The following is a 72,089-nucleotide window of genomic DNA, read 5'->3' as shown; positions in this document are numbered from 1 at the left end:
CAGTTGAAGAAGCCCTCCTGGTAAAGTGGCTTTGGGAGAAGAGACAAAACATGGTTTTTATCAAAAGGGTGAGTTATTTGCTGAGGCATTTTTGAACATTTGACATGGAGGTAGTAGTTGCAAGTTGAGCAACTGTAAATCAATCCAGTTGCTTTCAGCTTGCATCCTGAACATGAAACTGAGGTCAGGGAGTTTTGATGATTGGAAAGCTGCAAAGGGTGTGGATGGCTGAAATGGTTGATGGTGGATTCAGCTTGGGAGCTCATGATCCTTCTTTGCCTATTGATCTTTCTCCAGTCTAAATTTGGGGCTTGATTTTGGTGAGACTATATAAATATCCACTATGGTAAGTGGCTTAGAACTCTGAAGCCTATGGTTGTAGACTTTGTCAAGCCCAAAAAGTCAGCTATTGGCGTGATGGTGATTGTTAGTCTTGGCATTTTCTATTTCTTCATGTGCTAAAGCCTACTTTGCAGTTGTGCATCATTCTGTCAAGACAATTGAACAATTAAAAAAGACGATTACATATTAGATCCTATTGCAAGTCTGCCTCGTGGAAATTTTGCTTTAGACGTTGGCGTTTAAAGAATGACTTGGGAAGTAAACGATGCCAAGGTCAATATTACGCGGTTTAGAGGGGATACGCCGAAGATTGGATTCTTATTTGATGATAAATTAGAAGGCTAATAGCTCAAAGTTTCATGAATGCGTTCTTTTTGTTTTAAGAAAAAAGTTTAATCTAGCTCACTAATTTCTAATTTTGGTCCCCGTTTACCAAATGAAAGTGTTCTTTTTAGGAATTAAGTTTAAGAAATGTTGTATTTAGCCCTATAATTTGTAGAGAGTCTCACTCTATATACATTTACCCGTATGTAGTTCAAGAACCATTGTAACTACAAGTACAAGCATAATGTTTTAATTAGTTTTAGTCCACTACATGGTACTTTGTGCTATAAAAATTTCGTACTTGTGTACAATTTACAAACAGTGATTGGTAGATCACAGATGAACCTTTGCATTAGGTATTGCTGCTGGTAGGTACCAACTAAAGGAAAAGGAAACAACTGAATATGCCCTTGACCAACCACTGAGCGACCACCAAGGTGAGTCTTAAGACCCTGTTTAGACTGTAGATGAGAGTTTAAATTCCACCTGCAATTAAAAAAATTTAAAAGTTGTATCAAAACATTCCCTTGGTCTAGTAAGGTTTGTACTTACTAACCCATAATACAAAAGTCTCTTTAGATTTTCTCTCCCTTCTAGTATAGGATAGATAGGTTATTCAATAGTTGTTGTCTCTGAAAAAAAAAAAATAATATGCCCTTGACCTAATTGGATGGCACTTACTGATTTTTTTAAATTTTTCTCTAAACCAAAGAAATCTTTCTACAGCATATCAAAATACTATACATCACACAAGCTTTTTTGTCCAATGTGAAATTGGGCTATTTTTGAACACGGAAGGCACACATTTTTCAAGTGTTTCCGAATGCTGTAAAATGAAGGATGCGTCAAGAGGAAAACCTAATAAAGTCCATATCTTTGTGATGAGTAAGCCAAACACTTAGGTTGTATAGGTTTGATTAACCATTGCTGCTTTTGTCGTGCCGCAATTTTTGCAATCACTTCTGATGAGAGAAACTGGAGGGCCTTGAAGATGTTTAGGGGGAAAATGCTTTGAGTTGCTACGTCTACCGAAAGTGATAAAATCAAAGTTTATACTCAACTCTTCTCTTTATTTTATTTGGTGATAAAAAATCATCTGTGCAGACCATTGATTCATATAGAGATGTAGATTACAATTTACAAGATTTAAGGTACTCTCCATAGTAGCATTCAGCTGATAACTTCATAGCCATATAATATGGTACAAATCAGAAAGAAATTCTGCAATTTGGGTTCCTCATTTTGGTCAACCGGCAATTTCCACTATGCAATTGGGCTGTATATTACACTCAAGTCGGGTAAAAATTGTCGATCGCTTAATAAAAAACCAATTCTGGGGAGAGATGATATGGTCCTGCAATAAAACTGTTAAATGGGAAAAGAAAAAAACTAAAGCTTAATTGTTAGACATGAAAAGAAATAAAAAAAATGCTAAATTTTAGGAGGGGGGAAAAAGGTCCCATTAATGATCCTCCTGCGGCTTTTTTAAGGCTCTCTTTTTGGAATGAATTCACTGAGCATAATTGCTAATCATCACAGCCTACATAATCGAAGTGATCTTCCTGGTAATCCCCCTAGTAATCCTCCTAATAATCCTTCTAGTAACCCTTCTAGTTCTTCTCCTAGTAATCCTCCTGGTGATCCTCCTAGTAATTCTTCTAGTAATCCTCCTGGCAATTACACCTAGTAACCCTCCTAGTAATCCTCTCATATCTACCCCATCAAGCATTGACAAACCTCCAAAAATATCAAGACCGTAGATATTGCCGGTGCCAGATGCACCCATTAAATTTTGCAAATTATGTTGCCCGCTCCCGTCCCCACAGCCTGCAGAAGGCGGAGAAGTATTCTGTTCGCCATTACTTACTGATAATCCTTGAAACAAGTCCTGCAGTCCTCCAAAAACATCCGCGCTAATAGCTTCACCTCCACCACTTGTGATATCCGATACAATTTGCTGAGTAGGGCCATGTTCAGTGGAAAATTTAACTATCAAATTATCGTTATTCGGCCTTTGCCAAAATGGTGCACAAACTGGTGCACCTACCATTTGCATGTACCGATAAGAAGAGAAGCCTGAGTGAAGATTTGGTCGAAATTGCTGAGGAGTAGATGTTGAGCCAATAGAGAGCTTCTGCATCCGATCAAGATCGGATGTTGTCTGTCTTGGGTGCATATTTCGATGGATTTTTACTGTAACATTTGTTGCACAGTCCAAGTGAGCATCGAACTCACACATGTCACAATTATAAAGCCAATGGCAGGACCCTGCATCGTAGCATATATCGCAAGAAAAGATTTTCTCGGGATAGTGTGGAGAGAAAATGAGCTTGAGCTGGTGATGATGGGATTGGTGATTGATATTCATTGGCAGTGCTGCGCAAAGTATATGAAGATCTGTAAAGCATATTTTGCAATGGTAGCAGAAGCCTTGGCCTTGCTTCCCGCACGCATCACAGTTAAAGAAGCCTTCAGCATAACAGGGTCTTGGGAGGAGATCGAAAACATGGTCTTTGTCGAAAGGGTGAGTGATTTGCTGAGGCATTTCTGAACACTTCTGGTGAAGGAAGTAGTTGCAAATGGTGCAACTGTATACCAGCCCTGGGGCCATGTCTTTGCAGCCTGCGCACGAATTAGAATTGAGGCCTCTTTGGGGTTGAAGGGAGAGTTGAAGAGGGTGCGGATGACTGAAATGGTTGATTGAGGTTGAAGAAGATTGATCAGTTCCTGGAATAGTTGAAGGCTGATAGTACTGAGGTTGGGAACCAGGCCTTCCCATCACCATTCAGATCAGGTTTTTGTCTATGAGAAGAATTCTGATGTTTAATTTGAAAATCTTGATAAAAGAAGAGTGCACCTGAAGGGCTAATAGTAATAGGTCGGTGAATTTTACGATGTAGAAGTAAACTAATGGTGCAATGGAGTTGTCTAAGGGGTACTGTGTCAATTTTGTCATGGCTCCATCGGCTAGGCAAGTGCACAGCGCTATGTCCAATTGGCCGGCTAGGTCTTTGTTAGACACATCCATTTTTCTTTAGGCACCATTTGGATTGAGGGAATAGGAGGGAAAGGAAAGCAGAGGAATTGGAGGAATTTAATCTTTGTTGTTTGGATTAACTTTTGAGGAGTGAAAGAAAAGGATAGGGGGGGGGGGGGGGGGGGGGGGAAGGGCGAAGAACAGTCTAATTATTTTGTCAAATTATAGTTTCCGTCCAAAAATGAGCGGAAATAAAGGGAAATGAAACTAAATTAATTGAAATAATTTGATTTTTTTAAAGATCATTTTTATCTATCTTTTTCATTAAATCAACACTTGATCTTTTCCTTTCTTTTCTTTTTCTTCTTCAATCCAAATAAAATTCAGTATTTCCTTTTTTTTTTCTTCCATATTTAATCCAAGCAAAATGGATAGAAACCACTATATTTTCCTTTCTTTTCTTTTCCATTGATATCCTTTCCTTTCTTTCAATTCAAACGGTGCCTTAATATTCTTGTTGTAACTTTTTTTTTGGGTTTTTTTGGTAACACTAGATATCTCTTTTAACTCGTAGAGATTAAGGTAGGATTGCAGGCTATACAAGTCACTTGGGGTTAAGGGTGTTCATAATTTGAAAAAAAAAAATCGAAAATCAGTCGAATCAATTTAGTTTGGATTTGGATTTTGATAAATTAGAATTTGGTAAAGTTAAAATAGATTCAATCTCAATATAGATAAAATAGTTCGGGAATGGATTTTAAAATTAGATTCTCGAATTATCTATTACTGATTGAACTTCTGAATTATTTATGATGATAATATATATGAATCTTTATAAAGTACTAATAAGTCATACCCATGTAGTAATACCAGATACTAATAAGTTATCAATATATTGATTATTAAGTAATCTAGCAATCTAATCTATGAGCGTGGTTTCAGTAAAACATCATTAAATACTAACTGTTCTTTAGAAATTGTTGAACACACACTAAGTTTCATTTCATGTCAAACAATTTCATTATATACACAAATTGCATGTTTGTTTGCAATGCATCAAGTAGAGATCAAAGAAACAAGGCATTAGCAACCATGAAGGCAAAGGGGTTAAACCAATTATTGATGGTTGTTTTCCAAGAAAATTCCTTCCATCAAAATAAAATAAAAAAAAATTAATGACCGATACAGGGTAAATTGCACAATCAAGCAAATGATTTTCGCCTTTTTTCTATTTCTTGAAGACAGAATTCGTGCTGGATGAATCAACATTAAAGTAACATTAAAGTGGGGCTAAAATACCACTAATGAGTCGTTTTGTCTTGATCTTGAAAGTGAGAGGAAGAGACTTTAGCTTGACTTTTGCTTTTGTCCAGCACTTCAGCTAGTGGAGAGGAACTTCAGAGGACATTTCCTAAGGCTGTAGCAGTACTAGATTGTTTGCGTTCGTTTTTGGTCAAGATTCTACCACAGATTATTGAGGATTTTCACATTTGAGGATGACATGTGATGTAACTACGTGCCTAACTTTGGATCCAATGCCAATAAGATTTTCACATTTTAGGAATTTTCATAGTTCTTAAGTACTGCTCATGTTTGTGTGTTTTATTGTTATTTAATCAAAGGGTTTGGCAAATGGGTGTCCCGGGTCAATCGAGAGGGATTCGTGTATTAATTTTTTTGGCAGAAATGAATTAATTTGAGAAAGTGTTTAAATGTAGAGATATAATAGATGTGACGCTGTAGTTTTATTTATTGCTATATGATCCCTTGACGTTTCAAAATGTCCACTTCAATCCCATATGATTTTATGTAAAATAGAAATTTGACGGAAAATAGTCTATATAGCGTCGTTAATTGAAATATCAATAGCGCCTTTACTTAAATGATAAATCAATCAATGGCTTAATTACCTTGTATAAAAGTATAGGGGACCTACGTTGATAAATACAAAAATCACAAGAGAGTAAAGTAAATATTTATACAAATCATAAGGGGATTACATAGAGATCAAGAGTTTATCGCATGTGCTTTTAGAGCGCATTTGGTATAAAAGCTGTAACTGATTGTGCATTTTGTCCCTTTTTCACTTTATATAAAATCATATGAGAGTTATGTGGCTATTTTGAAATTTTAGAGAGTTCATTTGACATTATGTAAAATCAGAGGGGTTTATAAACAGTTTGCCCTTAGGATAACGGTTGATTCCAATAAACCCCTCAAAAAATCTTTTCACATCACATCCCTGAATGTATAATTCAATCAATCAACTCTTGTATAAAATAAATTTTTTCGTCTCTTACTTTTAAAATGTTAACTTTACATCCATACAAATTCAATTTAGCAAATTTTAGTTTTAACTTAGGTTTTCGAAAACTTTTTAGTTTGAAATTACCATATGACCCATATGGAGTTATTTTTTACACACACAAATGTCATATCTCATTTTTTAATGGCAAACTGAATACTAATTGGATCCAATCCCACTTTTTTAGGGAAAAAAAGAATATGGTTCAGATCAGATTTTACTTTTTTTAAGGAAAAAAATGAATATAAATCACATTATTTGTTTAGTTATAAACGGTATCTAGCTTTTTGCTCCTAAGAAATAATTATGTGTGAGTCACGTAGGGAAGACAATTGGAGCAGGTGTCTACAGGGGGACAATGAATTGGGGTGTGGGGCGGGGCGGAGTAAGGGGAGGGGGAATATTTCCCCCCATTTAGAAATGGAGCGGGGGGCAGGGGAGTATACCCCCGCCCGCCACCCGTTAAAAAAAATTAATATATGTATATAATTATATATATAAATTATTTAATTTAATTAGTTAGAGACTTATAATAATGATATTATTAATTATATGTATTATATAATGTATATTAGTATATATAATATAATTGATATTATCAATTATACTAATAATTATACGTGTCTACTAATAGAAATTATTAATTAGTTATACTAAATTTACTAAGACATTTATACTAAATTCCTAATTACACTTAATACAATAACATTTTTTTGTCAAAAAAAAAACACAATAATGACTTAGTGATTGTATTTGTATCAAAAATGAAAACTTTACTACTTTAGTTGTATTTGTTTCATCATGTTGGATTGTATTCAAATAACTTTTGTTTGATTGTTTGTATAGGTTTCAATTGTGAAATTACAATAGATAATAATTTGGTGATGTATTAATGTTTTAATATTTAATTATTTGTTAAAATTTAACTACAATAAAATTATACAATAAAATTTTATTAGCCCCACAGGAAAGTGAGGCGTTGCCATCCCTAGAATCACGCGACGAATTCATGGTAAAAAGCGATTGAAAGCTTAACCTTTGGATAACGGAGTGTGGAAAATGACTTTGGAGCCTGTGAGCCAAAGTCAAGGTCAATACTACGTGGTCAGGGCGACATGGTGAGGATTGGATTTTAACCGAGGAAAATGAGAAAGCTATGGATACCGTAAGTAACAGTGACCATTTCGGACGTGACACGAGAATTAATATGTTTAACATGACACGCGTAGGTTTGTTTGGATACCTCAATTATCCCAAATAATATTTTGCTTGCATCATAGACACATTTTCCAACATGTCTTTTTATATTTCCAACCACCTTTTTATCTCACATACATCATATCACAAAAAGTGCTACAGTAATTATTTCAAATAATATTCCAAATAATACACTATCCAAACACTCCCAATTATTTATGGGTCGGCCTGTTAATAATACGAATGTAAACGGATCGTATAAGGTTACCTTGCAGATTGACAAGCCAACCTAATAATAATTGAACATTACAAGACTGTCCCTCAACTTCATTGTTTTTTGGTTTTATTTTTTGGTAACTTTCATATTTATGTATGGAACTGTTAGATTTTGTTTCTGTTGAAAATTCTAAACCTCAAACCTTGTTGATATTCTGAAGACTTTATTATGTATTATATATTTTTCAAGTAATGTGTTTCATAATGTACTTCAATATTAGATTTTGCTTTTTTTTTTTTTTGAAAACTAACGTTGAAGTTTTGGATTTTGTTTTTCTATTTTGTACTTTGGAAATTTTGTTGTAAAATTTCGGATTGAAAAATCTTCAATAACAAGAGCGAATGGGTTACAATCGTATGTTAAACGGGTTCATTTTACTACAAATTATTGTCGTCCAAAATATTCATGAATTAAATGGGTTGGATTGTCCGTTAATAAATAGGTCATGACATTATATGACATAAAAATTTAGTGGGTGGAGTTGGAAATTTTCAACATGAGCATGAGAACGACATGATACGACACAACCTGTTACCACCCTAACTGTAATTTTAAAAATTACAAATTATTCTTAATCAATAATGCTTCCAAGTCTACAAATCTCTTTATTATTAAATTTTAGTTATCTTCATCCCCCATTTTTTTGACACTAATGTGAACTATTAAAATCTCAAATGATAAAAGATAACGATTTAGAGATCTATGTGTTTATCTGTAAATTTTAAAGTTACAATGTCTATGATGCTATTAAAATATTTTTAACTAAAATGTAAGCTGGTAGGCTTGCTGCTGAAGCAGCATAAATGCATATTAATGATGAGAGTTTTTTTTTAAAAAAATACTTTCATTCTTTTTTTAATATTATTGCGTTGGTAAGGTGGTATATACATTTTTCCTCTGGTTTTCACCCATCATACAGGACTAGGATCTCTCCATCCATAGGGTTGCCAGTTGATCAAATTGGGCCTTGGCTTTTCACTGCAGTTAGCCTTCTGGTGTCGATCTCATTCATGCACAGGTTAACTTGAGTCATGACTTGGGTGAGAGCACTGAGAGGAAGCATCAAAGGACAAAGTTTCTTGCAGCGATCAAAGATTTCTCAACTCGTACATTAAGATCATGGATCCCTCTTCTCATCCAAATTAGGTTGCTCAAATCAAACAAACACAACCTTATGGTACCTAAGATCAATTGTAGGAACGTTACTAAAAAATCTTGAGATTTATTGATTCGACTTTCAAGTCTTCTTTTACTCTTTCATCTCGTAAAATTTACAATCATTCTTAAAAAAATGTAACCAAAAAGAAAAGACATGTAATTAATCCAAAATAAATACAATCTTTAGAGGAAGCAAATAAAAGAACATTTATTTTTCTGTATACCCTTTTGTTTTTTCGGTATTCAAGATTCAAATGAAAAGATAAGCGTAGAGAAAAGAGTGATCGAAGAATGAAAATATTAAACGCTTGTTCCTTTGATTCCTTTAAATCTATCGATCATTTTTCTTAACCAATTTAGTCATCAAAAGGGATTTAAATTCCTCCCTGAGCTATAGATCAAGTGTTAGAATTATCTACCTGCATTTTAAAAGAAAAAATTTCCAGAGGAGATGCAATAGTTCAACCTGTGCTTCGGACCATTTCTCTCATTTCAACCCCTCATAAAACCAAGTTCGATTCCTCTTTTGTCTTTCCCCTTAGAGTGGGATAGAGTACGAATCTTATTGGTATTGCCACATGGAAAATATTGTGCTGATAATTTTTCTGACTTTTTGTGCAGTTGTTAAAAGCCTAAATTTCAGTTCCTCCTCTTAATTTTACTTCTTTTTAGAACTTAAAGTAACTAATCACTCCCTTACGTACATGTCATGCTATTTATAATACTTTTGCAGACCACCACAAGTTCAAAGTTTTGTTCTTAACAGGTATTTTTGTCTTTTAAGTTACTCATATGAGTCAGCTAGTCAAATAAAACAATTGGAGGGGATAAATCTACATAGCTACTTACCAAAAAAAAAAAAAAACTACATAGCTAAGATTTAACGTTAAGCTAATCGGCGAAATCGGTAGAAAGTAAAACCTTAGGAGCAACGTGAAAATAACCCTCGATTAAGGTTTCTTGGTATCTCCCACAATTGAAACTGGACTGGACTTTCTACTGAACTTGAGGAGAACATGTTGTATAGGATTAACTTTTCCTCAAGTAGATAGAACTTAAGTGTCCTTCACTTGAGCAGTATTTACTCCGAAAGTAAGCATGAGGACGCAAGATTTTGCCTACTTCCGGGATTTTCATCGAAGACACCTCCTCAATCTTATTGGCTTTGGAAAATAGGAATAGATATAGTGTTGAGTTTGTCATTGTATTCTATATCGAGAATTTTATAAAAAAATGTCTCCTATTGTTGGTTATAAATATAGAAGACTTGCGTGAGACACCATCAAGAAAGGTTTTAGTGGACTATTTGAATCTTTAGATTGTTAAACCTTTTATAGTACTCCCTTCGCCCCAAAAACTTTGTCGTGCTTTGGAAGTTGAGTTTTTATGCATAGTACTAAGTTTCAGTTTTGTTTTCCGATTTTGCTACTTTCAAAATCACTATTAGAAACAAGAATGTGTGGTCATTAGTGCTCAAGGAGACAGAAATAACATGTTGGGCTAAAACTACCTACAAGAAATCTAATCTATCAACGAAAAGTGATATTCAAGCATCACTTTAGACCTTGTGTGTATCTCACGAATGTCTTGCAACTTTTGCTAACAGCAAACGAAAATCAAGGGGCCAGTAATAAAAGTAAAAAATGAGAGAATCTTGAAGGGTAAAAATTGAAACAAGAGAAATTTTGTTTTTCATTTTGAGTATGTGACATATATTTTGGGATAAATCAAAAAAGAAAGTATGACACTTTCAATGGGTCGGATGGAGTAAAATATTTTGGAGTCTATCGTGTTTTAGTATTAGATACTTTTGAGTTTAGGGAGAATTGGAGTTTTGGTCCCCAATTTATCACCAACGCGCGAAACTAGTCCCCAATCGATTGCACATAACAAATGTAGTCCCCAATCTATTCAATTGTGCTCAAAAGTGGACAATTGACGGGTTTTCATCATTTTTTGACGGAAATAAGTCACGTGAGAGCATGTGCCCGTACTTAAAATCCTTTTTCCATTTGTTTAAGCGGGAAAACTCATAAAAAACTATTTCCTGCTTCCTGGTGCTCCCGTTCCTAATTAGCAAAGACAAAACTCAATTAGCAAATGGAGTTAATTATATTAATTAGTATTAGTCTACTATATAATTGAGCAATTGGTAAAATTTTTGGTTAACAAAACAAAACCCAATCTATCCCTGTCTTTCTTTTTGTCGTGCTCTGTATTCTTCCCCAACTGAAGATGACACCCTTGTAGCCAAATTCAATTACCGAGAAGTTACAAAGACTTGTACAGACTGGGATTGAAGTGCTTGAGCTTCGGATTTCGTCATCCGTTCGCAGATTTTTCTTGTCTTCGCATCTGGTCGTATGTTGTAATGATACCAGAAAAGCTTTGTCACTGTAACTTACAAGCAAAAATGATGACCTCTTGGACACACAACAACCCTGGAAGAAGGTATTTCAGCTGCGGCATGAAGAAGGTATGGGCAATCTCAAATTCTTGCTTCAGATTCTGAATTTTAGTTTTTTTCTGAAGCAATATTTTTTTGACCGTGAAGGGCAAAAGAGATGAAAATGGTTGCAACTATTTCGAGTGGTATGATCCGATAATGTGCCAAAGATCCACTGCTTTGATACCTGGTTTGCTGCGGAGCATGAATGCCAAGGATGCCACAATTGAAAAACTAAGAGCAAGGGAAAGGAAATTAGTCTCTGCAATTGTGTTGTTGGCACTGTTGTTGCTGCTTGTTTTGCTAGTATAAAAGGCCAGAAACTAAGATCTATTGCTATTGTTGTTTGTTTTAGCGGATTATGACAGGCTACTAGTAATCAGCAATGGGTGAATATGTAGGTTGGAATGTATTGTATTGCTAGTAAGATATCAGTAATGTATTCAATGCTACTGTAAGGCATTTAGAGGCCAAATGAATGCATTATTTGGAAATTATCCCTGTACAAAATTTAGATAGTTGAACTTCAAAAACAGATTTGTAATCTAAAAACATATGATGGTCGTCCGAAATTCACCCAAAAAAAGGAAACTGCAACAAACTTTTCTGTACACTGGTCTTGGGAAAATGAAATGCAACAAGCTTTTCTGTACACTGTACCAAAGAAATTCACCCAAAAAAAGGAAAAAGAAACAAAAACAAACATCAGCCACAACCATTGCTGATGTTCCTGTAATCCCAAGGGAAAATGAAACCTCAACTACACCTTTGCATCATCCAGCAACATAGGTGTAAGTTTGACAGCAGCATTTTGCAATATAAGCACATTTACAAATTATCCCTGTAAAACACAATGATGCCAACATATTCACAACTGAAGTAATGAAGGAAACTGTAACAATTCTCCCATAAATCCAGCAATAATAATCAGATTTCTCCCATAAAAGGGACCTCCAATTCTCCCTTACAAAATATACATTCTTGACATCATCATACAAGATGACAAAAGAAGTACAAAATAAGCAGAATTACAACATCTGCATTACTTCCAACATAGCAAAAGAAGTACTAAGTCTGATCATCAACAAATGAAATACATAATTACTTCACTTTCATTTTTCCTTGAACATTAGACTAGTCACCACATTCATTGGTCTTGGGGAGTTGGACATGAATGTGAACATCCCTAATTCTAAATGGTGTAGAAGCAATGGGAGCAACTGGTTGGCTGATATGTGTCACATGTGGATCCTCAATTCCAAAAATCTGATGTAAGTTAGGTTCAGCAACAGGGGCAGAAGAAATTAAGCAACTCTCAGTAGCTTGTTGGCTATTTTGTGATGAAGTCCCTTTCTTTCCTACACGTCTAGTGCCTTTTTCCTGCACAACAGTAGTACGAGTAATGAGTATGTGCAGTAGTTATGTTGGTAAGAATATAAAATCAAATTGAAGTTATAAGAAAACTGTACAGCTTTTTTCACTGCTCTTCTTGTGGTCTTCTTAGCAGTGGGGCCAACTCCTTCAACCAAGAACATGAGATTAAAACCATTATCATGCAGCAAATACAAAATCATAGAACTTGAATTCATATATATCATGACTTATCACTCACAGAGATGACATGGTTTGTTTTACATTGTGCTTCATGCAATCCAGCAGATGACATCTGTGATAGACTTACATCTTCATCACCACATTTTTGTTGCCTAAGCTTGCATGTCCTTGTGTTATGACCCTTTTCCCCACAGTAAGTACATTTACAGATTTGTCCAAAACGTCTTACTTTAACTCTTTTATCTTTCATTTCCTGCACCTCATCAGTATACTTTCTCCTTTGTTTTTTGGGTCTTCCTGGTGCTCTTCCATATGTTGGGGGGAGTGGGGGCTGGACATTCACATCTGCCCAATCTTGCTCTCCATGAAGAGGTAGTATGCAAGGCTCATAACACTTGAGATAAGTTTTCACTCTGTAGCAGTCATCAACATACTCCATTGGATCCATATTTGCAATCCAAAGTGCTGAAATTGCATGAGAGCAAGGTATCCCTGTCAAATCCCATTTCCTACAAGAGCATGTCTTCTCTTCAATGTTAACTGCATATTTTTGACCATAGGGATCAGCAACTTCATAATTAGCTTCATTGGATTTGTAAGGCACACAGTAAGTTGCCTTATTTATGTTCTCCATCATTCTTTTCCTGATTTTTGGGCAGACTGCATATTTGCTCCATTTTTTTCTGGCTCTGTCTCTGTTCTCTTGCATTCTTGACATCATAAAATATCTCAATGCCTCTATCATTGCAACAATTGACTCCTCTCTAGCATCTAAGATCTTGCTGTTGAAGGATTCACATATGTTATTCAGCAACATATCACACTTCGGGTAAGTGCTAAAGTGTGATCTACTCCACTCAGCCGGATTCTTGTCATCCAACCACTTAACAGCTTCAACATCAAGTTCAGCAATTGCCTCCATTCTTCTTCTGAATTGAATTGGAGTAGTTGCCTTGGCTGCTTTCCATAGAGCTTTCCTCATTGCTGCCCCTTTGAACCCAGCAGATGACATGTTACTATGCATATGTTTAACACAGAATCTGTGGGTTGCATTCGAAAAAACTGTTTCACATGCTTGGATTATTCCCTTTTGCTTATCACTCATTATTGTCCACTCATAGTCCCTTTCAATTTTCAAATCTTCCTTGAGTAATGTTAGAAACCAAATCCAAGAATCTTTGGTTTCTCCCTCAGTTGCTGCATAAGCTATAGGATACATTCCATTATTTGGATCAACTCCAACTGCTGTCAATAATACACCTCGTGCTGAACCTTTGAGAAAAGTTCCATCCAATCCAAACACAGGCCTACAAGCTGCTAAGAACCCCTGTTTTACCCCAGCAAAGCACATGTATAATCTCTGAAATTTGCCCTGTCCTGTTACTGCATCACAATAGTCATCTACCAGCTTCATAATTACTGTGCTACCTGGATTACTTCTCTCGATTTCATTAATATAATGAGGCAGTTTATTAAACTGGTCCATCTCACTGCCTTTGGCCAAATTCTCTGCAATTTTCTTAGCTCTATAGCCTTGATGTCTACTAAGATGACATTTGTGCTCCTTCATTATCATCTTTTTGAAACTAACATAGTCCAGCCTTGGGTTCTCCTTAAATACGCCAACATACCTTCTTCCTACCCACCCAGATTTCACACTCTTGTTGTGGTATGAAAATCCACATTTGTGCTTCTTTTGAAATGTTCTAACCTCCAATCTGCCATCCCCTTTCATCCTCCTAGCATATATGCACCAATCACAGCCATCTTTAGGACATATTGCTCTACCTCTTATGTTATCACTCTTGATAAATTTAAATGATCTCCCTCTCCTGATGTTCCAAGTTCTAATTGCTTCTTTCAACTCTTTGAAGGAAGAAAATATTTGTCTAAGTTTAATTTTAGGATCATTTTCATCCTTGGGATCAAACACAGGGGGTCTCAAGCTTTTCTCTTCATCCGACCCTCTATCACTACCAATATCAGTATCTGAATCTGGGGCAGCATCAACATCAGAATTGTCATTATCACTTTCAGTATCACTAGACATTTGTTTCCTAGGCTTGTGATTCATCCTAGCATCTGTACACTTGTTTTTTAGATGCATATTCAGCTGCTCTTGTTTTCTATTTTCTACTCCTAACCATTCAGAATCTTCATCAATATTTTCATCATAATCATTATCATCTGAATTTTGATCATAATCCGAGTCTTTTCCTGAGAACTCCCCCAAATCATATTGAAGGGGCATATATTCATCATCACTTTCATCCTCTTTATCTTCTAACACAAAGCCCCTATCCTCAATGTCAGACCCCCATTGTGATGATAGTAGATCATTAAGGGAAACCTCTACATACAAATCAACCACCCTACCACAGTCAAAATGATCAGTACAATATGCATGCAATTCTCTATCATGTCTTAACAAATGAAATCCATGTTCCTCGATTAGGATATGGTACTTTTTGTCACCAACAACTTGAAGTTGATTTTCTAGCATTCTATCCATTTCAAATAGACTAATGCCTGTGGCCTCTACATGATCAAAAATCCATAATTCTCCTCCCTCATAATGCACATCAGGTTCGGTTTCAATTTTTCCCCATATATAACACTTCATAGTCACTTCAGTGCTTTCACTATCTGAATTCAGGGACAACAAAATAAAACAAACACAATAAACAACTACCATAAGTAACAAATTAGATTATATAAGCACGTAATTTGCACTCAATCTGCTTCAAGACACTTCAATAATACACCCCCTGCCATATAAAAGCAGGGAGACTTACAGACACAAAAGCACCACAAAAGCATGTTACGAAATCAGATTCAAACCAACATTGTCTACCATGACAACCCACACCAGAGAGACATATGGAACCCCATTAAATGGTAGACAAGTTTTTTTATGGCTTTGCCAGATTACTTAAAAATCCAAAATTGAAGACATTCTTTATCTCCCAAGTGAAAATATTGTCTCCTAAGTGAAAATATCACCTTTGATCATCACATTCTTACAATATAAGCATAAATCAGTTGCATGCATAATGCTACCAGAGTCGAACAACACATACCGTAATCTGGTGGTGGTGCTCCATTCATTTCTTTTGGTCTTAGAGCCATTTCCTTCCAGATTCACAAACAACTCCACTATCACTGAGTTCTTCGAGATTTTTCTTCCGATCTGCTGGTTTTATGCACAAAACTTAATCTGGTTTTTTGTTCTCGTTTCTGGAGCCAGAGGAGAAGAAGGGGGACAATTAGTGTGTTTTGTCTTTTGCTAATTAGGAACGGGGGCACCAGGAAGCAGGAAATAGTTTTTTATGAGTTTTCCCGCTTAAAAAAATGGAAAAAGGATTTTAAGTACGGGCACATGCTCTCACGTGACTTATTTCCGTCAAAAAATGATGAAAACCCGTCAATTGTCCACTTTTGAGCACAATTGAATAGATTGGGGACTACATTTGTTATGTGCAATCGATTGGAGACTAGTTTCGCGCGTTGGTGATCAATTGGGGACCAAAACTCCAATTCTCCCTTTGAGTTTAAGTACACTTTTTTAGAGGCCTTTGTCTTCCCTTCTTCATAGTTAATTTTTGCTCCTTCGTCCAAGGACATAAATCAAATTTGACTAAACTATGTAAATTCTGTGTTTTCATTTCATTTATATTTGATTTGTTTTTTTTTTTTGGGGGTTGCTAAGAACCTTTCGTCAATTTCCTAGAATGAAACCTAATAGATAATAACTCAAATCACCATATAAGCAAGAATTGATGGCCAAAGGCTTGCAAACGCACTTGTGAATCGCATTCCATGTTGCAAATCACTACTCTTTGAATGCATTTTTATAGCCATGAATTGTCGTTGGTAATGTATGCTATAGTTGCTTTAAAGCTGTATCTTAGGTATAACTCCGTGCCGCTTACTTCTTTTTAAAATGCAATTAGGTTCTGTATAATACATTCTATATTTTAGTATAAGTTTTCGAGTTAATAAAATCATGCTATGTTTTAATACGAAACGACATATTTCTGAAAAGTTCTTGACAAAGGTTATGCACATGAATAATGGTTTATAAGTAACACCAAAATACAAAATTCATACCAGTTCGAGAAATGACTCGGTTTAAGCATAAAGCCATAGTTCTTGCTATTTGTGGGTGAATATTAGGCTTTAGCATGAAGAATTCTCTTTCCGAAGTCATCGTTTGCACATCCACTCACGCCTATTCAAAATAAGCTAATTAGCCTATTCTACAGACCACAAACCATCATCGGCATTTTGTAATGCAGATCCCTTTTTTATGGATCCACAACATGTTTATGTGAACTTATGAAGTCAACTGAAAATCTTCATTGGCATCTTTCATTATCAGTCAGCAATTGGTAAACTTCTAGGTGCAGTTTTAGACCTTGGTGCTTCCCGCTGTTTGTGGCCTGGGATTAAATTATTCTAAATCATTGAACTAGGCTGTTAGGTCTAGAGGTACCATGGATTCATAGAGATGCGGATTACAAGATTTACCAAGCACTGGGCTGGTAGAGAAAATTTCAAAGAGTTGTAAGAGTACTAAACGGATTAATAATGCAAAAAATATTAAAAAAATAAAAAAAAGACTTCTATACTTCGATACGTGTGAACTCCAACAAAAAAAGAAAAAGAACTTAAAAAACTATTATTTGACCTTTGATGCAGCCTGTTATGGACTTGAATCCAACTGGAAACACGGAAAGATGAACCTCAAGTGAGCCTTCCCCATTAAATAAGGTCGAATTTTGTGCATTCCTAGAATAGCCGCAGCCCACGTATAAAATTACTATCAACTTGCGAACAATTATGTTGATAGAGAAGGCTTGCCATAGATACAAACTCAGAGAGAAAGATTAGAGATGAAAAATGACAGTTTCAATCATTTTGGTCACGAGCACCTACTTACACCACTAGTGCTTGATGAAGGAGACAAGCTCTACTGCAAAGCTTGCGAGCTGCAGATAATCGAACCCTTTCATGGTTGCCTTTCTTGCAACTATTATCTCCATGATAAATGCCTCAACATCCCTCGATCTATCCTGCATCCATCTCACTCTGATCATCCCTTGACTCTTCTCCCATTTCCAACCTATCCCACCAGCACCTTCAAGTGCAATGCTTGTGGCTCAAATGGAAACGGCTTCAGCTATAGTTGTGCGCATTGCGAGTTCGATATTCATATCCAGTGTGCCTCGTTGCCAAGAAAAGTTAAACATCTAGAGAAACACCATCATGAGCTGAAACTTACATACAAATTTGTTCAGGACAAGAACTTAATCTTTGAATGTGATGAGTGTGGAAAAACAGTGGATGTTGATCAGTGGAGATACTATTGTGCCGAGTGTGATTTTGGAACGCATTTGGTCTGCGTGGAGATTAATGAGCCATGGATGGAGCCATGGATGGATGGAGATCCTGTTTTAGATGGTAAATCCGGTACAGCTCAGGCTGTTCAGCCGTCAGAAACAGTGGATGGTCAGGGTGAAAATGGTGTTGAAGAGTTGAGGAAAGAGATGATGCAACATCAGCTCGCTGTTGCCAGGCTACAGAATCAGTTGAACTTGTCTGCATCAGTGGCACAGCTTGTTAAATATCTATGAAGATGCCAATGGTAACTTCTTGTTGGATGACTTATTAAGTTCTCGAGTGATACGGTTCGAGAAACCCTTGGTTCTTCAATTCACCATTCCACATCATTAGGGCTACCTAGAAAGTTAATTAAGTTGAATAATTGGATAATCATAGTATTTTTAGCAGTAGTTTTAGTACTATTTTTTATTAGTTTTCTTATTAATTTTATGAATAATGGTTGTAATTGTGTGGCGAAAAAAGAAAGGTCGTGAATGAAGTTGAGTCAATTTGAGTCAAACACCCGACAAAGGACCTATTATAGGGCCCGTCATATTCTAGTTCCTGTTTAACTTGCAGAGTTCCTAAGATGGGTTGTGATCATTGAATCCGATATAGAGTCAAACATTGCCAGCCAAACAACATAGTTTTATTTGTTTAGGGTTTTACATATGTTTTGTTTCCTTTTTAGAGCAGGACTCATTGTGGCTTATAAATATGCAACGTTAGGGCTTCTGTAAGGAATTCATCTTTTATCAAATATCAATTAAACTTTGATTGGTTATTCCAATTGTTAGGAGTTTCTCTCGTTATCTTCGAATCTTTGATTCGTGTTGAAATTTTTGAACGTGATTTGGACTTTTGATTTTCTATGGATTTCGTTCGTGAAATGAATTAAAAATCTATGCTTCCGCTACCAAATCAAGTGTATCTGAGCAGGTTTCTCCTATGACAAACCCTTATGTATTTCTTAGTAGTCTAGATCGCATAGAGTTTACCCTAGATCATATTGAAGCATGTAGACAATGGATAGAATGCCTTCTTCATAATCTATATGAAGGGCTTGAAGCAAAAGGTTACTTCAAGGGATCTACACGCCATTGGTGCATAGGTGGGACTTGGGAGATTTGCTCTTGATAACTCCGATGTTCGTGTAATTTCTCTCCCAAATTCTCATGGTTATCAGATTTATGAGAGTGGGATCACTCAACATCCACATCAGATCCATGAAACTACAACACCAGCTGCTGTGGAAAAATTTGAACTTGTTGAAGTATTAGAGCCCGAGATCGAGGATAAGCAAGAACACACATGTGAACCCAACAGTGAAGAGAATGAGTTTGTCTATGACCCTAATGGTAAAAATACCGAGTTTATTCCATCTTTCCCTACTGGTGAACTCGAAGTGGAGCTTGACTCTACAATCATGGAACTCGAGGAGTTGGATGAATCCCAAGGTTTGGAGATTGACGAATTGTTTGCCAATTATTCTCTAGCAATTACACCGATAGATCCACTGACAAATCCACTCTCAATGGATTGGCTGCCTGGTAACTCGATTGATGCAATTGGTTCCAAGAGCCAAGAAAATATTAACTTTGGTGAGGAATATATTTCTAAGAAATATTTATTTCATAATTTTTGCTCTAAGGCTGGGCAAGTAGAGTTCTATATCATCCAAGGGAAATTCATCAAATTTGTGCTGACAATGCAAGAAGGCGAAGTGGTTGGGTTTGAGATCTTCTTAGGATTTTCTAGTGTTGTGACTAGATGCAAAAGTTCGTAATATTATTTCGCCTTTACAAGATTCGTGAAAGGATCATCGATTTATTATCCTATGCCTATGTTGGAATTCCCTATAGAACTCAAGCGCGAGTTCTAATTAAGTGGAAGAGTCAAATACGGTTCGAGGAACTCTTGATTTTTCAATCCATCATTTCGTATCAATAGGGCCGTTTAGAAAGTTAATTAGGTTGAATAATTGAGTAGTCATAGTATTTTTATAGTGGTTTTAGTAGCATTTTTATTAGTTTTCTTATTAATTTTATGAATAAGGGTTATAATTGTATGAAAAAAAGATAGGTCATGAATGAAACTAAATCAAGCTGATCGAGTCAGGTACCCCACATAGGACCCGTCATAGAACTCGCCATATTTTGGTTCCTGTTTAACTTGCAGAGCCACTGAGATGAGTGGTGATCATTGAACTCGACATAGAGCCATACATTACCAGCCAAACAATGTAATTTTGTTTGTTTAGGGTTTTACATACGTTTTGTTATTATTTTTTTTTAGAGTGGACTCATTATGACTTATAAATAAGCATAGTTAGGGATTTTGTAAGGTTTTCCTCTTTTATCAAATAACAATGAAATTTTGATTGGTTATTCCAATTGTTTAGAGTTTCTTTCATTATCATCGAATCTTTGATTTGTGTTTACAAATTTGATCGTGATTCGACCTTTGTTTTTCTATGAATTTCATTCGTGAAACGAATCCAAAACCTACGCTATTGCATCATTGAGGCAAGGAAAAAAAAAAGGAAAAAAAGTGAATCCATTCATTTTCTCAGTAACGTATAGTATTTAATTTGAAATGTTTGCTGAGCTATATTTTCCTTGTAATAATCTGCATTTTTCATTTATTTTAGTTAATATTGGGTTTTTAACTTGTATTAAGTATTTGTTTATCTCTTCTTTCATTCTATTTGATTAGAATATGAAGATTTAGTTAAGTTATATCCGCATAATTGGTTCATGTGCTTGCAGAGAAAACATTACTGGTTCTAGGTGATATCCTTTATAGCAATACTATATCCTCGTTTCTATGAACAAATTAATAGTCAAGTTATTTGCACATTACTGGTTCTGTCCTTTGTAAAAAGTAGGTGGCGCCTATAAGAATTAATGTAGGGATTGTTCTATACTAGTAGGTGTGAATACATGACAAAAGTTAAAATGGGGAATTTGAAATTTAAATAAAGATTATGTATCATGCATCTAAATTTATTAGTATATAAAAAGAAAATTTATAGTGAAGTTGTTAGAAAGAATAATCCTATCTTTTGTAGCAATTAGTGATTTGTACATACTTGATGCGTGTGCACTAAATGAAACTAATGCATTTATACAAATTATTTTTAACAAAGTTGATGTTACTTTTTTGCACTAAATATATGGTATATTTATTGAAATACCATTTACGTAGGTGACTAGTTATATATATAATCAGTTTTTAGTTATTTAATGGATATTGAAATTGTTTAAGAATGCCGAGTGCTAGGAGGAAATAATTAGAGATGTTTATAGATATCATAAAATATGAATTGTTAGCTACTAGCTAATGGGATTACATGTAATTGTTGAGATAATAGTATTCAAATTCACCATGAGATATTTTTTGTTTGTTTTCAACAAGTTGGTATCATTTTACCCTTACAAATATGAGTTGAATAAGAATTCTAAAGGTGACAATATTATAAAAAGTGATGTTATGTACACTCCCACTACTCTATTTTCATTTTGATAAAACCATATTACCCCTACCCTAATTTCTTCTTTTATCCTAATTGGATGACCAAATCTAGTAAAATTAGCACATGGACATGGAAAAGAAATTAGGACAGAAATAATATAGTATTATCCAAATGAAAATAAGACAATGAGAATGCAAATAACATAATATGAGGGTAAATAATATCACCCTATTAAAAATAGGTCTTTATATATTGTATAGTGGTATAGGTATATTGTATAGTGGTATAGATATTGTATAGTGGTATAGGTCTTTAAACAAATATCAACACTAGTGGCACCAACTTACAATAATGAAATGTGGATGCTTTAATGCCCAATTTGGGAGGTCGGAGACCACACTCGTACAGATGTTCACAAGTCCATTTATAGTTTCTATCATAATTAACCCACCCCAACCCAATCAACATTATTTTTCCCGTCCTAATCAAGCCCGTAGTTGTTGGGTTGGCTAGGCTGGTGATTGGGCCTCCCTATGTGGGTCTGTCTTTGAAGTCATAACTTCATTTTTTTTAATGTGAGGAGTCCAAACTCATCATAGAGAAGAAAGTTCCTATGTTTAGTTGATTGGCCAGTCTTCTATTATTTTGCTTTGTCTCTTTCTAAGATACTATATAGATATTAGTCATTTTATGCATAGCAATTTAAAAACCGGACACCAAAACCAACGAATGTTTCTACTGACTTAGACAAAGGCCCGTTTGGAACATGAGTTTTTTGGAAGTTTGTCTAAAATTTTACTGTAGTGCACTATAGAAGTTTTTGAAAAAATTTTGTAGAAGTTTTTGGAATGTAAAAAATTTTGTAGAAGTTTTTGTAAAGTGAAATTTTTTTTTTCGTTTTCTTTTTTTTTTTCTTTCTTTTTCTCTTTCTCTTTCTTTTTCTTTCTTTCCTTTTTCTTTTCTTTCCTCTCATCTTCTTCCTTCCCCCTTCCCCTTTCCCGTTACCTCTCCTCTACCTCCCACCTCCAGCACCTCCGCCAGTACCACCTCTGTTCTTTTTTTTTTTCTTTTTTTTTTGTTGCTTTTCTCCTCTCCTCCCCTCCCTCCCCCGCCACCCCCAAACTTTTCCACCATTCCTTTCCTCTCCCCTCTGCCCGCCACCCCCTAGGCCCGCCACCCCCTCTGCCCACTCTCCCCTCTTCCCTCTCCCTTTCCTCTCCCCTCTCCCTTACACTCCGACGCCCGAGGAAGGCCGGCAGCTGTGCATTATTATTTTTTGCTTTTTCTCTCCCTCCATCCCTTCCCCTCTTCCCCTCTCCCTCCTCCGCCACCCTCCCTCTCTCTGCTTTGCGATCTGGGATCAGATCGTGACCAGATCGTAGCCCCCTCCCCCTTCCCCTTTGCGATCTAGTCGCGCGACCAGATCGCACCTAGCAGGAGGGGGAGGGTGGCGGGGGAGGGAGAGGGGAAAAGGGAAGGGGAGGAGAAGGGGTGAGGGTGAGGGACTCAAAAATTTTTTTTTAGGTGATCGGCGCCGGGAGAGGTGGTGGAGGTGGTGGTTGGTGTGGTGGGTTGGGTGAGGGAGGAAGAAAAGTTTTTGGAAAATTTTTTGTATATAGATTTTTGAAGTGTGTAGATAAAAAATCTTGGAAATTTTTTTGGGGTTCCTGTAGCAAAAGTTGTTAAAAAACTAGTAGCTAAAAAACTTGGTAAAAAACTAGGGTGCCAAACAGGTCTATGATATAAAACGTTTTTCTGCAATTCCTTCATGAGAAATGTAGACTTGGGAATAGTTACTATTTTTTGAAAAATTTGATTTTAGCACAACACGTTAGTGTTTTAGATAGGAGATTATTTGGAATAATAGTTTGAAAAAAACAACGTAGCATTTTTTTTATGATGTGATGTATATGGGTAAAAATATGGTTTAAAAAAAAGTGATTAAAAAATATGTTTATGATACAATTAAATAATTATTTACAAATAAAATCATATCCAAATAAATAACTAATTTAAGTTTTAATCTCTACAATCATCCTTTCCCTGATCCACTCTAAATATGGTTGAAATACACACAAAAATATCTAAGGTTGATTTCGTTATATGTGATCATAGATTATAGGATTTTTCTAACGAATGTCCAATATCATTAACACATCTAAAATTCATCGAACTTGTCACATACACACACACACATATATACACACACTAATAATTATTACCATCCGTGCGTTAATATATTTTTTCTATTTAATTTTACATACCATCTTTTTTATTTATTTACTTTTTCTAATAAATCTTACATTTTTAAAATATGACATCTGAAAGATATGTTAATAAGTGCCATTGGCATCCGTCAGATAGGCCCTAGATTATAAACTTAAAATACAACAAGTTTGATTAGCATATTACATTGTGATCCTACGTTCAATCGCTTCAGCCAATAACGGCAACACTGGTCACATCTTGGTATAGTAATTACTAATTCCTTTGCCTGAAGTGTCATATTTTCTGTTTTGGAATGTTCCAAAACATTTGTCATGTTGAAAAAGTCAAAGTATCTTTTTAGTCTCTATTTCCAATATAACATTTTTTTTCTAATTATATGCATGTTACCATTCAAATTTAAATTTTGAATTGTGTGGGGGTAAAATTAAAAAGAGAAGTATAAACATCATAATCAAACCACTATTGTTAAAAAGTTAAATTCTCGAAATATGACTAAATAATTGGGACGGAGGGAGTAATAGAAAGCAAGCAAAAGTAAAATGGCGCAATCCAGTCGAGTGCAATCTAGAAGACTACTAGATCATAAGAGGAGGTTAAAGTTGGCTATGCCGTTGCCATTTCTGTTAGTTTCAATCATAATCCAATTATATTAATCCGTTTAAACCTATCCATTAATAAGTGAATTTATATATACAATAAATTTTGAGTGGATCTAAATGGATACCCAATTAAATACATCTAATTGGTAAGTAGTGATTGAATCGACTCATCAATTTATACTCATTTAAAAATAATTATATATTTAAATTTAATTTTTTAATTATTTTGTTTTTGTTTTAACATTTTTCAGCCAAGGAGGGGTGAGATTTTAGAAGTGAAGAAAGGAAAGGGTGTTTCTCATGTTTTTTTCAAGAAAAGTTTTTTTCCTCGTGTCTTTAGTTTGGAGAACGGTTTTTTTTTTCTTCCTCATTTTTTGGGGAGAAAAGTTAATAAAAAGAAAACATGAGAAAAATACCTAGCTCAGTGACCATGGCACAATTAATGTATCAACAGATTGTCACGGATTTGGATCAATGGTGGAAATTGTAGTAAATCAGAGAGGAAAGGGGAAAGCTGGGAGAAATTAGAGTGAGAGAGAGAGTAGAAGCGAGAGAGAGAGAGAGACTAGAGAGAGAAAAGAAACAAATTCAATTCTGATAGCTAAATCTGTTACAAGCTGTGGGTCCCATTTATTGTCAGAAACTAACTAATCGTAACTAACTGGCCAATTAGCCAAGCGATGCCGTTTGGCTAAGTAATTGCCCTAAGCTCTTAAACGGTGCCGTTCCACCAAGTAATTGCCCCAATTCCTTAAACGGTGCCGTTCCAATAATGTCTTCATATCTGCTGGGCTGACAATCCCTTCCCCTTGCGAACAGGCTTGTCCGCAAGTCTGCAAGAAAATTCTGGAAATTGGTGCGCGATGAAGGTTTTATCTTCCCAGGATGCTTCATCAAAACTAAGGTGATTCCACTTAACCAAGAGTTGTACCACAGGCTGTCCATCACGTAATATTGCTCTACTCTTCAGGATCATCTCTGGTTGGAGAGGGCACAGATCATGCTCATCCCACTCTGGTAATGTAGTTGATAGTTGTTGGAGAGGACCTACCTTCTTCTTTAGTAATGACACATGGAAGACCGGATGCACCCTGGCCCCTGCAGGAAGCTTCAGTCTATAAGCTACCTGCCCAATCCTTTCTTCAACCTGGAAAGGACCATAGTACTTAGCAGAAAGCTTCAAGCACTTGCGCACAGATATAGATTGTTGCCTATAAGGTTGTAACTTTAAGAATACCCAGTCCCCTACCACAAATTCTCGCTCAGTCCTGTGTTTATCAGCAAAGTTTTTCATCCTATTTTGAGCCTTGGATAAGTGTTCCTTGATGCTAGCAGTGATTCTGGCCCTGTCCCGTAATGCCTGAGTTGCAGCAGGTATCACTGAGTCCTGGTATGGTCCTAGAGGAAGAGGTGTTGGTTTATAGCCAAACAAGGCTTCGAATGGGGAAAGTTCCAAGCTGGTGTGGTAAGCAGAATTGTACCACCACTCTGCAGTAGGTATCCACTTGCTCCACTGGGATGGAAATTCACAAGTCATGCACCTCAGATAGGATTCCAGACATTGATTGAGCCTCTCACTTTGGCCATCTGTCTGGGGGTGGTAAGAAGAAGAGTATTTGAGCTGAATTCCCATTAGCTTGAACAATTCCTTCCAAAAGCAACTAGTGAACACTCTATCCCTGTCAGTGATGATTGATTCTGGCAACCCATGCAATCTGAAAACATTATCCAAGAACACTTGTGCGACCTGCCTAGCTGAGAAGGGATGTGTCAATAGCAAAAAATGTCCAAATTTGGTGAACCTGTCCACTACAACCAGTATAGTGTCATATCCCTGAGACTTGGGAAGCTTCTCAATAAAGTCCATAGCAATGTGGGACCAAGCCTTTTGAGGGATTGGTATGGGCTGAAGTAGGCCAGGATATGGGAGATGTTCAGACTTGTTTCTTTGGCACACATCACACTCTTGTACATAGGCAATAACATCCTTCTTGAGCTCAGGCCAGTAAAACATGGATTTGATCCTATGCCAACAACTCTTCTGTCCTGAGTGCCCCCCTATTGCAGAATTATGTAGAGCTGAGACCAGTTTGCTTCTGATGTCATTTCCTGTCCCTACATACAGTTTCCCTTGGTATCTGAGTACTCCTTCTGCTAGTGTATAGGATGGTTGAGATGTAGAGTCTAGCAGTAGCTGGGACATAATCTCTTGGCAGTGAGGGTCACCTTCATAACTTTGAATCAGTTCCTCCATCCACCCTGGCTTAACAGCAGATAGGGCCAAACAGAAACTGGTATTGCTGTCCCTGGAGGCATCCGTCCCCTGTCTCCTTGAGAGTGCATCAGCAACCAGATTTTCAGCACCCTTTTTGTATTGGATTTCGTAGTCCAATCCCAGTAACTTAGTCAGCCACTTGTGTTGTAGAGCAGTATTGAGTTTCTGGTCCAGTAAGTACTTCAGAGACTGGTGATCTGTCCTGATGATGAAGTGATGTCCTACCAAATAATGCTTCCATTTAGTGACAGCCATTACTAGAGCAAGGAGTTCCTTTTCATACACAGATAACCCAAGATTTCTGGGAGATAGTGCCTTACTCAGAAATGCAATAGGATGGCCATCCTGCATCAATACAGCCCCTAAACCTCCACCACTGGCATCAGTCTCAATGATGAAAGGCCTACTGAATTCTGGCAGTTTAAGAACTGGTGCAGTGACCATTAATTCCTTTAATTTCTCAAAAGAATTCTGAGCACCTGCATTCCATATGAAACTATCCTTCCTCAAGAGTTCAGTCAAAGGCTTGCATATTTGTCCGTAACCTTGTATGAACCTCCTATAGTACCCAGTCAAACCCAAAAAACTCCTCAATTCCTTCACAGTCTGAGGTATAGGCCACTTCAAAATACAGTCAATCTTAGTTTGATCCATACTAACACCCTTTTCAGAAATAGTATGCCCCAAATAGTCTACTGTTTTCTGAGCAAAAGAGCACTTAGATTTCTTTGCATATAGTTGGTTCTGTCTCAGAGTATCAAGTACTATTTTCAGATGCTGCACATGTGACTCCAATGTAGGACTGTAAACCAATATATCATCAAAGAATACCAAAACGAATTTCCTCAAATATGGTTGGAATACCTGGTTCATCAGAGATTGAAAGGTGGCTGGCGCATTGGTAAGGCCAAAAGGCATCACCAAGAACTCATAGTGGCCACAATGAGTCTGAAATGCTGTCTTGTGAGTATCCTGAGTCTTGACACGAATCTGATGATATCCTGCTGTCAGATCCAGCTTTGATTTGAACACAGCTCCCGCCAGTTCATCTAATAATTCTTCTACATTTGGTATTGGATATTTATCCTTAATAGTCATTTCATTCAATTTTCTATAGTCTACACAGAACCTCCAAGTGCCTTCTTTCTTTTTAACTAGCAGCACTGGAGATGCAAAGGGGCTGGTGCTGTGTATAACTATTCCATGCTCCAACATTTCTGTAACCTGTTTTTCTATTTCTCCCTTTTGAGAGTGAGGGTAACGGTATGGTTTGAGCTTGACTGGTTGAGATCCTGGCTTCAGAGTAATTTCATGGTCAATGCTCCTTTTAGGAGGTAAGGAATCAGGGGTCTTGAAGACATCAGCATACTCACTGAGGATATTTTCCACTGCTCTGGGTATGGTATGGTCGTCTCCATCTTTATTTTGCTTCCATTCCATGGCTGCGCACATCTGCTTCTTATACTCAATGAAATATCTCAAATCCTTCCCTCTGATCAGGTCCATGTCACAGTTCTCTGCTTGTCCTTGTAAGTGTACTGTCTGTCCTTGGTTGAACAGAGAAATGCTTAGCTGATGAAAATCAAATGTGATTGGACTGAAGTGTACCATCCAATCCACTCCCAATATAATATCCCATCCTCCCAACTCCATTACTTTAAGATCAAACCTAAACTTGTACTGATTGACTTCCCACATTACACTTGGACAGATTGCATTACTGTTAACACAGGTGCCATTTCCCATGATCACAGAAAAGGGATTTGAAACCATTTGGTACTTGATATCCATGCCAATGACTAACTCACTGTTGATGTATCTATCAGAGCTACCAGTATCTACTAAAATCAACACCTCCTCTCCATCCAGCTTCCCTGTCAGTGTAATAGTCTTTCTTTTTAAGGCCTCCGACAATGCATGCAGGGACATGTCCATTACTTGACCAGGGTGTCCAGTTTGGTCGTCTTGTTCTCCCAGTGCATCTTCGAACAGTGGTTCCTCCTCATCTTCGCTGATCAGAAGATTTAAGTGTCCTGGCTTACATTGGTGTCCAGGTCCATACTTGTCCCCACACTTAAAGCACAGTCCCAGGCTCCTTCTGTGCTGAATTTCTTGAGGTGAAATTCTCTTAGAATCCTGACGGTCAGTTTGTACATTCTTAAATCTGGTATTCCTGAAATTTCCAGTTGATGGTATCTGGTAAGTGTTGGTGCTGCCTGCTACAGGAGTAGTGCCTTTGGTCATGCCAAACTTATTTTCTGCAACATTTCTGTGGCCTTCTCTAACTCCTCTGATCTGGATTTTGATGTTGCGTTCCTGCCACAGCGAGATCTCAAAGGCCTCTGATAGTGTAGTCGGTCTCAGCATCTTCACCATAGGCTTAATTTCTTCTTTCAAGCCACTGATGAAACTGGAGGTAAAGTAGCTCTCATCCAAATTACTGTTCCTGGCCAGCATTAGTGGCTTTAGTTCCTCAAACCTCTCCTGGTACTCTTCCACACTCCCTTCCTGTTGTAGTTTGTTGAATTCCTCAATTATGTCCTTATAACCATTCTCATTGAATCGTTTACAGAGAATCTCCCCAAATTCTTCCCAGGATAGTCTAGGTTTCTCAATCCGAACCCCTTGGAACCACCTATCTGCCTTTCCCTCCAGATACATCTCTACAATGGCTATTTTCTGCTCATTCGGAATTTGGTAATTAATGAAGTACTTGTTACATTTTCGCAGCCACTCTCTCGGATTTTCTCCTGAGAATAGTTGTAAATCAAGTTTTGGGGGATTTGGCGCTTGAATTCTACCTTCATGCCTGAAAGCTCGCGTAACTTCTGCGTCCGGATACAATCTAAATTGTGGAGGGGGAGTCGGCAGCAACGGCGGTGCCTGTTCTGTTCTTCCCCTGGATTCTTCATCTGGCAGCTTGTCCCTTGCAGCAGTCACATTCAGCATTATTGAGCTGAATTTTTGTTCCAAGAAGGCGCCAAACTTCTGCTCCATTCCAGTCATCAAGCTTTCCATGCGCCTATTGTTCTCTTCCAATTCTTGACGAATCTCTCCTCTGAGCTGCTGCTGCGACGATTGTGAAGATTGAAGATTCTCCATGATTTCTTGTAGCTTAGCCTCCTGTTTCCTCACTTGTTCTTCCAAGGTCTTAAATCTGGTGCTTTCTGCCATGATTGTGTCCAAGGATTCCGCTAGCTCTGGTACCAATTTGTCACGGATTTGGATCAATGGTGGAAATTGTAGTAAATCAGAGAGGAAAGGGGAAAGCTGGGAGAAATTAGAGTGAGAGAGAGAGTAGAAGCGAGAGAGAGAGAGAGACTAGAGAGAGAAAAGAAACAAATTCAATTCTGATAGCTAAATCTGTTACAAGCTGTGGGTCCCATTTATTGTCAGAAACTAACTAATCGTAACTAACTGGCCAATTAGCCAAGCGATGCCGTTTGGCTAAGTAATTGCCCTAAGCTCTTAAACGGTGCCGTTCCACCAAGTAATTGCCCCAATTCCTTAAACGGTGCCGTTCCAATAATGTCTTCATATCTGCTGGGCTGACACAGATAAACAGACCTACGGCTGCAAAAGCTCCTTATCTATATGTGCCTGCACTTATTCCAAGTAGCTGTTATTTTTCTTCTTCTTTATAATTTGAAAAGATTATGAGAAATTTAATTTTATGCTACTAATTATTGCTAAGCTAATTGATGTGATCGATGCAAAATCCATCTGTAAATTAAACGCACGTGATATTGTAATTATCCGATTCTGGTTTCTACGTAAACATCTCGAGGTCTTGTACGTACCACCCTTTTAGGCACTGTGCCGATGAAATAAAATTCATATACAATAAGAATGATCAAATCTTAGATTATTTTAAGAGTTTAAATCACTAAATGATGTGGCAATCATATATTCAGTTACGATGTTAATTTTTGTATTAATTGAATAATTTCCATTATTTTTATTACTAAGACAGTAGCATTACTTTTGCCGCCTCAAATTGATGGATTTAGGGAAGTAGAATTTCCATTCCCAATCGTATAAGGATTTTTGCTTTTCCAATCGAACCATATACGTGTGTGTGTATATATATATATATTAATGCTTCAGAAATTAACCGTCGAAAAGGTAATTTGCATATACTCATAGCCAGAGAGAGAGGAAGCAGAGGGAAAAAAAAACATGAAGAAGAGAGTCGATAAAACAACTATTTCCATGGCGGAGAAGGCAGCATTAGCCAAGGCTCCAAAGCGCAACGCAGAAAAGTGCGAGGGTCGCGGGGGGGCGGACCAGCAGTGGCGTGACGAGGAAGGCACCTGGTCCCGAGCCGCCAGAAGGAGGGAGGAGAAGGCCGAGAGGCGAGCCGAGGCATTGGCTCGTAAAGCCTGGGCTCGCCACTTGGCCAAGCAAGAGGAGGAGGATCTTGAGAGGATTCTGCGCCTGAAGACGCAGAAAAAGAAGGAGACGGAAACGGAGCTGCAGCGGCAGAGGGAGGAGGAGCTGGCGGCGATTCAGAAGAAAGTGGAGGAGGAGGAGAGGAGGAAGCAGAGCCGTATCGCGAGTAAGAAGGAGTATGATAAGATGGTTCTTGTGGAGAACAAGAACCGCGCCGTCATTGAGGCCCGGAGTATTGAGGAAGCCCTAGCGGTCTTGACCGGTAGGGAAAAGTTGCCGGTCGTGAAAGCGAAGGCCACCGAAGGAAACAAGGGAGATTGTTTGCTTGTTTACACGCAAGGGGAAGAGAAGCCTCTGTTAGTTGATCTTCGGATCATTGTTTAGGTTTGGCATCAAGATTCATACTACCATTATTGTTAACATAGGATTAAGGTTCTTTTAGTCTTGATTCATTATTGTTTTGTTAAGTTTTTGAATAAATATGATCTTTTTTGATACTAATTGAAGGGAGTAATAATTAGGGATGGATTGTTAATTAGTGATTAAGAAGCAATTGATTCATGGTCTGCTGTAGTTTTGATCGATCAGCATCAAGATGCCACTTTATGATTCTTTCTGCAGCAACGAATATTGTCCAACGTTCAATTATATTTTCTGCATTATGTGTTTCAATATAGTAAAGAAGAAAATATTATTTGAAGGGGTTGTATTCATATGGAATCCTAATCAAATTAGGGTTTGTTTGGACAGTAGATTATTTGTCCAATTATATTTGCTGACATCACCATTACAATTTTCAATACAACTTTTTATCTTCCCAATTACCTTTTTATCTCACATACATCACATCACAAAAAATGTTACAGTAAAAATATCTCAAATAATTTACAATTCAAACAAACCGGTACCTTGTGAGGAATATACTTTGAATCTGTAGTCGAAATCTACTTAAAAAAAAAAAAAAAGAACCTGTAGTCGAATTCACGTATTATTTTCAACGTGGGAATTTTGAAAAAACAAGTTGGAATTAGCTCTTTTCGAGAATGGACTAGTTCATGGCCAAAGGACTTGAATATGTTTCCTCCTGAGGGTTTTTTCTTCACACTTTTTTTTTTACAGCAGAATGAATCTTGTTCAATTGATCAGCACGTACAAAGTAAAATGGAAGTGATCACCTATAAATTAGTATACTACAAGTATTCTGTCTAAACAAAATCAGCAAAACTCTCGTTTGTAGAATCCCCCCCTCAAAAAAATAGCTCTCAATTTAGTATGGGATTGGAGCCCCTTTCTAGGAAACAACTATATATCTGACATCAGAAACAACAGCGCTAAGAATACCAATTGCCAAAGGTTGTGAAAGCCAAACCGTTTTGAACGAAAACTCTATTATGTGTCCTTCACAGACGATAAACACTAACAGCAAGAGCTAATCTTTTGAAGCTGTCCAAGAAAGTGTTAGATTTCCAGCGTTCACACAAGGCACATATCCTGCACCTTCTGCCAAACTCTAGCTGATGGCCTGATGCCATGCATTGAAAAAAATAGACAACCAACAGTCTCATCTTCCCTCCCACACAAGAGACACTGAGAAGGAATAGACATTTTTTTTCTTCACAGCTAGCTGTTTGGTTTTTTTTTTTCCTTTTTAGTTTGAAAGAAAAGTTGATTAAAAAATTGACTCTTATTTTTCATGTCATTATTTATTTCAGATCTAACTGCACTAATTTATGTCATACCCCTTATAAACAATTATCGTTTTTTTTTAAATTAAAATACTGGCCTAACCTTGAGCTTTTATAGGAAAAATTAAGGAAGTTATAAAAAAAATGCTTTCAACATCTTTAACTACCAATTCCGTACTATTATCCAACTTAAGTCCTGATAATTTATGCTGAAATTCTCCTTTTCTCTCTTTTAGTTTTAATTTTCTCTCTCAATAAATTAGAGGGATGTGATTATTCAATTACACTATATACGTATACATTTCATTTTTTTAAAAATTGATAATAGAAGCAAATTTAGGGCTTCAATGTTATTTCAATAACCTACAAGTTACTTTTTTACCTAAAGTTGAGAAACCAAGATTTAGAAGTCCTAAATTCCAATTCTCCTTCTCCCACCTAACTTCTTAATTCCCATCCTTCCTGTGTTAGAAATAAACTTAAAATAACAAAAAGAAGTTACTTTGTATTTGGGCAGTAGCATTAGTTTAGCCGCCTCAAGAAAAAATAAGTCACTTCTAGCTATTAAGGGCTGATTTCACTTTGTACCTCTGAACTTGTACCATTTTCTACTTTGCACTTTAAATTTTAATTTTGCATAGTTTGTATTCTAAATTCTCAATTTTGAACACTTTGCACCCTAGACTTTCAAGTTTGTTTTATTTAAATCCAATTAATGACAATGTAATTAGCCAAATTAACGAGATAAAGGACGATGCAAATTAATGATAATGTACCGTTATATTCTATCTGCGATCTCTTGATTCCTTTTAAGCACTTTTAGCACATTGTCATTGACTTATATGGTCCAATTAATAATATTTTTAGCAAAGTTAACGAAATAAAAGACTGTATAATTTAATGACAATTTATCATTTTATTTTAGTTGTGATACCTTGACTCCTTTTGACTACTTTAAGTAAATTATCATTGATTTGTAAGGTTTTCGATGCTGTTAATTTTACTAAATAGGCATTATTTGCATAAAAATTATTTGCTTGCATCACAATCACATTTTTCAATACACTTTTTTTTTTAATTTTTTTCAACTATCTTTTTATTTCATAAACATTACATCATAAAAAGTGTTACAATAATTATTTTAAATAAACTCCTATCCAAACACTCTAAATTGTCATTAATTAGACTTAAATGCGATCGATTTGAGAGTTTAGAAGGTAAAGTGTCCAAAATTGAAAGTTTTGAGTGCAAAGTATTCAAAATTAAAGTTTTAGGAATAATATAAAAAAGTGATATAAGTTTGAAGGTACAAAATGGAATTATTCTAACTACTAATTTTTCTAAGTCTATCATTTTGCTATCTCCTTTCTGTCATGTGCTTAGGGAATGTGGTCAAAATAGTGCAATGCCAAAAGTTCAATGATGAATTAACACCAGCAATAGTTTAGTGATTAATTTGGATATAATGGGCTTAACTCCATTGTTGTTGGTTGGCATGTACGTTTTTAACTAATGATCTAATATCTGTAGTGATCAGAATATTCTGAAAATGTTCTGAAATTTGTCTCTTAATGCGGGCAAAAACCGGTCTTGCCACAACTTTCCGGAGATAAAAACACAACACTTTAATTATAATATACTTAATATGTGATGGTTTTTTTTTATTAAGATTTTGAAAATAATTCCAGGTTGATAATTATAATGTCAAGGGAAGTGGGGGAGCTAGAAATAATTGTTAGTGCAGGCAAAAATTTCGTCCTTGACTTTTCTAATTAAAGTAGTACATAACGACAATATTCACATAAAATGTATTACATCTATTTAATGGAAGCCCTTATATATTCACATGAAATTCTTTCACTTGTTTTGGAGCAATTACTAGACCTGCTAAGTAGTTGCTCCGGACCAACACAAAATTTTCATTTAATGAGTAATATAACACAAAATCATATAGTAAGACAATAATTTTCTTTGAAAAAAATATAATAAACCTTTTAAAATAACCACAAACTTACAATTTTGTAAGGCACAAGGACATAAAATTTCATGTTTTTATTTAAAAAGTTACCACTACATGTCGGAAAAAAAATTACGTTTACTTTATTTTAACTAAGCCAACACAATTACTCTATACTTTTACTTTAGTTGAAAAAATTCACAAAATTCATTTTACTTATGTAGAAGGCCATTATTTTAACTTTCGTAACATGTCATTTTCCTTTTACAAAAGTTATTATATTTACATTGACTTCTAAACAACATAATGAGGGCACAATCAATAATTTCTCAGAATTACCTGAGTCATAACAGGGGCACAACTGAAAATTTCTCAAAATTACTTGGATAATAGTAGACTGCTATAGGGTAGTGGGGGTACGTGCCCCACTGCCCTCATTGCTATAATTTGCTTTGTTCTGCCCTTGTTCAAACTAACAATGAAGTAGCTTTGGGAGCAACTATAACCCCTCCCTCCACCTACAGTTAATTACAATTGAGCCTCTTCTTTATTGGAGATTTCCGAACTTATATGATCAGGATCCAACATCCAACACAAGATGCTTGGTGGCTAAAATTTGGCAATGACACAATTGGTTAATTACTAGCCAAGCATTTTATCTACGCGCCTTGCCACGATTGCTTCAGTGACTGAATGGGTGGACAAGTATTGAGCTCAAAACCAAATGGGCTACACACCAGTATACAGATGGGCAGTGGCCATTTTCCTGAGGAAGTCTTCTAGTTGTCAATGGTTCCAACTCTTTAGTCCCCCCCTACTAATGTCAGTGCCTTTGCCACACATCCTTATAGCTATAATGCCACACTTGGGAGGGCTGATGATTGGGAAGATTACATTTTCTACGGAGGACCAGGGAGAAATCCTGATTGTCCATGACCAAATTCAGAAGGCTCGAGGTCGTTTTATGTATCTCTCGTTTAAGCTTGATTTACAAAGTTTGATTTGAGTCTATTATGAGATTCTCCACATATAGTTGGAGAACAATAAAAGTAAGTGGTAAAGTTTCTTAATTGAAAGAGCCAGAGCCTTTTATCTTCTCATACGTGTAAGATTAATCTTTTTTTCTTTATTTTTATCTTGAATCTGATACATTTGTGTTTATTACAGCCTACCAAGAAAAAAATGGAAATGATTTTTGGTCTGAAAACTCACGTATAATTTCTGATGTCTCAATTTCAAAGGCTGACCTAATATCTTTTGAATTAAAGCCAGAAGATCATAATAATCAACTCAAATTAATAGTAGCACAATGATCCTAGCTAGACTTTCTTTTCTTTCCATATTTCAGATGTGGGATGTCACATAATTCAACTCCTAAGATTTTGAATGAATCTTTGTCAATTAGGGTGGCAACTCAGCCTAGCTACAGCTAGGCCTGTCAACAGTCTAGGTCTAGACCCGGACCCGGACCGGATCCATCAAATAATTCCGAGTATGGGTAGGAGTATAATTCCGTTACCCATACCCGGATTCGAATCCGTTTTGTCAAACAAAAAACGGGTTGGATATAGAATATGGTATTCCTACCCGTATCAGACCCGAACCCGAACATAAATTGATTAATAATTTTAAAAATATATTTATTAATATAATACCCCAAATTTACTTCTCTGACTATTATCCAAATAGTCAGACACTCCAAAGACAGGTGTTGTTGCAAAAACAGGCTTTTGACGGGCCTTTTTTCGGGTAAGCTCGACTCGGATCCGGGACCCATCCGATCTGGTTCCAGGAAAAAGAGTAGAAGACCCGTCGAGTATCCGGGCTAGATTCAAAACTGGTATAGTATGGCGAGTCAGGGTCCGGATTTATTAATTCTGACCCGTTGACAGCCCTAAGCTACAGGCTACTTAAAAGAGTATAGTTTCCAACATTGTATTTGTAGTGGTAACTAGATTGTAATTTTGTTTTGCAAATATGTTGTCCTTTCTGATCTTTTGGAAGGTTAAATAGTTAATTAATTACGCCTAGTGACTGTCAAAAAAAAAAAATTGACACTCTGGAATCTCAATATTATCAACTTGAACTTGAGCTCATGACCGAAACTCAAGGAACTACAGATGATAGGCAAATTCTTTGGTAATTAATCAGTGTTTAACTATTGTTAAAGACTAAAATTGATGGTTCAATAGTATCAACAAGCCTATATGTCTTGACATATGTAGGGTTTTCTAGTTAATTTAGACAGTACATTTACAGAATTATAGTCATCACTCATGACGATTAGGCCAATTCAAGACGTAAACCATTATTGTACTTCTTATCACAAAAAAAAGCCTTGATTTTAAGACACTTAAAATATCAATAATAAATGGTGTATCAATAATAAAAGGTGAGATCATTTTCGTCTTTTATATATCCTATAAGGTCCTCACTAGCTGTTGCTTATTTTCATCCAATTCCCAGCTTTGCTTGAAGAGGTAAGTATTCACGTAGCTTTCCAATTGCGAAGTTTGCTGACAAAATTATGTTTGACATAGCCATCGACTTAGATAAGGATAGAGTTGTTAAACGAGTCGAGCTCGAGCTCGAGCATAGGACAATCGAGCTCGACTCGAACCCCTAATCGAGCTAGCTCGATTACTAATTCGAGCTTCACAAGGCACTTGAGCTCGACTCAATGTGGTGGTAAAAAACTCGAGCTCGGGCTCGAACTCGAGTTTGAAATCGAGCCGAGCTCGAGCTCGCGAAAAATGTCAGTGATAGCTTACTAAAAAAAAAAAAAAATCAGTGATCCTAAGTTTCCGGTGTTCTGCTGCTACATACAAGTCCAATCATTGGTTCTTTTTCTTTATCTCGAGGATGGAACTTGAGCGCCCTTTATCACCACGATTTCATATATTTTTTACTAAGATATATAAAAAAAAAGAGGGAATTATCGAGTGAGTATATGCTGAAAATTCCAGCTTTCATATCCCTCTTCACTCTAGAAAAACCATTGCTTCAAATTTAAACTGTTGTTAACAACTAGATGAAAACACAATTCCGTTAATTTTGTAAGCATTAGAACGTAGTAGCAAAAACTGCACTCGGAGTACATCGTGTTAAAAAAAAAAAAAAGATAGACAGGAAAATGATAGTTTAAGGGGCGCTTTGCAACCTGAAGAAAGTTGAGGGTGTATCTTACAATTAAACCTGAAAGATTTTCTGGGTTAAAGCTCTCAAATGCTTCTTCAGTAGTGTGTCTTTCTTGAAAATTATCAGCTCAAAAGCTGAAAGAATGAGGCAAACAGGGAGAGAGTGGGATTTTTGTAAAGGGTGGTTCACGAGTAGTGACGGTGGCGAGAATGGAGGGTGCTCCGTATGGTGAGTTAGTGACGGTGGGTGCGGTTGCGGCTGCGGCTGCGGAATAGAAAGAGTTGACAGAAATCAGAGGAGGCGCCTGGCCGTTGTTGCTGCGGCTGCGGCTGGTGGTGAGAATGGCGGCTGCGGGGTGAGGCTGCGGTTGCGGGGTGCGGCGTGAGAATAGAGGTTGCGGGGATTGGGGTGCGGCTGCGGGGTGACGGCTATGGGATGGGAAAACGAAGGACCAAACGAGGAAAAGAAGAATTAGGGCTACACGGGAGATGACTTTGTTAAAGTACCACATACACATTGAAATGACGAAAATGCCCTTATTTTTCGAGCTCGGCTTGTGTTTTAAACGAGTATTGATTAGAACTCGAGCTCGGCTCGTTTCTCTCTGTAAACGAGCCGAGCCAAGCCCTTATCGAGCCGGGTCGAGCTCAACTCACGAGCTGCCCAGTTCGATTAACAGCTTTAGATAGCCAAGAAAAGGGCGGTTAGATTGATGCTGGATTTTACAATTATTTATTAGCGACGACCGGCCCATATGAACTAAGGTCGTGCATGACTACCAATACCATGCATAGATTATCATCTACATGAAAAAAAAAATCATCTATGTTATATACGTATGTCATCTATAGTTGTATTAACTGTTTATGTGATTTAGTATTCATAATGGAAGTCGAAGAATTGTTCATCTAGTGATTAAACTTAAGACTGCAAGAACTAATGGTCGTGGATTCAATATCTAATTTTTTTTTTACTTCTTAAATTCCATCATTCTCATGTTTTAAAAATAATATACATAACAGAAGGCAAGTTCTCATTTAATATTTCATCTAATTTTATAGCTTGGTTTTTGAGAATCAATTTTGTTTTGATATTTTTCATATTTGAATCTAGATTTTATGTTTTTAATAGTAAAAAAATAGTTAAAATCTAGTATCTACCAATAGCTTAAGCTCATTCTGATTTTTCTCTATACTCACTTCCCATAGTAAAATTTTTGTGCTTTACAGTTCGGGATGGAAAATCTATGGAGAGGGTGGGAAAGTTAAAATTTTTAAAAAAATCATAACAAAATTTTGCAAAATCTATAGCGTACAATAACAAGCCCACAATAATATCGTATTATAAAGCTCTTTTTTGTGTTCTCCAACCCTTAGTATGAATTAAGAATTTATGCACAAAAATCAAAATACAACAATTAGACACGACACTCCAAATCCTAAAGTAACCTTACAAGTCTATGTCACTTCCAAGTCCCTTACTAGTGTAAAATCAATCTCCAATTTTCTATGAAAGAAGCTTCAATTGGCTATGAAATAACCTGAAAATATTAAAGTCACCTAGCTAGGGGCTAGGCTAGGAGTTGTAGTCTTGAATTGAGAAGGAAAGAAAAAGCTACAAATATGAAAGTAGAGAATTGCCAACACTTCAGCCATAGGTGATCCCTCTGAAACTTGATGAAGGAGAGAAAATCTATTGCAAAGCCTGTGAACTACTCATAATTGAACCATTTCTTGGTTGTCTTTCTTGTACCTATTACCTCCATGATCACTGTCTTAATACTCCTCGGTCTCTACAGCATCCATCTCACCCTGATCACCCCTTGACCCTTCTTCCAATTCCAACCTATCCCACTGGAGCCTTCTCCTGCAATGGCTATGGATCACACGGAACTGGCTTCAGCTATAGTTGTGCCCACTGCGAATTCGACCTTCACATGAACTGCGCATTATTTTTGTCAGCCACAACAAAGATAGTTGAGCATCCTCATGCACTGAAATTAATCTTTAATCATCCTCAGATCTTCGCTTGTAATATATGTAGTGCAGCAGTTGACAAACAATTTTGGAGCTATTACTGCAGTGATTGTGACTTTGGAATCCATTTGGGCTGTACCAAACATGGTCAACAGCATTTCTGTGGGGCATCTAGTAGTAGATCAAATAATCAATCTGCCATGACTTAGCCATCGGGTGCAGTCGATGCAGTGGATCGTCACAGGGAAGTCATGAATGAGACGAGGGAAAATCAGCTTGCCTTGTTGACTTTACAGAATCAGATACACTACTCACAAGCAGTAGCGGATCGCGCGAGATGGGAATGTCCTCGTTACTGAAGTAAACTCATGAACTGCTGAAGCTGAACCCTCAAGGTTGGACGGCCCAAGAACATCATATCCTTTTCTTTTTTTGGTGCAAAATATCATAATTGTTTGTGTACTATTGGCAAATTACTATAACACATAAGCTTTGTATATGTAAAATAGCATACATATGGGAACTAGATTATGCAGTTCTGCTCTGCGCTTTGCAAGCCTTAATCAGGATGATGGTTGATAAATGAAGCAGAGCGTGTTACTATTCTACGAGGTTCTAGCATTGATAGTAGGATGTGGAATGTCTTGTTGATGATGGGCTCATTTCCCTGATTTTTGTGATGGATGCTTAGTCCCAGTATTTAATTCAAAAAATATCCTACACCCCAAAAAAATGAAATAAAAAAATACTTCCTTGATTGGAGGAGGTTGAGGAATTGATTTTTTGTCCATATGTTGCTGACCAATTGAATTGAGAAGTTAAAAGGGGTGTTCTGGCCTGCCATCAAAGGACCAGATTTAGCGTCCTGGCATTGTCCCACGAAGACACCTTTGAGCTCAGGCTAATAGTGAATGGAGAAGTAATTAAATCTTGCGTTACAAATTGATCCAGCTAGCAGTGAAATTAGTTCCCACTCAAATTATGCTTCAGTACCGTAGCTATGGTAATGAAACAGTTTTTACCTAATGTAACGTGCAATCATACTTTTAGCGCCCATTTGAAATTATTATCCTTAGGATGCTAACTTACGCATTAAGATAGATTCATCGTTATATAGTTCTAAAATTAATACTCCACAAAGAAAATGCTTTAAATCTCTTCCGCAATTGGAGGGGAATGATAATCGATTGCTTCCACCTTTCATTGCACGACTCAAGCTCAAATGCTCGAACGATCTTGATCTAACCTCAAATGCCACAAGTGCACCCATGAGTGGCCCAACTGTAACATTCCAAAGTTAAACCCACTCGTAATTATGAGAGAATAAAAAATTGCGTTTGGAAATCTCAAACCATTACAAAATTTCAACCCATTACAAATTTCTACCAAAAGTTGACGATTTAATCTTTTGTCACTAGTATTCGAGCGTCATATTGAAGAAAACCCACCAAAAATGGTTTGCCCTAAGAGGAACTTCACCAGCATTCTGGAACAAGGTAAATTCAAGCATATGTTGAGCTCCCTCAACAAGCCACATGGTGCAAAGGTGCATAATATTACAATAGCAGAAATCCTTGATAAAGTTGAATAAAACCGTGGAAATTACCCTGAAATTCAGCCAATCTTTCAGATATTTCGAGTCATAGAAAATCACAAACAATTAACCCTCAAACCCCAACAGTTCAAATGGACGTAGATTGAAACATTAATTCACACACTCCAAATGTGCACAATAGTAACAACTTGAACAAGAATATGCCCAGCAACCCTTTTCCACAGGTCCATGACAGACATAGCATTCGAAATCCTTTAACTCGGCCTCCTCTGCCACGGCCTTCCCCTTTCCCTCTGCCTTATCTTGCAATCGAAACGAGTAAGACAACATGAAAGGATGCTCGTGATCTTCGCGATACTCGACTTCAGGCAGCGAAGCACAGTCGACATGAAGATCATATTTGCAACTTATACAATGGTAGGTAAAACCATGACCAGGATTTCCGCAGGCGTTACAAGTGAACTCTCCATCGCCATAAGGTGGGAAGAAATGAAGAATCAAAGGATGCTTGGGATGTGAATTGTGCTTCACTTTCCTGGGAAGATCAATGCAGGAATGGTGGAGGATGAAGTCACAGCTTGGCTTGGTGCAATTATAAGCTGAACCCAGAATTTGTACCTCACAACCTGAGCATATATTTACTTGATCATCATCTTCTTCTTCAACTTCCACCAGCTCCAACGGGTGGCGGTGGCTGAAATGGCTGATCACCTGCAGCTTCATCTCCTCTGTTTCCATTTCTTTTGTCGGTATGCCAGTTTGTTTGGGCAATTAAAAATCAAAGTCAAATGACCCTTAATTTTCGCTCATTTGCGGACAAGTTCCGCGAACTTTATAAAGTAATGGACTTTTGTTTATTATTTTTCAATTACCTAGAATAGAATATTGTTAACAGTTCAGAGTCCATTTTCTGGTTTATCACCATATTGAAGAGGTCATTTGTTAACTCCCCCGGAACAATTCGGTATTTATCTTATTTAATTAGGTCATGTCAATACAAATTGACTCAATTGATAAGAATCGAATTTTTTTCACAAAAGATTGTGTGTTAAAATCTTATTGTAGTTGTAAGAATTGTGTTGATGAGCGATCCATACTGACCTTTATAAGTGGCCTATGGTACTGAAAGCATGTCCTGATCCGTGATGATAACCAGAATCGAAACCATCTAAACTTTTGAAAGCAAAAAAAAATTATTAGGTCCTCGAGTCGTGGAGTATTAAAGACGTTCGTGTAAACATTTGTTTGGTGCGACTGATCGCCATGGGGTAGACGTAGACCGGAGACTTGGGGTTGGCGGAAAGGGAATGCGAAGGTATTAAAAATTTAAGAAAAGACTGAATCATACTTTTCCATTTGTATACAGATCTTGGCTTGATCCGTGCTCTGCGGTTGCCGCGTTTTAATGTCCATTTCTTATTGATTGTCGAATTGCTATTGACTATTACCATGCAATTTTCTGAAATATTTAAGAGATTGAGTAATGAGAAGTTTGTATATATGTTACTATCATGACTGTAATAAGCTCACTATTAAGTCAACGTTTTTGTTTACACGTATGAAACATTTACTACAGATCAGCCATTTCATTTCTGATAGTATTTCTTTAACCTCTTGTGTGTTTAGATTTACAATTATGATGAGATCCGTGCCATTATTGTCTAAAATTAACCATTTTCTTCTCTAGTGGAATTTTTTTTCAATTACTTGTGCTGCTGAGCTTATGCAACAATTTTCTTGAATCAGCCAACTTTCTTAACTCTACCAGGTATAATGTTTTACACGAACAAATCTAAATGCACATGAAAATTAAAATTTTTTTTTTCAAAATTGAGTATGCAGTATATGTCATGACTCTAGCCCTTTTCTAGTTAGGCTAATATTGATGACACTTTTTTTCTCTTAGGGTTAATGATACCTCACTATTTTGATGTGTTTTTTTAAAAGATTTTTATAAAGGACACTCGGTAAGACAAAAACACCGGTTGATGCATCTGAATTGTATTTAACTTACCATACTAATGCATGCGATGTCATCAACAATCATCGATATTTTGAAAAGATTTTTATGAAGAACACCCGATGAGACAAAAACACTGATTGATACATCCGAATTATATTTAACTTACCATGTCAATGCATGCGCTCACATTTATTACCCCATTGCATTTAGACACCATAGGGTGTCATTAACAATCATCGGAATACCTTTAATGACCCATTTTTGAGTAAAATGCTTCCACTGTTTCAGTTCATCAAAAGAATTGGTCCTGTAGAAGGGGCAAATGCTAGACAATGAGGAATTGGATTGGACGTAGACGTGGGTCCAACGGTCGGTGTAAAAGGGAGACGTGGGAAGGCATTGACTTGATGTGGATTCTGGCGTCATTGGACCGGAGGACTTTGGAAGATAAGATCTAGAAAAACGCGCAGGTAATTCCGTCGTAACTTCAGCGAGTCCCGGACGGATTTTGAACGCAAAAAGATAATTGGAGTTGGAGCATGCAAAAGCACGACAGTTTTCTTCATGGATCAGGCAAAAATATAAACTCTTTTTTTTTCGTGTGTACAAAAAAGATTCTTTAGCTTTTGCAATTTTCCAAGCAACATGCAAAGTCAAAAACAAGCAGAAGACTGCAGAAACTCAAGACAGCAGGTCAAGAAAAGAAACGGAAATTTTTGTAGTTGAGTGAAATTATTCATGCTTAGTTCAGAAATATAAATTATCATGTAAGAACCAGGAAATGCACGGGAAAAAAGCTATAGACAAATCTCCAAACCTCCAAAGTCCAAAGTCACCAATCAACTTCGGATATGAGTTATGGCCCAGTCAACTATATATTCACCAATTAATTAAAGAATCTTACAGGTTGGCATATGTTTAATTTCTCTAGTTGCGGATTTGATTTATAATTTCCAAAAAGGAAAACAAATTCAACGTTGAACAACCAACTTTCCTTGCTCTTGCTTGTGCATTGTAGGCCAAATTTGTACCATATACTTGGTTCATTCCCATCAAAGACTCTCCTTTATTCACATCATCTGAGAGAAAATTCAGGAAAAAAAAATAGAGAAATGGAGTACAAGCACTTCAGCCATGTTCATGGCCTGGTCTATCAGCAATTGCCACAAGGCACAGAAGTTCATTGCTCCGGCTGCAAATTTCCGGGCTCCGGCTGTCTTTACTCATGTTGGCAGTGCAGTTACTTTCTTCACGAGCAATGTTTTCAGGCAAGCCGTTCTCTCAAACACCCTTCCCATCCCGCTCATCCTTTAACTTTAGTCCCATATCCTACTTATCCCTCCAATTCTTTCTACTGCAACACTTGTAATCTTGTTGGAAATGGCTTTTCTTATTGTTGTTCTGAATGTGATTTTGACCTTCATGTTCATTGTGCCTTCAAGCCTAATGCGACTCCTTTGCAAGAAACTTTGTCCCCTGCTCCTAACTACCACAGTTACCCGAATGTTGGGTATGGAACACAGAATTTTAGTCCTCATCCATCATCTCCAATTGATCAAACTGCCGGCTATTCTTTCCATAATGCCAATTTTCCCTCGAGTTATCCTGCATCATCTGAAACAGGGAGCTATTATGAAAGCATCCAACATAATGCTAGCTCAAATCCTCCCCTGCATAACTCCCCGATGCCTAGTGGCTACCCTGGATCCATCCAACATAATGCTACCCCAAATCCTCCATCCAATACCTCATTGATGCCTAATACCTATCAGGAATCCATCCAACATAATGCTAGCTTTAACGCTCCCCCGCATAACTCACCGATGCCTAATCTTAATGCCTCACCAGCTAGTGTGCCGAGCCATCAGGTTTCAGGGACTGCTCCAGCTGGAAATTCTCCTGTCGTTAATAGCCAAATAAAACCACCAGAGGCAAGTTCTTCAGTGCCGCAGCCATCTGAGCCGGTTAGAATCTCACTGCTCAGTAATCCATCAAAAGTACAGGAGGTCAAGCATTTCAGCCATCAACATGCGCTGCAACTAAATGACATCAAAGATACATCTCCAAAAGTGTGCTCAGGCTGTGAGGATAATCTTACAGGCTCAGCTTATAGCTGCGTTGAATCCCAATGCAATTTCCACCTCCACAAGTCCTGTTTCGAGTTGCCACGAGAGATTCGTCATAAATCTCACCTTGATCACCCCCTCACACTACTAGCTAAACCAGCTTCACATTACACAGATGGTCAGTTTGCCTGCAACGCCTGTCTTCAGAGTGGGGCCGCATTTGTGTACAATTGTGAGTCTTGCTCGTTTGATCTCCATGTCGAATGTGTTTCATTGCCCGAAAGCATCATAAGGCCAGACCATAAGCATCCCCTTAAGCTATTCTACTCCAATCCTGTGCCAAAGGAAGAGGGACAGCAGGTAACTTTTGTGTGTGATGTGTGTCAAAAGCCAGTGCACGAAATTGCGTGGATTTACTATTGCCATGAATGTGACTTTGGTACTCATCTGGAATGTGCTGTGTATGAAACTCAACCTGTTCAGAAGACTGAAGAAGAATTGGTTCGTGAAGCTGAACTTAAGCTGGCCATGCTTCAGCTTCTAATGAATGGTGTTCGTGATACTGCAAACGTGGTAAATAGTTCAAATGTTGTCTATCGTGCAACAGACAAAAATTGAAAACTAGCGCTAGCAGCAGGGGCTGGGAAAGTAACCCCTTCTGAATTGTTTTTCCTTTCTTTCTCGGGCACATTGATCAATGGTATCATAGTTTCTCTTCAATTTAAACTATTTGGTTGTATTTGTCTGTACTTCTCTGAAATTGTGTAGAGGTTCAATCATGAATATTTGATAATGTCCTCCATTAATTGCAATTCTGCTTCAAAGCTAGTACTATATGAGTATTTGAGCCTATTTTCATCTTGATTTAATTAGCCAAACAGTGATCCTGGATCTTAACTAAATGGTCTCTGTCCTTGGGACCCAAGTCCCTTTATCTTTTGTGCCTTTTTTGGTACAAATAACTGAACAAGGACCAATCACCTGACTAAACCTGTCGAGTTTAATAGCATTAATCTCCACATGAATATGTTAGCAGTCTCATATGGGAACAATGTAAAGTATTGATTCTCTACTTAAATTTGGTAACATCATACTAAAATAGTTCATCTAGCATCAATTAATGCCATAAAAATTTGCTATGTCTCAACAAAATTTGCCCAAATATCCTACTATTTGCTTTGTGCTAAATAGCAAATGGCACATGAACAGTTACGCAGTTGCCGATGAGTCCCAACACTATCTTCATCTAGACCCTAAAGTAAAGATGTTTTGCTAGTTGAAAATAGGAGGGTTCCTTTACTCACATTTCCCTGATACAAGCAAGTAATAAAAGAGGTTAGTGCAATGATATCCCCACAATAATATAAAACAGCTATATTCATGTCAAAAAACTCTCAAGTGATGTATATAACTTATTTTTACACTTGCGATCCTAGGGGTAGTCTAGCGTAAAGTGGATCCTCGAATTGAATGAGGTTTTGAATTCGAATATTTTCCTAAATTTGAACCTCTCGTCTAATCTGGATGCGTCGTGAGAGCCGCAGCGTATCTTCCGATTTGGTGTGTCGACTTGAATTCTAAGTGGTTCAAATCGGAAAATGCTCGGGCACCCAAAAAAAATACTCTACACATGAAATAAGAGAATTTATTATTACATTGGTGGATGGACTACTTATTTGACGGATAACACTACAGAGTAGGAACGGAATCGTCTATCCCTTTTGGATCATCTAAGGGTATAATGATTTAAAGTTGACCAAGACTCACCCTCGATGGAGTAGCTATAGGTTGTCAGTCTCCCTTAGTTACAGACCTCCTCTTAATTTTGTTTTTGGGCCTCGGAAAAAGTCAATTTAATATAAGTCAACGTCAAATATATTGCAAGTCTTTATTTTTTATAAATAAATTTACAGAGAAGAATTAGAAAGTCAACTGCCGGGAGCCTCGCATTTATTTGCATTGTCCCTCGACAGAGTGGCAATGACAACCGGAAGCAGAATACAATTACAAAAGTCAACAAAATGCAAAGTCATTTATACATTTCTACTCGATTGGGGGTGGAAGAGATTGATATCTTATGTAAACGGAGTAAAATTTTACCTAAGAAAGGTATACATTTAAATGGTAAAAAGTTTGCAGAGAGGAAGAGATTGATGTCTTGTATAGTTAATCAAGTCAATAATATATTGTTTATGCATACATCAAAGTGCTGGACAGCTGCCAAAAACATATATGTTCAGTCAAGTAGATACACGCTCTGTTTAATAACCCAATTTAATACTTAAATTTAATATATTCAGATCTTAATATATTCAGACTGTTTGATAATAAAAAATTGAATATCTGAATTAATTAAGTACCACTGAATTTTCTAGGCAAAACTTGCTCCCAAAATTAAGGGTCTGTTTGATAACATAAAGAAGTGGTGAATCTGAATTTTTTTAGACATTCAGATGTTTTGAGTGTTTAATAAATGAAAATCTATTTGCTGAACTTGTTAAGCAGTGCTGAACCTGTGTGTATTTTTTTCAGCATAAGAATCCTAACTGAATGCTTAATTCTGATAAGAATCAATAGAATTACTTTAACTACCTTATCTTATCTATCAAATCTACTCTTGTTTGTTAATTATGTTCAAAATTCATATCTAATTAAACAATATAATATTCTCTATTTAACGATTTTTAGTTTCTCTTTTCTCCGTTTTAATGACTTTCACATCTTTTCCATACTCCTCATATAATATATTTCATATTTTATATTAATTTGATTTAAAAATAAATATTGTCATTTTCATTCTTAACAATTTTTAACTAATTAAATCATAGATTCTATTTCTTTTTTGAATGAAAGGATATAAGGGCAAAATTGTCAAATTAAACTTATTAAGCATTCAGTTATAAATATTTATCAAACAGTATAAATATGTTTAGCATTAAAATTCAGACATTCATATATTTTTTTCAGTGCTTAAAATTCAGCAAATTAATTGTTTCAGTATTCAGATTTCAAAATTCAGATTCAGTTTTGTCAAACGGAACCTAAGTGATAAGTTATTCACTTATTACTGAATGTGATATGCACTCAAATGTATTAGATTTAATATTTAACAATTCAATAATTTAATGGATTTAGATTTCAGATTTGAGATTTCAGAATTTAGTTTACAGATTTCAGTTTTATCAAATGCACCAGCATCCATCGCTTTATCAAGAGATGTTGAAGCAATGGATGCTAATTTGGTGGCAGGACCAGTATTCACAGTGTAAGATACAGATAAGATGCTAATCAAAGTTCCAGTGCACACATGTATTAGAATGCATTGTTCTATCAAAAGTTGTTGGAGCAATGGATCCTAATACTTGAGTAAGAGCATTGTTTAGTTTAGACTGGAATATAGCATAACAACAAAATATTGCAAAAGAAATTGATAGGAGATTAAGCTAAAAGCAATTATATTGAATAATTAAGTTTAGATGTTGGACACAAGTTTAGATTATTAAAAATTAGGTAAAGACCACAAGTACCGCCAGAAGAAAGAGCTACCTTATTCGTAAATTCAGCACCTCCTGTGTGCATAGAAACACAATACTAGAGCTTTGATAGACCCCCCACAAGGTAATTCATTTGGTTTGTTTCTAATGATGTAACATCGTGGACCTGTTACTTGTTTCTCACAGTAAATTCTTTCCATGATCTTCGAAATAAAGACACAAATATTATATCAGAGACTTCAGATTCATCTGAACACAAGAGGGATATAAATTCGAAAGCATACCTGTTTAAAAATAACAATAAAACTGCAGGTCTGCTTGTTAAAAAATCAAACCCCTAGTTTTAAGTCCAACCATTTAGTCAATTGCAAGAAAAAAAAATCCAATCATCAATCACAAAATTCACCCAAGCCATTATTTACTGAGAATTCAAATATTCTATAGAAAGAAATTTACATGAAAAGAAACAATAATAAGGCATTTAACATTACTACTTCTGTCCTGCATGAATAAAAACCTAATCCCCTCCCCGCCTTGCCACAAAAGTCTACACAGAATTGATTTTATAAGTTATGTTAATAAAATTACTCCAACTCTAGCTACTGACTTGGTCTGCAGTGAACTTAAACAACAGCATTTCGACATGAAATTATCTCATTTAGTTCAAAATTGGATCTTTTGTTCTTTTTTGGTTCCTCAAACCAGATTCAGGCTTCCCTTTTGCTCAACCTATGCACCTTGAACCATCAGTAAGCCCACCCAGTAAATAAATTTCATTAAATTGCAACTATCTTACTAAACAAGTTAACAACCACAGCCCACCAAAAAGCCTAATCTGAGTCAAGAAACCCAATTTTTTGCCAAACCAGGGGTCCGACAAAATGTAAGCTAAAACAAGTCTTTAAACATCTTTTTTATGACAGTTATAAACATACCCAGACAATTAAGCACAAATTTTCTTCAGTTAGAATGGATGAAGAGAACAAGAAAGTTCCATTACTAACCAGAGGATGATAGCAGTGGTGTACTGTTGCAAGTGTCGAAAAGGTTGTTCAAGTGGGACATTGTCAAAATTGACATTGCAGCTGCCAGCGAAAAGGGTGTCAGTGTAAACAGAAGCAATCACCATTATCATCTTCCCAGCCCTCCAATTGAAGGCCCTCACATGCATACTTACATACCCCTGAGGAGACAGGAAATCAAATCTAATCTGGTGGATGAAATATAGCCACTCGACCGGAGCGTGAATAACTGCTCTTGCTACCCCGTCCCTTGGGTAGCCAGGGTAGTAGAGGATCGTTCTTAGCCATTGCTTAGCATTGGCTAGGCGGTCTTGTGGCTGTCTGACAGATCTCTAATCTTCATCCTTTTTGTCTTTTGGTACTATTAGTGAATGAAAAATTGTGTCTCATCTCTTTTGATTTTGATGTACACCAGTGGCTGTCTTACAGATATCTAATCTTTATCTTTTTTTTCTTTTGGTACGATTAGTGAATGAAAAATTGTGTCTCATCTCTTTTATTTTGATGTGCACAGTGAGCTCAAGTAGTGCCATACTCGATTTCAACTTGAACAGTGTTGACATCCTATTCAATTCGAACTCAATCGAGCAGGGAAATAGATGATTGAACTCGACTCGAAAAAAATGTTAAAAAAACTCAATGCCAACTTGATATGGCTCGAACAATTATGCTGTTACTTTTTTTTTTTCCATTATAGAATTTAATCAAGCATGCAAACCAACTTGTAAATTAACTGAAACATAACCCTTAATGGTAATTTTATAATTAAAAATACATATTATTTAAATTAAAAAATACTCGACGAGTAGCTTGTTGAGTTCGAGTACCATATATTCGGACTCGAAACTCAACTTGCATCCCCAATCGAGCTACTCGAACTCGGTCAAACCAAGTTCGAGTTGATTGGTTGACAGCTAGAAAGCAGCCCAAATCGCAATCAACCCTAGATGCGATTAGTGAATGAAAAATTGTCTAGCCTAGAGTGGGAGTAGACATTTTGACATATTCAAATCCAACAAGCATTGCAAGCAATGCAATGCAATTGAATGGAAAATAAGGGAAATTCATATTTATACTATTAGTTACAAGAAGAATCAACTCTATTGCACATTATATAACCTATATCTTGCACCTTTCCATTCTAAATCTCCAATATTTTGTGGACGTCATCCACATATATCCTGATCAGTCTCCTGAAACAAAACTGCGAAGCAATCCTTTTGCTTGTGTGTAGCTCCAACCAGATGGCTTCAATCAAATCGTTGAATTCTCCAGTGGTTCGGATATCAACTTCAGACCAAACAACCTCTCGGCATTTGCTTTTGTATCACCAATAAGGGTCTGGCATCTAGTTTCATCATGTTTTGATTCCACAAGTCTATTTGCTACATACTATCCGAACTCTTTTGTCCATGTTAACATTGGAGGCTCCTAGAAGTGCACCAAATAACTATCTATTAAAGGAACCAACTTCAAAATGCATGCTTTCTTTTATCATTCTAGATTAGGTTCAAGAGGAAATTCAAACGCATCCAACAAAAGATATTGCTATGCATTCTTTTAATGTTCTAGATTGACCTAACATATCAATAATCCTCCATGTGAAAGATCCAAATTAGGTTAAGGGGAAAATTTTAACTTATCCAATAGAAGATATTGTAAACTTCACTTAATAGGCTGAAGCGGCTAGAAGCAGATAATAAGCTTAAGAAAGTCACATTACTTGGCTTTACTTCTTCTTCCACCGAATTCTCTTAACTATTTTGAAGCTTGAGGACCCAATCCATCAGTTCCATAGCCCTTAATCATTGTTATCCATGCTACGAGGTCATCGGCGACCATTCTGTCAAAACAGATACTTCGAGTAGAAAGGCTTCTACATCTAAGATAAATATTTAGTTGATGACGGAGCACAAAGGATCAAGGGTGATCAAGCTACGAGTGATCAAGTTGTACAAGTTTCAAGCGGTCCAATCACAAGAGCTTGTGCAAGAAAACTAAGAGAGTCACTTCAAGCTCTTGTGTGCACGATTCAAGCTCGAGTTGGGGACGACTTGAGGATCATGGAAGGCTTGGACAATGAAAATTCAACCCTTTACACATTGCACCAAATTGAAGAGTTGGGTGAAGAAGATTGGTTGATTAGCTAGTTAGTCATTTGGATAGTTTTGCTTGTTGTCTTAGTCATATGTTAAGCAAGGGTTTGTTTGTCATTTACCTTGCCAATTGAGTCATTTATATTGAATAATAATTCGGTCAAACTTGTCTTCATGAAGGCCGAAAATCTAGTTGCTTATTTATTTGGTTGAAGACCGAATCTGTTTGGCACTTAAGGGTCAATTTAGTCTGAGATAGAGTAGGTTTCGGAGTCTGATAGAGCGATTTTTGGGCACGTTATGCACTACTATTCTGTCCTAATTTTGGCTACTCATGGTGCTAAGAATTGAGATTTTACTCATATTTGATATTTATGTGAATTGTAGGTGGTTGACGCTAAAAATAATCTTTTGAGATAAATTTCCATAAGATCCTTTATTTCAGAGCATGCCCACGCCAGAAACTGGGGAGACTCACCTAAAAGCCGGACCCGCGGGCTTGGTAGCAGTAGGGCCAACTAAGAGACCAGGTCTATGTGGACCAGGAGCACGGGATTAAAACCCTTAGGAAAAGAAGGGCTACTGAAGACGTTTTTTTCTTGGTTGGCGGCGGCTACAAAGATAGAGAATAGAAAAGCCAGGTTGACGACTTAGGCATGAGATTAGCTTTTAGCTTTACTTTTTCAATGATTGTTTAAAACGTTTCTTTTCTCTAGGGTAGCAATCAGAAAGCTAGATTCACGTTCAATTGATACATTAGCCTTAGTTTTTCTTTTCCCTTTCGACTTTTAACTCTTGCGCTGGACAATTCTTCATCAGCCTTTTGCTTTGTAATTACGGCTCTAATATGAAGACGAAGCCAGGTTTCTCTTTGTTATTATTTCGATTAATTCACCTTTCCCAACTCCTCGGCAATTAATTTTTGGGCAATTGTGTGGATGATATTAATCAAATCACGTGAGTTTGACATGATGAAGAGCGGCTAATTTTCTCCTCTACCCAAAGGTCGACGCACAGGCGTGGTCCATAATATCTGTGAGATTTAATCGAATTTTCATTATTTCTTCCAATTTATTGCTATTCGTGCGTTTTCTGAATTAATCGTTCATGGGTATTTTATTAATTGAATATCAATGGTCGGATGTTTAATTTAATATAATAGCCGACTGCCACGTTAATTGAATTGAATCCGTAATTGTTCGTTCAGTTGACAACTAGTGGCGACCATCATAATTGGTTTTATGTTGGGGAAACGCAAGATCTAATTTAAATAAACCTTTTTAGCGTGTTTATTGATTAGGGTTGGGTTTTTCTAACTTTAATGCAATTAGATAATTAAATTCCTATGATCATACATAGAGTTGTTTTCTAGTTAGGGAAGCAGTCAACGGTCGTACCTTAACTGTCGAAAAAGTAAGAAAGAACTGGTTGTCAGAACTTGTTGATAATTATAACCAACCTAGTAACGAATGAATGAAATATCTTTGCATCGATGATCATTTAATTGGACCGTACCTGAAAAGTTGATCCTTTGGGTAGAATTATATTAATTGCTAGTTTTAGTAAATTGCACTTGGTGAGTTAGCTTTTAAATTTTATTTATTTTATTTTCACTTTCATTTCATTGAATATCCCCGAATTTTGTTCTATTGACTTGGAAAGAAATAAATTTCTCCCTAATCCCTGTGGATTCGACCCTACTCACCACTATATACAAAATTTGTATTTCTCTTGAGTAGGTAATTATTATTGTACATACTCGACACCTGTCAATTTTTGGTGCCGTTGCCGGGGTCTGATGCTTGATTAATTTGTTTCTTTTTTAGTTCATCTTTTTTTTATGGCTACTAACATTCCGTATTTTGGTGATAGAGTGAATTTTATTTCTAGATGGGGTTATGAGACTCATGTTTTTTCTAATGATCAATGGGCTGTTGCGAATTATGGAACTTATTTTGCCTCAAGTCAATCAACTGACATATATCCAGCATTTCAAGATGGCCCAGGTGCTCCAATCGATACTTTTGGAGATTTTTCACCTCAATATCAAACATGGTATGACCTTTATTCAAATGGGTATGATCAAGGATGGTGGAATAATTCCAATTTTAATTATGAACAAAGGTCAATAGGTTTTCAACAGCAAGAGTCTCAACAACCATCATCTATATCAGGTATGTCTCTTGAAGAAATGATTGAATTATTAGCTATTAACACATATCAATTTCATCAGGAGACACAAGCGAGCATGCGTAATTTGGCAGATCAAATGGATCAAATGACATCTAGAATAATGCAATTGACTTCTCGAATGAGTGAAAAATTGCCTTCACAGATGATTATCTATCATGATAAAGATGAAAATGCAATTATCCTGACAAATGACATGAAACTGCAAGAGTCTCAAGAAGAAGAATCTAACGATGCAGTTGAAAAAGGAATTAAAGTACAAGAAATGGAAGCCCAATATCAACGTTTTCAAGTGGATGAATCCAGTGAACAATCTCCAAATGCGATGACATCTATTCCAGTTCTTAATCAATATTTACCTAACTTTTATTCTTCAATTCCTGTTAGTGAATTTGATTTTATTATATCAGAAAATTTTGAGTTTCATGACAGGAATGAGTTAAGAGTTGCGATGAAAAAATATCTCGAACCAATAAGTGCTCGTGATAGAGGAGTGAGTGAAGATTTAAAGTCATCATTTCTTTGTTTGGCGCCATCGACTAATCTATGGAAGACCATACCTCTTGTGCTAAAGGATTACTCTATTTACGAGGGATATCAAGAATACATAGAAGATGAAGTACTGAGACGAGCTACACGATTTTATTCTCCATGAATAAACATGACGATGTTTAACCAAAAACATTAAAGAAAGGCGCCGCTTGGGAGGTAACCCAACGCTTTTTTTTTTTTGTTTTAGTTTTGTTATATTTTTGAAATTTTTGTTAAGTGTTAATGCCATTTAGTGGATTGTTGTTTTGTGACAGGAAGCTGACAGTTAGACATGCCCACGTTAGGTGATCACGCCTAAGGAATGAAGTTTTGGAATTGACGGTCAGAAGACTATAGCTTCCAAGGCGTGCCCACGCCTTCCAGCCTTTGCGCCAACGAAAGTCGAAGATTGACCAGGACCCTCTCTAAACCCATTTTCTACTTTTCTCTTTTCTTGTCTTGTATGGTCTTGTCAATTTTCATTGTCTCAGCTTCTACTTTTCAATTTCTTTTGTTTTGTCTGAGTTTTCCAAGGTTTCCCCCTTATCTACCGCCACCAGAAACTCTCTCTCTCCTCTTCGTGCCACTCATCGCACGCCGCTGCCCGCCCCACCGTCGCTATTTCTCTCATCAGACAGTTTTCTTTGCTCATATTGGATTCCAACTGCCTCATCCTCATTTGCCTTAGTGTCTCACTGCATCTTCTCGATAGTCAGGGAAGTTTCACCCCCTTCATTCTTACGCTTTATTTGTCTTTGCTACATTGAGGACAATGTAGGTTTTAGGTGTGGGGGGGTGGCTTCCATTATTTCTTTTTGTTTTGTTAATAAAAACAAAAAAATGAAAAAAAAGAAGAGAAAAATGAAAAAAATATAGTTAGCCGACTTTCTGTTTATTTCTACGTTTGTTAGTTGCTAGAGCATATTGCTATGATGGATTGCACAATCATAATATACGGGTATGTGGTCATATATGCTAACTATGCATTTTGTTTTTCCCTGGCAATATCGTTGAATGTTAAATATGCTGGATTTGACCTATTTTTGAAACTTTAGGGAACTTTTGAGTCATGCACGAGCACATTATTCTTGTTTGTTTCGCTTGGATTGTTGAGTGGGTATCACACATTGTATTGGCATTCTAGAACTTGCTATTTTATACATGTCAAAATCACATTTTGTTGAACTGGATGCATTTGAAATGATAAGGGCATTTAGGATGTAATCTTCTTTAACTGTCTACAAACTATGCCTTTATCTTGTCTCCTAATAGTGAACCAATTTGAGCTTTTATCATTCGTTTTTATTTGTTAGCCGTGTTTGATAACCCATGACCTTTTTAGACTTTCTTGTTCAACCTTGTGTCATTAAGAAATGTCTGAAATTCATTACTTGTGCAAGACAAATAAATCTATGGTCGCAAGTGTTGTCAGAATAAATGTTGTATGGTACTGTTTCTGTGCACCTGGAACAAGAAGGGCAGAAATCGGCAATAAACTGGTGAGCAGAAGACTCTGTCTTCCAGGGCGTACCCACACCTTGCAAGGTCTCCTTCTTAAAAAACAAGAAAAAAAGAAAAAAAAAGAAAGAGGGAGAAGCTCGTGACCAGAAGACTCCGGCCTACAAAGCGTGCCCACGCCTTGCAAGCCGTTTGTCTCCAAAAAAAAAAAAAAAAAAAAAGAGGACGAGTTCAATACTTGCACAGTGAAAATAGCAAATGAAAATGCCTTGCTTGAGAAATTTCCCGGAAAAGCGTTGTGATTATGTAGTAGATATTGGACATTCTCTTAACACATTACACCCTAACTTTACTTTCTTATTCCGCCTTTTACCTAAGTTCCATTACAACCTTATCAAAATCCATTTGATTTGTGTATTTAGTTCACTTTTGAGTGGTAGAGATGTGATAAATGTGCAAGCCTATGGTATGTCATTCCGTGATGTTAATTTGAGCGTTCCTTGTATCCATACATTCTCTTGTAGGTGGCGAGTGTTCCTGTCCATACTTTTTGGATAACCACTTGTCCTGTGTATTCTCATTTTGGCGACATTGTCAGGGATCTGAGATGCCTGTGTTAGTATAGATGACTATGCACCCGTTGCTATCTTGATTGTAGTTCTGAGTTTCAAAATGTTTGAGGACAAGCATTGTCTAGGTGTAGGGGGATTTGATAGAGTGATTTTTGGGCATGTTATGCACTACTATTCGGTCCTAATTTTGGCTACTCATGGTGCTAAAAATTGAGATTTTGTTCATATTTGATATTTATGTGAATTGTAGGTGGTTGACGCTAAAAATAATCTTTTGAGGCAAATTTTCAGAAGACCCTTTATTTCAGAGCGTACTCACGCCAGAAACTGGGGAGACTCACCTAAAAGCCGGACCCGCGGGCTTGATAGCAGCAGGGCCAACTAAGAGACCAGGTCTATGTGGACCAGGAGTACGGGATTAAAACCCTTAGGAAAAGAAGGGCTATTGGCGGCGGCTACAAAGATAGAGAATAGAAAAGCCAAGTTGACGGCTTAGGCATGAAATTAGCTTTTAGCTTTAGTTTTTCAATGATTGTTTAAAACGTTTCTTTTCTCTAGGGTAGCAATCAGAAAGCCAGAATCACGTCCAATTGATACATTAGCCTTAGTTTTTCTTTTCCCTTTCGACTTTTAACTCTTGCACTGGACAATTATTCGTCAGCCTTTTGCTTTGTAATTGCGGCTCTAATACGAAGACGAAACCAGGTTTCTCCTTGTTGTTATTTCGATTAATTCACCTTCCCCAACTCCTCGGCAATTAATTTTTGGGCAATTGTGTGGATGATATTAATCAAATCACGTGAGCTTGACATGATGAGGAGTGGCTAATTTTCTCCTCTACCCAAAGGTCGACGCGCAGGCGCGGTCCATAATATCTGTGAGATCTAATCGAATCTTCATTATTTCTTCCAATTTGTTGCTATTCGTGCGTTTCCTGAATTAATTGTTCATGAGTATTTTATTAATTGAATATCAACGGCCGGATGTTTAATTTAATATAATAGCCAACTGCCACGTTAATTGAATTGAATCTGTAATTGTTCATTCAGTTGACAACTAGTGGCGACCATCATAATTGACTTTATGTTGTGGAAACGCTAGATCCAGTTTAAATAAACCCTCTTAGCGTGTTTATTGATTAGGGTTGGGTTCTTCTAGCTTTAATGCAACTGGATAATTAAATTCCTATGGTCGTACCTAGGGTTATTTTCTAGTTAGGGAAGCAGTCAACGGTCGTACCTTGACTGTCGAAAAAGTAAGGAAGAACTGGTTGTCAGAACCTGTTGATAACTATAACCAACCTAGTGACGAATGAATGAAATATCTTTGCATCGATGATCATTTAATTGGACCGTACCTGAGAAGTTGATCCTTTGGGTAGAAATATATTAATTGCTAGTTTTAGTAAATTGCACTTGGTGAGTTAGCTTTTAAATTTTATTTATTTTATTTTCACTTTCATTTCATTGAATATCCCCTAATTTTGTTCTATTGACTTGGAAAGAAATAAATTTCTCCCCAGTCCCTGTGGATTCGACCCTACTCACCACTATATACAAAATCTGTATTTCTCTTGAGTAGGTAATTATTATTGTACAAGCTTGACACCTGTCAGAGTCCATGTAAGGTTATAAATAAGCCTAACCTCAAACGTTTTGATGGTCAGAATTTTTATACAATTTTCGTGAGTTTATTTCACATTCTCTTTTCCAAGAGAGCTTCCTTTGAATACTTGAGAGTTTTCTTAAGCAATTCGATCTGAACTTATCAATCAAGTACCTCCTTGATTGTGGCGTTTCTCTACCTACAAATTTGGTTCATTAATTCGATTAGTTACGGGTTGATATCGTATCAATATTGTTAACTCATAGGATTATTAGGGCCAAGTTTTTCGCTGCCAAACTTAGGTGTTAGTTGTCTAGATCGTGACGAGTGAATCACGGGTTTCGTCTTCGACGGAGTTTGTCTCACATCATTAGTGTTAACAATTCTAATGGTACATCCTTCATCAAAATGATGCTATATGATGCTATTGGCTAAGTCTAAGCTTGTGACACTATTGGCTAACCCTTAGTTTTCAAATGAAATTCACTCTCATCTAAGAAATTTAAATTTAAAAAAACATGCATTAGTGATTACAAAGAAGATGCTTTGGTGGTTACAAAGAGTAATATCATATTAACTTCTTCAAAGAAATAGACAAACAAATTGCATATATATAATATATAAAAGAATAAAGTTGGTCTCATTGCATATGCCAAATTAGAAGAAAGGTAATCTATTCTCCTTTTTTAAATGGTACATTTAGCTAATTAATCAATGTAAAGAGATGTTGCCTTCCATTTAGATTATGACACAATGCTACAATCTTCTTTGACCAGGATCTGTTCTATAGGTTTCAACATTGGTTGGAATTGTAATGTTGCTATCGGAGAACAGGATTTGTTCTATAGCATCATTCCCAAACTCCATTTCAACATTGGGTGGACTGGTCATACGGTTGTCCAAAAGATGCTTCAATATAGGGCAGCATGGTCATGCGATTGTCCAAGAGAGTGTTTAAACTTTTGACATATTATAGTCTCTAGTTTTCCATGGAAAACTTTATACATAGATTCTAAAAATTTTGTAAAAGTATTTTAGCCAAAAGTTTGAGGAAAACATATGAATCCTTAAGTGCAAATAATCAAATGTTTGAATCTATGTGAAATTAACTCATATCTTAATGTAAATGATTGATTGAGTTTATTTCATATTAATATATGAATCTAATATACATTGAAGCACTTTAATTAATCAACCTAAGCAAGGAAGAGCCTACTTTTTTAATCTTTACTACTACGAAACTAAATTGTGGGGAAAAATTCAATAAACATTGACCATTCCGAAAATAAAAGTAGGATGTAACCAACAAAGAGACAATAAAAAGATAGGTGGTTAGCTTTATGAAAAAATGAAAACAAAACATTTTAACATCAAATCCTTGCTGTAAAATGATAAAAGAAAGGAGTCCTAAAGAAAAATTATAAAAACAACGTATGAAATTAGGATACACTTGAATTAATTTCTTGTAATACCTTGTAAAAATATAAAGAACAATTCTTATATAGATGGAAAAAACACTAAAAGAAATAATTAGTCCACTTTAAAAGAGTTTTCTTCACTAACTATGTTAGCAAATAGCTTTTAGTACATATTTGACATACATAAAAGTCACGTCTATTTTTATAGTATATACACATAAAAACAATGGCTAATAAATTGAAATAATCTCACAAAAACATATCACATGTCATTTTCTTAATGTGCCAATAATATATTCTACAACAGTATAATATATCTTAGATTTTTTTAAACATAACATGGGCATTTATATAATTTCCATTTATTTTTTAATTCCAATGGTAATATTCAGATATTTCGGCATTTTTCCTTTTTCCTCTACATCCAATGTTGTTCCTTTTGTTTTCTTTTCCTTTCCTAGTACATTATAGAATAATAGTAGAGAAAGATATTCTACACTATTATTACTTGGATTTGTAATTTAAAGTCATTCAAAATGTTTGTTTAAGTGGATCTACTTTAAAACAATGCAAAAATTTCTAAGAAACAAAGAATTTTTGAAACAAATGCAAGCTGCATTGAAAAGTTGGTGAATTATATATACTAACAGCGAAGAGATGTTATACATGGTATACCTTGCACATATTAGTTTAAGAGAACATGATTTGTACATTGCCTGGTCTTGCTTACGGTTAAGTTTATAATTTAATAGTATATTAATTTGCAAGGTTGTTGTGTACATAAAAATTTTTAGAAAATGCAAAATGAGATACTTGAATTATGAATTCCATTTTATAACAGAAAATGCAAAAATAAAATGAACAATTAATGTGTAGTTATCTAATTTGGTTTGTCTTTTCTTAGCTAACTATATGTTCTAAAGAAAATATTCTGGTAAAAAAGGATATGTATGTAGGTATTGTGCTCGAATTGAGTTATAGAAACACTTTAGAAAACCAAAAGAAAGTGTGCTATAGATGTTATGCACGTATTATATTGGGTCCTGCCTCTCTTTGATTTCATATTTTAAAACATGATAAAGATTATTAGCCAAAATAATTTCATAAGATCAATATTTTATTGTGATTTAACAGTCTCTCAAATAAATTTTTGGTTAAAGAATTAATATTCTCATGTTAGTCTACTTGTTTAATTCTAGCTTGAGATTTTAGTCTTCTGTTTGTTTTGTGGGACAATGTTACTCATTTGTAACCTATATCTGTCAAATATAATTCATTTTTAATCCTACCAAAAATAAACAATCAAAATAAGTGAACTTCACTTAATTTGTTAGAAGTCATACATTAAAGATTTATATGTCAAGCTGTAAGTCATATCAACTTATAATTTGGGATATTACAAGATAGTTTCTTTGTATACTATTCTTTCTTGGAGATTAAAAGATATTTCTTCTAAAATCATTCTTTCTTGTAGCTTTTTTTTTTTTTTTTTTGGGTTCTTTGTTGCTTAAAAAGTACAGCTAGATATAATATCGTGTTAGGTTTTACCCAAATTCAATTTAGATTCAATGTCCTTAATTACCAATTTCAATCTACTGAAAGTCTATTTCGTACTTTTATTCAATATGTCGATTGTTGATAGATTCTACAACCATGTTTAATTCCCTTAGCCTAAAGAATATTAACTCATTTAAGAATCTTCAAAAAAATTCACTGTGGATTATTAAGGAATGGAGAGTTTCTTACTTTAACCTGAGAGGTCCTTTTTTTTTTTTCCTTTAAATTGTTATAAAACTAATAAACTACTATAGTATGAATAGAGATATTAGAGGAAAAGTAGAGCAATGGAGAATGATATTCTTGTATTCCAACAAATACCAAAGTCCTTCTAAAGGGTGTCAATGTACCTCTATATATAGGTACTACAAGATCAAAGGTACATAAATCCTATTAAACACCCACTAACAAACTTATGACTTTGTCATAAGAATCTTGCCTGTTAGTTCTCTTATGAATTTGTCACTTCTCCTATGCGGCTCCAGGATTCTGTTTTTTCTCAAACGCAAAATTAGAGTTTCTTGCCTTATTCTTCTCATTTTTTTTTCACTTTTCTTCTTCTCCCTCCACTCCAAAAATCTCTTCTTTCTTTTATTTCACACACATATACACATGAAAACTCTCTCTTCTTATTGTTATTTTCTTTTTCCCTCTTCTCTCTTCTCTTCCCTTCTTTGCTCTTTTCTTTTTTCTTTTTCTTTTTTTTTCCTCCTATTAGATTTGAAATCTTTCAAGGAACAGTTGTATGGAATTGGACTCCTAATTTGGATCTGCAAATTCATTTCTATCTTTACACCAATCGAAGACCAACGGAAGGAAAAAAATTTTCAAAAAATTATCAAATAAAATTTTGGAAAAAAAATCGGATTCTAACCAGTTTTACCGGTTTTTTTTTATCAAACCCGATTTTTGACTGAATTTGATTGAATTTCTTATAGGTCATTTTGTAAGGAGATTTGGGCCAATTGCCTGGCTGGTTTTCGGTCCAATTGATCCGAGTTTAAAAACAAAGCCGAGCATCCAATTTTTTGAAAGGCACTAGGAAGGGGTTTAACCCTTTCCCCATCTTTCCTTTTTTTTTTTATTATTTAAATGAAAATTTGGGTCAGATCAGCCCATCATGGGCGCCCAACCGTTTATTCTAACTACTCGAGCCTAAATCAGGAGGGAAAAAGAATATACTGAAATGAACAAAGTGCTGCTAAGAATTACATTAGTAGACTTCTTCTACAGATACCTACATCTTGTTAAACAATCGGCACCAGCATAATGTTTTCTTGGGTTGCGGTAAGCCTTTGGCACACCAAGAATGAGATTAAGGTCCTGTCTGATAACTCAATTTAGCACTTAAATTTAATGGATTCAAATCTTAATATGTTCAGACGCTTTTGATAACCAAAAATTGAATATCTGAATTAATTAAATTGTACTGAATTTTCTAGGCAAAATTTGCTCCCAAAAAAAATAATAAAGTATTGACATATCACTGAATGTGATATACACTCAAATATATTTGATTTAATATTTAACAATTCAATAATTTAATAAATTCAGATTTCAGTTTTCAAACTTCAATTTTATCAAGCGCCCTAAGTGTAAAGGTAAAACCGAGTAAAGTGAGAGGGACCAATTACCAATAAAATGTGAGTGTGCAATTAAGATGACAAGGAATGTGCACTAAGAGAAGACTCCAAACATTATAGCGGGAAAAGAGAAATATATATTTAAAAGTCGAGGCTTCACGGTCATTTAACTAGTGTCAAAAAATTCTTTCTTGAAAAGACAAGTTATGGTGATTTCACGATGGAGTGCCGCTAAGGAGCCTAGGTAAAATAGTACTGGTAAAAAAGCATTGGAGACCCTAACAAAAATAGTAACTGCTGGCTCAAATTTATGTTGTTGTAGTTGTACACTTCGAAATAACAAGTGTAAACAAGTTTATGGCGCCTGCAAATGTATTTCTGGTAAAATAAAAACTCTCGGACCAAGTTCGAAATTTCAGTTTGTCGCCCCTAACCCAATCATACTTCTATGGTTCAATCCACCGTGGATCTCAAAAGTAGCAAAGGAAAGAGAACTGCTTTTTCTTTTTTTGATTGACTCAACTACAACAGCAATTACCAGATTTTTCATTAACCCAAAAAAGAAAAAAAGCAAAAAAAAAAAAAAAAAACTCTAATGAATCTTCCAGCAAGGTCCAACTAGACCTAACACCCGAGAACAAGTACAAACTGGCACGGAGCATGCTACTTTCCTCGCAAGCTCTTGAAATATAAGCTGGTTCGGGTGGTAGGAGCCGATCGATCACTTTCTTGTAAGAGAGGTTGTGAGTTTGAATTTCGTTGTCAGTATTAGGATTGTGTTGGTGGGTGAAATCTAAGAATCCTAAAAACAAGCAAGGAACCCCTATAAACAAGTAACTTATAGTCCTCAAGATGTCTTGATTCGTGGTGATAAGATGTCTTGATTCGTGGTGATGATCAGAATCGAATCTATCCAAACTTTATCCTATCAAAAAAAAAAAAAAAAATTGGAAGTCAAAGGAATACCTTTAACGAGATATTGAGTTAATTAATTCTCCTTCTGCCCAAAAACTGTCCCCCAATATAGTTTTTTTATTTTCTTTGATATCTGGTTTTCCATTTTTGGACAACAATTATGGACTTAGGGAAGGTCCGGTTGTATCATTGCCTGATTCCATTCAGTTGTTATATAGAGTATAGTATTTACTGTACAATTATATCACATTTTTGTATGAAGGATCTGAATATTTTGTTCATGTACATTACCTTTTTTGCGAATTTAATACTATAATGTGATTTTAGAACAAATAATATAGTAAAATCAATAACAACACTGAACAACAAAAGTGCAACTATACCTTCTCTAGATCTAACAATTACCATATAAACCAAGGTGGCTAGATTGGGGTTTTTTTTTTTTTCCTGGGTAGGATGCTACATGATGCACCATTATGTATAATATATATCAATAGATTCACAAAGCAATTCACCCCCAAAGCACACACTAGCTCACACACGCATACACAGAGACAACTGAGATGATGAACCGACAACAAAAAGCACATTTCAGCCACCACCATGTCTTGATTCCCCTCATGCTTGATGAAGGTAAGAAAATCAACTGCAATGGCTGTGAAACAACCGACATTTTCAGCCACGATCATTTCTTGTTTTCCCTCAAGCTTGATGAAAATACCAAAAAAGTTGTTTTCAATGCCTGTGAAAAGCAACTCACAGAGCCCTTCCATGGCTGCATGAAATCCTACTATTACCTGCATGACCATTGTCTCATAGCACCTGGTTCTGTGCAGAATCCATCTCACCCTTCTCATCCCTTGACCTTTCTCTCATTTCCAACCAATTCTAGCCATTCTTACACCTGTGATGCTTGTGGAGGCACAGGCAGTGGCTTCATCTACAGTTGTGCTCATTGCAAGTTCGACCTCCATTTGCATTGCGCCTCTTTGCCTGATTCAGTAATGCTTGGCGGGCACCATCCTCATGAACTTAAAATCAGGTTAATACAACGACAAGAACATCGCGCTTGAGTGTGACATGTGTGATATATATTTGGGAAAAATTGTTGGTTTTGTCTTCGTAGTAAATGTGATTTTGGGGCGCACTTGAATTGTGCAAGGAATCAACGATTAGAAGACTCCCAAGCTGGCGGGGTGGAAGAACCAGAAGAGGAAGATTTAGACATTAGAAAGAAGAATCAAGAGACAAAGGGAGCTGTGCTGAACCAAATAAAAAATAGGAGTGGATTAAGCAACTCATCCACCTGAAAAGTTAAAAGTGCCAGTCCTGAAAGGCTGGAAATCTGCAGCTTAAAATTCTAAAAAGATAAAAAAGTTTCCAATGATGAAGAGCTGAAATTGACATAAACCTGACAGAAGACCCCAATAAGGATGTGGAGGATATTAATAACCCTGAAAGTTCATATATGAGATATGAACACAAAGTCAAGAGTTTTAAGCATGGAGGCAGTTATCCGAAGATTAGCAACCGGCAATCATATATCTTCAGAGCCCGCAACAGGATCAACAAGTGACCAGTCACTCCATGGTTCCGCAACATGCGTCGGCGAAATAGTGTTATCAACTTTACTTAATACCTCAAGATACTCGATCATGGGGCAAATATAATATTGGAATGAGAGGTATATATCCAGCATCCTTCATTTGGTCTACAAGCTTATGAAGCATTTCTTCTATTTCACTGTGAGTCCTACCTTTTGATATGAACTCATGCCTGATGTTCCTCACCTCAATCCAACTATAAGCTGCTTCTTTACTTAGACCCCTTTCATCCATAAGATGTCTGACTCTACAAGCTTCATCCCACCATCCAGCTGCACTATATACGTTAGACAGCATTACATATCTTGCTGAATTTTCTGGTTCCAGCTCAAACAAAGCTTCTGCTGCTCTTGTAGCAAGGTCTATGTTCCCGTGGATCCTGCAAGCACTCAAAAGTGCACCCCACATGCCAACATGATCTGATCCTTCGGGAGCTCGCTCCACTAATTCGCATGCTTCTTTGAACTTATTTTTGCGCCCAAGCAAATCAATCAAGATAGCATAGTGATCCAACCGAGGGACTGTGCCAAAGTCTTTCTCCATTCTGTCAAGAATTTGGAATCCTTCAGATACCAACCCTGCATGGCTGCAAGCAGACAAAACTCCAAGAAAAGTAACATAATTTGGATGTACACGTGTTTCCCTCATACACTTGAATAGGGCCAGTGAAGATTCTGCCTGACCGTTTTGTGCAAGACCAGTTATCATTGAATTCCACGTAACAACATCCTTGTCATGGAATCTTTTAAACAGTGTCATTGAAGACCTCATGTCTCCGCACTTACAGTACATATCAACCAGAGCATTGACCACATAAGCATTATGGTAATCAGCAGTACTTGCACCTCTAGTGATACGCCCATGGACTTGTTTCCCTCTTTCCACAAGAGCTAAATCTGCACAAGCACTTAAAACACTAACATAACTGAATGCGCTAGGAACAACACCTTCTTCCAACATTTGGGAGAACAGATACAATGCCTTCTCTCCCTGACCATTTTGTGCAAACCCTGAGATCAAAGCAGTCCAAGAAACCACATTCCTCTCCGGCATCTGATGAAAAACCTTACAAGATTCTTCTAATCTACCTGCCTGTGCATAAGCAACCACAATCGAAGTCCAGGACACAATATCCCTCTCTTGCATATGACTGAAAACCATATATGACCACTGGGGCCTCCCACATTTTCCGTAAGCATCAATCAGGGAATTACATAGAACAACACCAAACTGCAAACCATTGACAATAGCAGCTCCATGTACTTGACCCAACAACCTCAACGAACCCAAGCTAGCACAAGCATTCACTAAACTAACAACGGTATATCCATCAATCCTTAAAGAATCCTCCTTTTGCATTCTTTTAAAGATATTTATCGACTCCCTGTAAAACCCATGTTTTGTTAGGCTCGAAATGACTGAATTGTAGCTCACAACATTTCGTGCAGGCATTAGGTCGAACAGTTGGTAAGCTTTCGAAAACCATCCCATTTGGGCATAGGCAGATATAATTGTGTTCCAGGAGTGACTGTTTTTCACCGGGACATCAATGAAGGCCTTCTCAGCACAGGCAATGGAGTTGCATTTGGAGTACATATCCATCAAACGGTTCGTGACGAAAGTGTTGAGAGTCAGCGCTGTTTTGATGAGAAGCGAGTGTAATTGTCTTCCTAGCTTGAGGTTTTTAGCGTTGATGCATTGCGAAATAAGGGATGTGTAACGCGGTATCGGGTCAATGGCCGAGAGTCCTTCACTTGGCTGCATAGAATAGAAGAATATGGTAATAAGAGATGTCGGTTACATAAATCCATTTTATACCGTCAAACATATAATTCAATTCTAACTTTAGTCCCTCAACTTTTAAGATTATAAAATTATAGAGAACAAAGTAGAAAGTTATCACAGAATTTAAATAATCAATTAGATTTGTAATCTACAAGCGTCTAACCACATAATTCTTTGAGTGGTCAAAGTTGAAGCACTAGAAGCTAAAAGTCATCAATAATTATTTCAAGTCTCATATATTGAGAGTTTAGTTTGACTTCAAGTTAATATGTTTATCTAGCTAATCTTGGGATTAGTAAAAGAAAAATGCTAGTACTTTATACGACATACAAGTCATTACAATTTACAATAGAGAGAAAGGTAAAGATGGCCAAGTAAATAATGGCGCGTCATTAAGAGCCTAAGTAAAATATTAATTTAAAAAAAAAAAAAAAGAAGCATTGGAAGCTCTACAAAGAAGTGACTCAACTTTTTATTGCTGTAAACAACGAAATAACAAAATTGCTCTTACCAATTTGAACCAAATTAGATTAATTACATCACCTTTTAAATTCTTTTATCTCAATACGTGCTAGTTTTCTTGTTAATTACTCGTATAATTTCACAGATATACCACCGACTTAGTTATGTTAAAATAGTCAAAACTAATAAGAATACGTGTAATAAGTCTTATAATGTGCAAGATATAATTACATATTTTTTAAATTAAATATATCCGTAACACATTCTATGTTATTAGTTAGTGCAGTTTTTTCTTTTTTTTTTGTCAAGTAAATCACGCTGAACGATTTTCAATTAATTTACTAAAAAATTAAAAAACTTGTACCGTACCTTAATTTGCTCATTACGAGGAACAACTACTCGGTTAACCTTAATAAAATGCCATCCTACAACGAACATCCGCATGAACTTAAGCTGGTGTTTGGATCTCCTTGTCAAGACGAGAACGGTATGTTTGTCAACCTATATAGTAAAAGCGCGAATGGCTGGTGGTGGTTGTGCTGATGTGGCTGCATTTCATTCGCTTGGGGGTCGTCTTCTATCGCGTTCGGATTCTTGCTTTTGTCCGCTGGAAAGAGAAACGCAATTCCAGCTTTTTGTCCGAGAGGCGAAAAATGGAGACCAGCTGACCTGCAGAGCAAGCTTATGGCGGTTGGTGCTAGGCTCAATGTGGGTATGCATGGTTTTACAATTTTACCCTTCTTTTTTAAAAACAGCTGCACCGTTGTTTGTTGCTGAGCTTATTGCTTGCCTTTGTCCTTTGTTGAGAAGCAATTTCAGCTCTGTTTTGTCCGCTGGGAAGAGAAGCGCAATTCCTGGTTTTTGTCCGAGAGGCCAAAATGAAGACCGGCTGACCTGCTGAGCAAGCTTATGGCGGTTGGTGCTGGTTTGATTGATATAACAGGTATTGGGTGATGGGCTCAATGTAGGTTTGCATGGTTTTACAATTTTACCCTTCTTTTTAAAAAACAGCTGCACCGTTGTTTGTTGCTGAACCTATTGCTTGCCTTTGTCCTTTGTTGAGAAGAAATTTCAGCTCTGCTTTAGAGACCTGCCAAAAACGACCTTTTTGCTCTTTCCTTTGATTGAAAGAACTGAAATACTTTGTTTCTCCAATGTATGCAGAGGTTCCGATGTTTCTGAAGCCGCCTCCTCCAGCCGTCGCTATCATCATCCACGGTAACTGTGCCTTGCTTCTGCTGGTCTTTCCTTTCTTTCCATCCGTTTGCTTCTATCTCCTTTGTTGTAAGCTCGTTTCTTTCCTTTTCCTTATTCCCTCTGTCGGAGTTGCTGCCTTCCTGCGTTCTTCTTTCAAATTTGCTGGCCCTGTTACTGTTACATTTTAGCTCCAGGTGAGTTTGTCGCCTGGGATTGTCATGTTTATTTGATTTTTCCCCCTAAATTTTATGCCCTGTTGACCTCTTGTTGTTGCCTTGACTGTTTCCTTTGCTTTACGCCCCATTTTGCTTCTTAAGTTGCTTTATTCGGCTTTGATTTCCTGTATGCATCTTTTTAACTCTGTCTTCCATTTCCCTCCTGCCAATGTTGCTCGCAACCCTATTTGCTTTTTTGTTTTAGCTTCTACTCTGCGTTCCTTAGCTCGTACAGGTAACCTTTCCGCGCCTTATGTTTTATGCTTTTTACCCCCCTTTTCACTTGATTTCCAGATAAATTTTCCCCTTTTGTTCTCTGCTGCATGCTATCCCTCATTAGCTCTTTTATCATTGTATCATCTTAATTTTCCCCCTCTTGTTACTCTGTTTAATACAGTAGCTGGTTACGTGCCCTCTTTTCTGCTGCTCTCCTGCTGGCTGGTAGAGGCTTGCTCCACGTATCTGAGGTTCTGCTGGCATCTCTTCTTCTCCCTTCTGCATGTGCTTGCCTTTTTTACTTTGCCTGTTACCTTAGCTTTTTCTGCTGGCCTACTTTGGTCCATGCTATTGTTATGTCATTCTAAAATATTACAAGGCTTGCTTGAACCTTTTCCTCCTTCGTGCTGCTTTAAACTGCCCTGTGGTGGCTTCAAAATGTTACAGCTTTTAAAAAAGTTACGAGGCTTGCTGGGCTGTTTGCCTGCTCTGTGCTTATCCGCTGAATTTCCTGTTTTGTGCTGCTCTACTTTGGTCCATGCTATTGTTACGCCATTCAAAAATATTACAAGGCTTGCCTGAACCTTTTCCTCCTTCGTGCTGATTTTAGCTGCCCTGTAGTGGCTTTAAAATGTTGCAGTCTTTGAAAATGTTACGCGATTTGCTTGGCTGCTTACCTGCTTTATGCTTACCTGTTCAATTTCCTGCTTCTATGTAAGACCTGTGCTTTAGCTTTTCTTCCCTGTGCTCTTTTTTCTTTTTATAAGGTCCCTTTGCCTCGCACCTCTGTTATGCCATTTATTTGCTCTGCAAGTTTTCCTTAGCCTTTTACCTCCTTTGCCCTTATTTCGTCAGCCCTATGGTTGTTCGTTAGAGATGCACATTAGTCTTTCTTTCCCCTGCTAAAAAATGTAGTCATCAGATCGATAGAAATGCTATGCGCTTTTGCCTCCTTTGCCCTTATTTCGCCAGTCCTATGGTTGCGCATTAGAGATGTGCGGTAGTCTTTCTTTCGCCTGCTAAAGTATGTGGTCATTAGATGGATAGAAATGCTATGCGCCGCAAAAGATATGCGGAGATGCCGCCTCTGAAGAAAGCGGCGCTTCTGCGTTCTCGAAGAGAAGCTAAAGCAGCAAAGAAAGCTGGAAATACTTTACCTGCGCGTGTTCGCAAGGTTCCATTAGCCTATGTCGAGACTGGTGTATCTTTCCCAGGTACTCATCGAATGGCGTGCCATTCTGAAGATCCAACTTCTGTGCATTCTCAGCCGTTGGGAAGCACAGATGTTGTGTTTCCCGCTGAAAATCCATTTGCGATGGTAGAGGGATTAGAATTCATGTCTGAACAGCTACCTCGTTCCTTTAATAGTTGTTCTTCTTCCTCGTTTCCCAGAGAAAATCCTGTGCAGATTACATCTCCTCCTCAAGGTATACCGGGGCTGCTTGGTGTCCAATATCTTCGCCCGTTTACCTCCCACTCTTTGCCAGCATTTACCCTTATCCGTGTCTTTAGTTTGCCGCTGTTTCCCTTGTACCTCTTAAAAATACACCTGCCTTTGTTCGTTACTGCAGACCTTCCATCCCGTAGTGGCCTTGTTGCAGCAAAATATCAGGGATCGTTCTCTGGTGCAGAGCCGGAGAAGATCCCCGTTCGTTCTACTGATTTCCAGCGCACTACTGGATCAGCTAAAGAAAAGCATAAGTGCATACTATCCCTTTCACCTGGAAATGAACACTCCCTGAACAATGAACATCCTAAAGTTATACTTAACTCATTTCCTTCGACTTCGCCTCTTATAATCTCTGAACCATCACCCCAAAAAGAATTAACTTGTGGAAGCAATTCTTTGTCCCCTTGGCTTTCAGATTCTGCTTTACCACCTCCCTACACAGGTACTGCACTACCTTGGCATATTCATTTTCTTTGTATAATTCCTGACCTGCTTCGACCAAGCTATAAACAATGCCTGTGCATCTTTATAGCCTGGTTTCTCAGAACCTTCACCCTTGCTTCACCCTTTCCCCCTAAGGCCCTTTGGACTATTTTAGACATCTTATTCGGATCTGCCATCCGCTTTATTCACTTCTGTAATCCGCAGCCGTGTTTCCTATGAACACAATGAGTGCGGCCAGGTTCGAACCAACATTTGGTGGTTTGGAGATGAGGAGCAGAAAAGTTAATCCTTCCGCTACTCCATCTTCAAGTCGGCCCCCTAGAAAAAAGCGCAGCACTCCTGAAACTATTACCAACCAGGCATCAGGTTGGCATTAGTTTCTGATTCAACTTAGCCATTCACTAACCTAGATCCTGCTTTATCTACAAGCCCGGTTAGGCCTAATCAATTCGCTTGTATCCAAAATATAAACTGCAGCGATGAAGCGACCAACTTCGGGTTCAAATCTATCGCGCCTTGCCAATATTCCTGATGCATCTTTGGTTCTGCCTGATGCTCCTGATTGTGAGCATTGCGGAGCGAAAAGGTTCCATTTGGAACCTCCTACCTTTTGCTGCTCGGGAGGAGAAATCTCCATCGTCGCTCCTCCGATGCCTTATGCTTTGAAACGCTTGTTCATTGACAATGATGAAGAGAGTGCCCACTTCAGAAACAATGTTCGTACTTATAACAACAACCTTGGCTTTACATCATTTGCTGCAAAGTATGACGCTGATTTAACAAAGAACACGAAAGGTGTTTATACCTTCCGTGTCCAGGGCCAAGTCTACCATTTCCTTGATGGCCTTATTCACTTGGGCGAGAAACCTTCTGGCATTCAGTTATACTTCTTTGACACCGATGAGGAATTAGCAAAGAGGCTTGGTAACTCTGATAAGCTGCGAGAAAACACTTTGAAATTGCTTATGCAAATTCTTTCTGAAAATCCTTATGCCCGATT

The 72,089-nt window shown here is 36.7% G+C and overlaps 4 protein-coding genes and 1 non-coding gene across 5 annotated transcripts in view; 2 read left to right on the top strand and 3 right to left on the bottom strand.

Annotated features, from left to right (window-relative positions):
- Positions 1–294, bottom strand: part of LOC140035882 (uncharacterized) — a 1,601-nt gene extending 1,307 nt beyond the window's left edge. Inside the window, exon 1 of the mRNA XM_072077259.1 lies at positions 1–294. This exon is cut by the window's left edge and continues 1,307 nt beyond it. Coding sequence (XP_071933360.1) covers positions 1–266 — 266 coding nt within the window. The 5' untranslated portion in view covers positions 267–294.
- A 41,102-nt stretch (positions 295–41,396) lies between these two features.
- Positions 41,397–41,984, bottom strand: LOC113732179 (protein VACUOLELESS GAMETOPHYTES). Its single transcript, XM_027257828.2, has one exon. It carries the CDS (start codon positions 41,982–41,984, stop codon positions 41,397–41,399), a length of 588 nt encoding a protein of 195 aa, XP_027113629.2.
- Positions 41,985–44,182: 2,198 nt separating this feature from the next.
- LOC140035262 (uncharacterized) lies at positions 44,183–46,087 on the top strand. Its single transcript, XM_072075510.1, has one exon. The coding sequence runs from the start codon at positions 44,322–44,324 to the stop codon at positions 45,891–45,893; it is 1,572 nt and encodes a 523-aa protein (XP_071931611.1). The 5' UTR covers positions 44,183–44,321; the 3' UTR covers positions 45,894–46,087.
- A 3,812-nt stretch (positions 46,088–49,899) lies between these two features.
- LOC140036072 (small nucleolar RNA U3) lies at positions 49,900–50,122 on the top strand. The gene has a single exon (XR_011839957.1). It is a non-coding gene; the product is annotated as a small nucleolar RNA U3 (small nucleolar RNA).
- Positions 50,123–65,356: 15,234 nt separating this feature from the next.
- On the bottom strand, positions 65,357–66,916 carry LOC140035575 (pentatricopeptide repeat-containing protein At2g13600-like). The gene has a single exon (XM_072076849.1). The coding sequence runs from the start codon at positions 66,914–66,916 to the stop codon at positions 65,357–65,359; it is 1,560 nt and encodes a 519-aa protein (XP_071932950.1).
- Between the last annotated feature and the right edge of the window lie 5,173 nt (positions 66,917–72,089).

The sequence above is a fragment of the Coffea arabica genome, chromosome 2c, assembly GCF_036785885.1.
Source record: "Coffea arabica cultivar ET-39 chromosome 2c, Coffea Arabica ET-39 HiFi, whole genome shotgun sequence".
NCBI classification, from domain to species: domain Eukaryota; kingdom Viridiplantae; phylum Streptophyta; class Magnoliopsida; order Gentianales; family Rubiaceae; genus Coffea; species Coffea arabica.
The sequence above is the reverse complement of the archived record's forward strand: the minus strand, read 5'-3'. Positions and strand labels throughout refer to the sequence as shown.

Excerpts from the sequence above, each read along its gene's own strand:
- LOC113732179 (XM_027257828.2), bottom strand. The coding sequence starts at position 41,984 with ATGGAAACAGAGGAGATGAAGCTGCAGGTGATCAGCCATTTCAGCCAC.
- LOC140035575 (XM_072076849.1), bottom strand. The coding sequence starts at position 66,916 with ATGTACTCCAAATGCAACTCCATTGCCTGTGCTGAGAAGGCCTTCATT.
- LOC140035262 (XM_072075510.1), top strand. The coding sequence starts at position 44,322 with ATGGAGTACAAGCACTTCAGCCATGTTCATGGCCTGGTCTATCAGCAA.